Consider the following 72,089-nt stretch of genomic DNA (forward strand, 5'->3'; position numbering starts at 1 on the left):
TTTCATCTCTACCCTGTGCCTGAAAGACAAAACGTTGCCATCGCCACATCTGCACTAAGAGGACAGGCCGCGCTATGGTGGAAGAATATAGGCAAATTTTTATTAGGGGAATTTGGAAGCCAGACATATACATTTGAAAATTTCAAAAAATCGTTAGTAAAGGCCTTCCCCATAGTAAAAGATCGAGCAAAGCTAGAAGACGAACTATATAGTTTCTATCAACGGGATATAGAAGAGTTGACGGACTTTATCCTGCGAAAAATTAAGCTGACGGATATGCTGTATGGGAAGAAACCCGACGCGGAGATTATTGAAATAATCTTACCAAGATTGTTACCTGCTGTTCAAGACTATTTCGAAATTAGAAACCCAAGCACATTGCAGGAGCTCTTCGAATTGGCGGGGAAGTTTCAAAATCGCAGAATAGCGGAAAAAGCTAGAGGGGCATCGTATTCTCAAAGTACCCGAAGGCAATCTTCAAATGAGCAAACCAGAAATGCAAACCGCTCTTATGGGGGAAAGAGCTATCAAGCTAACTCATCGAACCTCGAAGGTCAAGGCCCAAAAAGAAAATTCGAAAACAAACATCCGCGTACCCAGAAGGCAGAACTTGAAAGGAAAGCTTTAAACGAGTAGAGGGGCATGTGAAAGCGAGGGTCCAGACCCCGGAAGTTTTAAAAAAACCCTCAAAAAGACATTTAAATACGGTCATCGTAAAGAACTCACATCTACCAATTATACAAGTCCTGGTTGGCGATGGACCTGGTTGACCTAGTAGGGCCCTCATCGATACAGGAGCAGAAGGGAATTTTATGAGTGAAACATTCTTCAAAAAGAATTTTTTTAGGTTACGATTATTTAAAACCAAAAATACGGAAATTACAGCGGCGCAAGGAAAAACCTGTCACTGCATCGGGAAATTATCATTAAACATACAGGTAAAAGAGGAAAGCCTCAAAGTATTAATTTTTGTAGTGAAGAATCTGCAAAATCCTCTTATTTTAGGTATGGAGTTTTTAAGGGCCGCGAGGGCCAAATTGAATTTTCAAGACAGTTCCGTTGTGCTGGAGATGGACCAGAGGGTGGTGGAACCTGTGGAGCAACCGCAAGTTGACCTTAGCCATCTGAATGACCATGAAAGTCAAGCCATCCAGCAAGTGGTGAGTAATTTTTCTAACTTGTTTTCAGAAAAGCCTGGTAGTTGTCAAATAGTTACGCATCAGATACAGTTAATTGCCAAAAAACCTTGTAGAACTAAACCATATCGTTATGATAAACAAAAAGACGTAATCATCGAAGAACATATTCAGGAGATGTTAAAGAATAAAATAATAACGCCCATAAATAGTGAGTACGCGAGTCCAGTCGTACTATGTAGGAAAAAGAACGAGTTTCCTCCTTCGGATAAAAGGGCTTGGAGGTTTGCTATCGATTACAGAAAACTAAATAGTATTACTAAATTCCCAGTTTACCCTTTGCCGGTTATAGAGGAAATTATTAGAAAGATCAAATCTACAAGATACATGTCTACTTTGGACTAAACTTCTGGCTACTATCAAATAGCTATGAGACCCGAAGACATACATAAAACAGCGTTTATAACAAAATCGGGCACTTATGCATTTTTACGCATGCCTTTTGGGTTGTGTGGGGCCCCATCAATATTCCAGAGAGCTATGGACATTGTTCTAAAGCCTGTCCTAGGAAAATCAACTTTAATCTATCTAGATGATATAATTATAACGAGTAGTACGTTGGAACAACACATTAAAGATCTAGAAGAAGTTTTTAAATTATTAAAAGAGGCCGGTCTTACAATTAACACCTCAAAATGCAAGTTCGCAACTAAAGAACTTAAATACCTCGGTTATAAAATTTCGCAAAAGGGTATAGAAACGCAAGATTCAAAAATAAAAGCAATAAAGAATTTCCCACCGCCCAACACCGCCAAGAAACTTTCTTCTTTCCTTGGGTTATGTTCTTACTATCAGTCTTTCATAAAAGATTTCGCTAATATTGTTGAACCACTCTTAGTAATTAAAAGAAAGGAAGTAAATTTATGTGGACAGCGGAAGCAAATACAGCATTTGAAAGATTAAAAGAAGGGCTCATCAATGCCCCTGTTTTGAAATTCCCGGAGGGGGACGAAAACCTGGAAATTGCAGCAGATGCGTCGGACTATGCGGTGGGTGCGGTTCTTATGCAAAATAGCCATCCGCTGGCATTTTTTAGTAAAACATTGAATCAAACACAAAGGAATTATACAGCTACAGAAAGAGAAACATTAGCCATATTAATGGCTGTACACAAATTTCGAGTTTATTTCGGCAAATCGCCAGTAACAGTCTTTTCGGATCATGCGGCTGTTGGTAGACTTTACTCGGGAAAAAACCTAACGCCCAGGTTAATAAGATGGGCTTTAAAACTCCAAGAATATAATATTACAATAAAATATAAACCGGGTAAGGAAAACAATGTAGCTGACGCACTTTCTCGTATAAAACTGGACGATGAAGGAAATGAACTTAAATGCGCTGTGTTGACTTCAAAAATTTTAGATTCTAGAGATACGATTATCACTGAACTGAAAGCTGATCCTGAATTTGGAAGTATCTATGCATATTTGAAAGACCCCGAAAGCTTTGAGCACACAGATATCGATGCGATAAGAAATAGAGCAGAAAACTATGAAATAATAGATAATTTATTATTTTATACGAAAACAACAAAGGAAAATCTCGAGTACAAACCAGTCATCCCAGCCTCGCTTCGATTAAGCATTTTGATGGAATTACATGACGCGAAAACAGCGGGTCATTTAGGGGTCAGAAAGACTTTAAAAAGGGTACGCGAGGCGGTATATTTCCCGCAATTATACAAAATAGTAACTGCGTATGCCAGGTCCTGCAATCTATGTCAGTTAATAAATGATACTAATTACAACCCGTCCGGGTACTTAAATAGCATTCGCGCCACATTTCCGAATGAAATTTTAGGCATAGATCTTCTTGGTCCCTTCCTCCAGAGCGAGTTAAATAAAAATCGTTTTCTTTTAGTAATAGTAGATCATTTTTCAAAATGGACAGAAATTGTTCCACTTAAACGCGCGTCAGCCAAAACAGTCGCAGATGCATTCTTACACAGATACATTTTAAAATACGGTGCACCGATAAAAGTCATTAGCGATAACGGAAAACAAATCATTAGTCAAATATTTGAAAACATATGCCCTGGACTTGGCATACGCCATATCAAAATGGTTCCGTATAGACCACAGGCAAACATAGCAGAAAGAGTGAATAAAAACATCGTAAAAATAATTCGCAGTTACGTTAGCACACATCACAAGCGCTGGGATGGCTACATAAATGAATTAGCTTATGCTTTAACAACGGCAAATCACGATACTACGGGAAAAACCCCAGAAGAATTATTTTTAGGCCGAAAGTTAATTACGCCTTTAGATAAATTATTCTTTGTGCAACAAAGAGAGCAAGAGTTTAAACAGAAAGATGTGCAAAAGCTAATTGATCAGGCGCTTAAAACCTCGGATACGGCAAGAAATAGGCAGAAAATTTATTATGATAGAAAACGCTGTGAAGCAGATTTTAAAGTTGGGGATAAAGTATTGAAGCGGAAATTTTCTTTATCAAGTGCCCCAGACAATTTTACTGCAAAGTTAGCTAAAAAATTTGAAGGCCCCTATGTAATTCAGGAAATCAAAAGAGTCGTATTGTACCTTAAGAACGAGAGAGGGGAAATCTGTAAAGCAAGTACCGACCAGGTGAAAAAATACTATAATCCAAATGATTTTGAAATCCTTAAAAGTTTCTTGCAGGACTCAAGCCTAAAAGTAGTAGAAGGTCCAGAAATAACGACAACCGTTCCACCACCCAAGAAGCAGAGAACTGAAGAGAGACCTAGCCCTTCTACAACCCAGACGACGGTACCAAAAAGAAAAAATGAAAACTTTCAAACTCCAGCCTTTAAGAAAAACAAGAATGCAAAGCCACCGCGTAAAGAAACCTTGGTAAAGAGGAAAACACCACCTACAACGTATCGCAGTAGAAATTATACATCAAGGAGAACGCTCCCAGGGCCAGTGAGTCAGGTGCAAACAAGGCCGCCGTTCCGGAAACTAAAACTACAGCAGGAGGAACGAAAATACCAGCAACAACAGAAGAAATTCAAGAAGGACTCCAGACCGGAGGACGTCAAGACCAGCCGTCCAATGGAAAAACGAAAAAGACAACAACCCGACGATCGCTACGCCAAGAGGCCAGCATGCAGAGGACGCAAAAGAAAAACTAATGTGGACGACACTCGGAGGTCAGTAAGGAGAAGACTGACGTCCATGAAACCTATAACGTGGGAAAAATTTTGCCAGAAAAGAATGACGGAGTTTCAATCATCGAAAACTCAAAGATAAGTTAAAATCTTCTATAAATTTTTTTTCTTTTGTTCCGAAATGTTATGCATAAGTACGAATTTCTATGTTTTGACGAAAGTCAATATGTCTCGGTTGAGACTTAGTTTTGTTTTACTTTATTTAGCTAAGGCAAAAGTATTATTTTCTTTAAGTATAAAATCTAAGAAAAAGCATTTTCTGTTGGTCGAAAGACTAATTCTGTTATGTTAAAGCCAAAATTTGGCCGAAGATAAAAATAACTTCGTATTCTTGTATTAATAAAAACTTTAGTTTCAGTGCCGCCAGCTTGGCGAAGAATGAGTAAAGTAAAAATTTATTTTCTCTTATTCATTTTATGGTAAATTGTAAAAATCCTATGTATTAAAATTTTGTAAATATACGTAAATACTTGAAAGTTATGTAAAAGTAGAATTTAATCTAGAAGCATAAAATTTTAGATGCTAAAAGTAAAATGCTCAAAAGCAATGAATTCAAAATTTAAGTATTAAACTGTAGATAAAATCATGCTTTAGAGCGAAAGCCTGCATGTCTAAAGATGAATGAGGGGGAAGTTAGAATGAATGTGTTTTGTAGGGTTCTCCACCTACACTTGAATTTTTAAGAATGTTAAAGTAGCTCATCGAGTTGTAGAATGTCGAGTAAGGTGTGTCTATTTGGTCGTTGAATTCTAACAAATCATGGTGGTTAGGGGAAGTGTTGTAAGACTAAAACACAAATATTCCCGTTTGACACCACACATGGTGGAGAGCCAGGGTAAAGTTAAATTAATGTTTGAATAATTGAATGAATAAGAATTAAGCAGTAACTAAGGAAAACGAATCGTTTAAAAACAAAAATTTATTCAGTGTCAAGAGAAAGTGTAAATTATAATGTATTTAGAAAGATACTGATACTTATTCCTTCCAAATGCTGGAAGGAAAAGAACAAGATTGATTGATGAAGTCCAGGAAAAGTTGCTGTAAGAAGAGAGATTTATATAAGTATCGACAGAAATTTAGTATACATTTTGTTACATAAGATTTTTTTGTGTGTGTGAACGAGGCTCTTGAGAGTTAGTTCAGAATTGTAGAAACTTTACAACAGGTCCTTTGTAGGACCTGCTTCCAAGTTTTCCAAATTCTGGCAGCGGCAAATGTAGGGTTTATATTTATTTTAACTAACATTTATTTTAAGTTTAAACTATCTTTCCTGTCAAGCCTTACTTTCCCCTGGAACTGCCAATGCCAGAGTATGTAAATTTTAGTAGAACGCGCAAGGATTCAAATTATCAGCGGAAGTATTCTGAGTTAAATAGAATGGAAACGAGTTCGAGATGTGCTGTTCTTACTTCACGAGCGCGGAGGTAGTTGCCCACAAATTGAAGAGCCCCGCGTTTCGGCCTGTGTGCTTGCCTGGAAGTATTGTTAATCGTTCAACGTGATCTTCAAGTTTGCTGAATTAGCAGCGGTATTGTAAAACGCGGTGAGGTTAGTTACTTTTAGAGAGCATCGTAGTTAGAGTCTTGTCTTTAGTTTCTTTTCAGGTTATTATTTTTATTTTACCGCCGGGTCGGCGTAGTTTGTGAGCGTCAAGAGCACGCAATTGTAATTTCTTAAGTTGAATAAAAAGGGACTTAAACCCTTAGCAAGACTCTGTCTATTTTCCAGTTTCAACAGTCACCTCTTGGTTGCGTGCAGGTTGGAGGCGCGCAACTCTATAAGGTAACTGCTAGAGAAAGCTTTTTCAAGGAGGAAATTCCCTGTCCCCGGTGGGATTCTTCCAGTTTGAAGAATTTGAAATCAGAGGTTTGTATTGTTGGTAAGGTAAACTTTCGCTGTTGTTCTTATTAGGAGATTTCTAAAGTGGGAGTATCACTCAAAATTAAGTCCGCATTCCTAAACAAGTTTTTTACAATTTTTTCACACTTTTCGCAACCATTCACAGTAATATCCTGCAGTTATACGTATCCCATTAAATTATTTTCTTTCGTTGCATTTTCTTGGTAATCTTAGGCAAAGATCATGATTTATTTCACCCTTGGTTGAGCATGTCGAAATTTCTGGGTTCAAGGGGGGGGAGGACGGATTTCTGCACTGGATTATTAGAGCGGTCTTAATTCTGCTCAATATTTTTAATTCCTGTTTTGTCATTTGCCATTACTCGAGATAGAAATTTTTCACCTTTGTCATAAAATGTTGTTTTCAATAACGTTGCATCAAACAATTATTGACAGACAGGATAGAAATTTCTTTTTTCTACAATATTTAAATCAAAAGACAGCATCATGATGCCAATGAAATCGCTTTAGCTTGTGATATTTCTCGCATGTTTATTGGCGAAATTCTTTTCTCCTGCCTCCCTAAAAATCTCGCACTGGGTTTGGGCTGGCGGTAGAATGTTTAATAGCCTATAGAATGTTTAATAGTCTAAGATATTTCTATCGCTTAATTCTGCCGCCATGTGTAGTTGCACCGGTTGCTGGGGCTCTGGTTTCCAACATATTAGTAAGCGAAGTTCCTCGTTCGTTGCACAAACAAACGTGGTCTAGACCTATAACAATACGGGGCCTAGACCACCGTCATCTTGGATCATAAGATATCCGGAAGTGAAGTCACCAGTCAGTTTTTCCCGGAAATTACGTTAATTGTACTGCTTGACGTCATACATAAGAGTTCTATTTTTTTACCAACAAAAATATTTATTCAATCCACCCAAACAAGAAACTAGTTAGTGATACAAAGTAAGGGAAAGAAATCTTTTTCTTACCTTGGCTTCTCGATAATGCCGAGCATCGAGTCATCAGCAATCCGAAAAAGAGGTTGTACCGAAGTTGCAAACGAGATACATTTTATTTAACACATTAACAGATGTTTAAAGTAGAATAAGATTAATTAGATTTTTCTCAATGTATGTAAAATGTTCAATAGCGAGATATTATTACAGAGTTTAAAGCTGTCCGTACATTTCCAAATGAAGAGCTGAAAAGGAAAGAAAAGGCGAGTCACTGAATTACTCTTTCACAGCACTCCCAGATTAGATCGTCTGTCGAGCTATTCATTCCTGTGTAACAACAATTTGCCCCTCCTTTCATAGGGGGCAACAGCGGCTCAGTTATTAGGTGCCTCCATTATAAAGTGATCACCGCTTACGTCCTTAGTTGTGGCTAATGCCTACAAACGGCTAGTGCTCCTATTGGGAAAAAATATTTTATCAGAGTTTTTGGATTTTGTGGCAACGACGATTTTTTGTCGCAAGTACTTCTTGAGCCATACGTTTAGAATGAGATCAATTTTTAAGCAGTTTTCCTTTGTTGAGTTCCTTTAAATCGTTATTTAATTCGTAACTATTTTTAACTGAACATCTTATAATTGTTATTTAATTCTCTTATATATTCTTATTATTTATCTTATTTTGTTCTCTTATTTTTACTTAATACTTTTATTATTTTTTCCCCTTATTATTTAATAATTTTCCGTTTTTAATTTATTTCAATTTTTATTTTAGTATCAGTACCTTTTCCATGAATTTTAAAAAGATGGGAATGGAACCTGCCATCTCTCGTATGAAAGACATACACTTGACCTTTTCTAACAGCGAAAACAACGAAGATGTCACTAGGCTGAACGTTTACGCATGTACAAACCTGTTTCAACGTGTCTAAGCCGTTTCACGCCTTTTCTGCCCCCTTGACGGTGAATGTATTCATAAGTACATAGTACATCCTCATCTCGGTAATGTTATCCTTCTTATTTCAACTTATCAGAGCGTTTGTTTCTTGCTGAGGAAATGTTTTTCGCCTATATATTTCCTCGCCTTGATGATTGAATTCTTTTACTTTTCACTTCGGGGCTAAAGCCCACATGTTAGTTTTGCTTAGATTTTATGTAAGTCTTATTTTTCTACTTATAGCCAGCGGCTTTAGAGCAACAAGCAAAGAAGAGCTAAAAAATTCCAGCAGTTGACACCTCAGTACTAAACAAAGATTTCCCTATTTCTCTATTGTAGTCTCGATTGCTATATACTCACTGACTTTATTCGAACATGCTCCAGTCCTTCCTTTTGTTTTGCGATGTCTGATCATTTCATAATACTCAGTGCTCCCCATGCCGCGCTTTGCGAGATATTCGTGGAATGTTCGATTCGATTGCGGTCATTTCTTGTCTGATTTGTATCAGCGGAAATGTTATTTTTTCTTTCGTGTGATTTTTCTGATCCATTCCGTTTTTCTTCAAAATGTCTGCTAAACGATCTTATTCTACATTTGCATCCAATGTATAAGTATATTTTTGCTTCCATCTGATTTCTGATTATTACCCCTTTTCGAAAACAAATTTACCAATTTTTTTTTTTATTTTTGACTCTTTTATTCATTAAAATTTTTAACTGCTAGGTGCTACTTGAAAGCTCTCAATTTTCCTATGCGAGGCTCTGATGACGGCATAAGATCATCTATGATATTTTATAAATATTTTTAAGCAATTGTTTTTAATGCATAAGAATACTTTAAAACCCTGTGTTTAGTATTAAATATTTGATTTATATGAGTGTAAATTGTTTGGTTTATATGAGTGAGTCATGATTATTATTTAGATGTTTTATGCTGTAATGCATAAGAATACTTTAATTAAATATTTAATTTATATGAGTGTAAAATGTTTGGTTTATATGAGTGAATCTTGATTATTATTTATATGTTTTATGCTGTAATGCATAAGAATACTTTAAAACTCTGTGTTTAGTATTAAATATTTGTTTTATATGAATGTAAAATGTTTGGTTTATATGAGTGAGTCATGATTATTATTTAGATGTTTTATGTTGTTGATAGCGTTAAAAGCAGTTACGGCTGCACGTCAAAGGCATGAGAATCTTTTCAAACTGATGTTTTATGTTATTGACATCATTAAAAGTAAAGTTACGGCTACACATCAGAGGCATGAGAATCTTTTCAAACTATGTGCATAGCATTCATCTGTTTGGTGTAGGTGTAGGTGTATTTAATTATGGCAAAGCACACGAGGGCTATCTGCCTAAGGGGAGGTATGCCTTCGTGGAGGACTTTCTAAGGGAAACTGGCTCGTATACACGTTACACATGGGGAAAACCACGAAAACGCCCATGCAGCCAGCCCGTTCGCGGGATTCGAACCTCGGACCGAACTACCAGTGTTCATATCATAAAGTTTTTTTTTATTCATCAAGATAAATTACTAATACATTAATGGTATACAGTAACTGAAAGTCAAGAAGCAGTCCATTAAAACTTGTTTCTCGGTTCTTATATTTCCTTATTTTAAAATTGTTGAATACTCTGTGAAATTTTGGTGAAAACAGAAGTTGATTTTTTTTTTGTGTTTTTTTTTAATCTGTGTAATGTTCTTATTTTACGAAAGGAATATTTTTGCACATGTTCGGTAAAATGTATTTAACAATTTCTTGTTATAAATAATTTTTAATTAATTTTTAAGCATTTAATTGTTCCAAAATATGCATTTATAGGAGATGAAAGCAATAAATGAAGGTGTGCATGATACTTAATTAATCCCCCTACGTAAGAGAAACATCTACGAAAGTGAATAAATATGCATTGACATTATTTTCCCAATTATTTGATTTAAATAGGCATTTTTTAAAAATAAATAATGTGAATCACTGAAATAAAATGACCGCATATTAGGTATATAATGCAACTGAAATTTGATCTAAGAAAGCATATTAATTATTTTTATGATGAATTTCAATTATCGAATTGGAAAGGGTGAGTTCGGACGGAGCATGGACCTTATAAGAAATAGACCAACCCAAATAGATTTTTTCCCTTGTCCTGGCGCATTCTCTGCTGTCACCTTGACCACATCCGGAGTAGGGACGACTTGTAGAAACTTAACAATAGTTGGCTATTGCAGCGCATATAATTTAAAAAAAAAAAGCTGGGGATAGAACCTCATTTCACAAATTAGAATTTTTAGATATTTGTATTTTTGAAACTGAGATTGATTTTTAAAAATTTAACTTGTTTATCAAGCATAATTAATGTTCTAAATAATTATAAAGCTGTTGCATGCTTTCAGGTTTGGATATTTTTGTTTAGCTTTTCCTATGCTGTAAGGAAATTTGTATTTAATTCTTTTAAAAAATAATATTTTAAATCTGAACTAAAAAAAAATTAAACAAACAATTTTCTCTTACAATTTTTATGCTTTTTATTGGTGTAAATAAGAAAAATACTAAAATCCAAAAAATGGATTTTTGAAAGTTTTTGTTTAAAATTCTTAATTGTACTGCTTTTTTTAAACTATAGGTGAATATTATAGCATAATATTCTTCAAAGGAGTTTTATTTCAATAATATTTCATAATACATCATAGTGATAAACATTTTTAACACTTAAATAATTTTTATGCATTTATTCTAATGTTAAAAATTGTATTTAACTGTAATAATTAATTGTGCTAGTATTTTATAGTGATTATTTTTAAAATTTATTTCTAGTTCTGCATAAGTTTTCTTATTTATTATGAATTTATTTTATTAGCCCAAAAGGGCGGCAGTTCAGAAAAGCCATTAGTTTCGAAACGGCATTTTGCTTTGCTTCACTATAATTGTCCGTTTCACTTTGCAAACTGTTGCCACCAAATATTATCGCCTTGTATTTTTTTTAAAGAAATTAAATAATGAAGAATCTGCATGAATGCATGTATGTTTCTCGCATTGTGAAAAAACGACGGAATTTAGAGCCATCAAATTTTGAATAAAGTAATCCTCCACCCGCACATAGGCACCTGGACGGCCTAATTTCGAATTTGTTTTAATCCATTTCCTATTTTGCAACTTTAACGAAGTTTTAATTAACAAACTCAACTAGTTCAAAGAGAGCAATGGCAACCCAGTACAGAAAATAACATTTTTATCTCCAAGGCGGAAGTTCTGAAGATATGCCATTTTTAAATATTTTGAGATATTGCTCTTGAATTTAATTTTGTGTGGTTTACTTGCAAAGAACATGATATTTAATAAATAAAGGTAACACACAAAGCGTTACAAAAAACGTTCCTTTGGTCGTAATATAAAATTAAATCTGAGTGCTTCCAGAGTTTATCTTTTTTTTTTTCCCTCATTACACTCAGAAAAGTTTATGCTTCGAATTTTATGAACTACTAAAATAAATAATCATCTTGTGATGTTAATAATTAATGATCATATAATCAAATAAATGATCGTCTTGTTATGTTATAATAATTTTAAAAACTACTACCTGAAAATACTCATAAAATCAAAGAAAACTATCAGATCAAATTTTACCTTGTTTGTTTCAAAGCATCATGTGCTATCAGTACTTTATTTGTGCACAGAAATAAGTTCATAAGTTTCGCGTTTAGAATATTTTCCGTTTTACCAAAGTAAAGATGTTTGTACAGAAATTACGCGTGAAAAATATGCGCAAAATGCAGTAAAAAGTGAGTTAATGAGATATATTAAATCTTATTCGCAAAAACTGTGACTTTTATAATCTCATCCCTTATACAACGTATTACATTTAATAATTAAAAACAGTTATGTGGTACAAACGCCATAGCTTTCCGTGTTAAAGTAAGCCAGATCGTCCCTACTCTTTCATTCAAATATGTGGGTGACGCACGTTCCGCACACTGGGTTAGTCTATCTCTTATAAGGTCCATGGGACGCAGGTTGTGGCGTCAGAGCCGGTATTCCCCAGCGTTCGATACTTGGCCCGATTCTTTATCTGTACTATGTTTACGATTTCCCCAAACCAGGAGCAAATAATAACTCATTCCTCGCATGCTACGCGGATGATACCGCGATTGCTATAGAGTCTGCAAATGTCAAATTTGCACTTAAGCAGGCTCCAAAACAAGATCACGAATATTGAGTTCTGGTGCATGCAATGGAGGATTAGCATAAATGCTGCAAAATCCCAACTTATCATCATTCAGAGACATAAAATTAAAAAACAACTAGAATGTGACATCAAACTCTTCGATGAAACTGTGCCAAGGGTAAAAACAGGATTTAGGATACAGCTTTTGATTTAGAACAGATACAGCTTTGATTTAAAACAGCTTTTGATTTAGGATAATCTTGGAATTATCTTAAATCAAAAGCTAACATGAACGGATCATATTCAGAATATAAGCAGAAAAGTACACATAATCCACAGTTTATATCCCCTGCTTGATAGAAATTCAACCCTAAGTCTGAAATGCAAACGTCATACTTACGTCTCGGTTATCAGACAAGTTATTACTTATGCATCACCAGCGTGGACTACCCAAACACCAGCCAACGAAAAAATTCTGCAGACCCTCCAAAATAGGGTGCTAAGAATAATCACAAATGCACATTTCGTAGTAAGCACGGACATTCTGCACCGAGATCTTAAGATCTCGAGAATGCATACACCACTTAAAGATCTGAATGACAGATTTTTCACCAAGGCTATAAATTGCCGGACTGTCAACTATTCAGAAATTTTCGGTTATGAGATTCTTGACAACGACAAATTACTTCGACCTTTCGCCGTCCAATTACTGGCAAATGAAAACTTTGTCACATAAATTAAGGTCTGCTGGATAATTTATACATACGTATCTATATATAATGTACATAGTTTTTCATTCTAGCATTTATTTGTAATCATTTTCAACTGTCTTAGTATTTAATTAAGACACAATAACGCGCCGAATAAGTACTAATTCAGAAGTCAAACAACAAAAATCAGCGTTAATTTTCAAAATTTTCACAGGACTAGTTTCGATGGTTTTACCGAACCACCATTTGTGTGTGCTTTATTATTGCTTAGTTAATTTAGTTTGATTTTCTGCATTGTTTATCATGCCTTCATCCGTTAATCGTTTCACTAAATTACGCCTGAAACGGCAAAAATTTCTGAATCATCTTGACTTTTTACTTAAATGTAAATGTAAAAAATTGATCCCCAATTTTATTCAAATCAAATCTAATCAAAAACCTTCCAGTCGCGTTTCAAGAATTCTGTAAAATTGCAAGCTTGCCTTACTTCAGTCCATCATAAAGATACACGCCAACAATAGTTAGCTTCATTTTAGTCCTATGTTTTCCGTGCTCTTCAAGTTTGCTCCTCCAAACTAGCCCTTGATGAAGAACTAAATTATTTAAAAGCAATAGCTATTGACAGGGGCTTTTCACCCAACATTATTAATCAAGCAGTTAAAAAATTCTCATCTCAACACACTAAAAGGCACACTCTTGTTTTAGGAGATTATCAAAATTCTGTTGTCATTCCCTTCTTTCCATCAATTAGCTATAAAGTTGCACATATTTTGCAGAAATTTAACTTTCGGGTTGTTTATTCTCCCATCAATAAAATTCCGAGTTCCATACTCAAGGACCCCACTCCGGATATGAATTCTTGGGGTATTTATAGGATTCCTTGCCAGTGTGGTTTAATTTACATTGGCCAAACTAAGAGAGCCTTAAAATTTCGCGTCAAGGAACATGAGGCATGTGTTAGAAAAAAGGAAACACATTGTCTTCTGTTGCTCAACATTGTTGGTCCGAAAATCACACTTTCAATTTTTCTGCTGCCAAAATTATTCAAAAAACATTTTAATTGGAGAACTGGATTTTCTAGAGACATTTCACATTCAAAAAAATCTTTCTGTTCTAGTTAATGATCCTAATTCCAATCCATCTTTGCCTTTGGCCTTTGAAGAAATTGTTTTAGTTCTGGTTTCACCAACAGATGGCGCCACTGGCTTACTCTTGTCCAGGCTTTCTTATCTTATCTAATCATTATTTTCTATCTTGTTCATTTACGGTTTTGCAGCTGAAGATGGTGGTTCGGTAAAACCGTCGAAACTAGTCCTGTGAAAATTTTGAAAATTAACGCTGATTTTTGTTGTTTGACTTCTGAATTAGTGTCTTAGTATTTGTTAGATGTTCTTTGCCAGAGCTTCAGTTTCTCCTGAGCGACGACAGGTGTAGCCGCGCTGATCGTCACCTCATGGTGTAACATCGACACTCCTTCTTCTCCCGTCTGCGTAATGGCAGACCGCACATTGATTTGAACAGTGTTAAACAAATGTCGCATATTGCGCATGCCCAGAAAAAAATTTGGCGTAATTAGTATGTTGGGGCGATTTGAAAAGAAGATAAATATGGTATATGGTAGATGTACCGCCATCTGCTTGTAAACAAATCTGGCGTTTAAATCTTCCTAGAGTGTAATCTAAATGTATAATGTTTTACTGTGTAAAATACGATTTTTTTTTGCTGTACTGCTCCAACAACTGGAAACCGGAATGATACGATCAAGTATAAATTCGATTGAAGAGTGCAAAAAATGGGTAAATGAAGTCAGCGTAAATACAAATGCCCCAATGGATAGCGCAAGAGCTTAAAACCAAATGCTATTCCAAGATTACTTTCAGGTATGTATATATTTTCCCATTTCAGTAAATTTGATATGTTATTTATAAGTGCAAGTATGTTTATGTATTATGTCACAGTATCATCTTTCTTAACCCTTAAACTGCTTAAGACGTGTTTAAACGTTTTTGGAATTTCTTTAAAAATGCTTAAGACGTCTTTACACGAATTTCAAATCGCACGAAAAATGCTTAAGACGTGTATACACGAAGCCCGAATTTCGCGAAGATTGCTTAAGACGTGTTTAGACGACGCGATCTGGTCTTCCTTCCCCTACCTTTCTGCAGGCGGCTGTCAGTTGACACAAAGCTCTTAATAGGGTGTGAAGTCTCTTTCAAAAGAGCACTTTAGGAAAAAGTCCTTAGAGTGAAATATCTTTGTCAGACAGCAGGTATGTATTATCTGTGTACCGACTAAAAGTTTGCGAAAGAAGATAAATCGTTTTACAACTGTTTGCCTTGTGGTACTTTATACAAATGAAAGTCAAACAGGATCCGACGTTGTTATAGTACATTGCCAAATTTTAGTAGAAACAAGAAAAAATAAGAATTGTAACGGAGGACGCCTTTATGCCTATGTGTTATAGAATCAAATATTTTATTTTTGTATTGAAAAATGATTACAATTTCTGATTTGTCAGGAAAAAAATATCAAATGTTGCAATCAGCTTTCTTGTTTGCCTTCGTATTTCAAATGCGCGTTATTATAATGGTATATTCTTTTTACATCCTTAAATGTTAAAACTGTGCTTTCAGCATGCCTGAGTTTTGTACTCGTATGTGTGTCTCTATGCTCAGTAGAAATGGCGAACTGACATATAAAAATTTTATGAATGTTGAAAGGAAGATATTCTACTCGAAACTTCAACTAAATGGAATAAATGAATACGCCGAATGAATTTCTAGAAATATTTGTTTTAAAAATTTTATTATTAAGACTTTAAATCCAAAATGTTTTGAAATCTAAAGAAAAAGATATGTAATCCTTGAAACATTTTTGGAAAGAAATCTATCGATATAAAATCTCTTAAAATTAATGGAGTGTAAATTAATTAAAACAGTTAGTGTACCGGAAGGGTTAGATATACTGCGCACAAAAAATTACAGTCAGAAGATCAATTATTTAAAGATATAAATTAATTACATTAAAAGAATTTAAAATAAATTAACATTTGTCCAAATGTCAATGCTAACAGCAGTAGCACGAATGAAAGTTATTCTTTAAATTCCGAACTTAGTTCATCCGTCAGTACGCAATGATTGTGTCTTTGCGATTACTTTTCTTATAGATACTACAAAAGGCCGCCAACGAAGTAGCGTTAAAATCGTTGAATACTAATAGTTTGAAGCGGGTTCAAATCCTGATGAATGGATTGCCTGCATACCAGTTTTAGCGAATGTTTGTTGCGCATGTTTAATGTGAATATGAGACAATTTATTTAGCTTTTCATGATGACGTACCTTGACTACGAGTCCTCGCTCGGGTTGTGTTTGGTTTGGCTTGTTAGATTATTAATCACGTGAAGGCGATCTGTCTAAGGGGAGGTATGCTTTCGTGACAGATTTTCTAAGGGAAACAATCTCGCACTGCAAAAAGTTAAAACCATAAAAACGCCCATGCTCACGGGGGTTTGAATGCAGGTCAAACTACCAGTATGTTAAGAGAAGCGATTCCAAGAATGTTTAATTATTTTATTTAGTTTGTCATAAGCTAAATAAAATAATTAAACATTCTTGAAATCTCTTCACATTACTGAAATGGCAATAACTTCGAATTATACTATGCTACTACTTTTCCTCTAATATGAAATTTTGAACTTTTCCGTTATCGGACAGCCCACCAGGGACTGAGCGGAGTCTAACGGAACAACTGGTGGTTCTGTCCGGGATTCGAATCCCGGGAAACGAGCTGGTTGCCAGGATGATATTCTTAGTTTTCCATATGTGTAACATGTATGCAAGCTAATTTCCGTTAGGCAGTCCTCGAACGAAGGCATCCTTCACCTTAGGCAAATAACCATCGAGTACTTTGCCATAATCAAATAAACCTTTATCCATAACATGCTTCAAATATTTTTATGTTGAAAAGTTCATGCGCCAAAGTTGGCCCCCGTTGAATGAAATATGTTGTTTATTTTTTCTTTGTTTTTTATAACAACAATGTTCTTGTTTTCAGAATCTGAATTATCAATAAAATTCTTTTAATAATATGCGATTCTATTTTTTTTTTTTTTTTTTTTTTTGTTTAATGAAAAATTAATTTAAGCGATAAATCTCTTACATTTAGAAAAATTTTCGATTTTCGAAACGAGTTGCTGTCAAAAGCGCATCTTCTCGTTGCTGCATATATTTATTTAAAGCAAACTGCTTGGCGCGTGTGCTTTTATATTTGAAAAGATTCAGAGAATTTTCAACATGGAAATAAAGTTATTAATTTTACTGAATTTTGTGGATTCTTTGTGTTTTGAGGTAAAATTCAAACCATCAGATATGTGATAACCTTAAAATAAGGGTATATATAATCAGGATTTTGCGGCCAGACATTCCCAGCGAAATAAATTACAAAAAATTATCTATGTAGAATTAATGTATATTCCGTTTAGTATTTCAATTTATCAGTGTTATTACACATCAGTTTATCAGTGTAAGTTATATCGAGTTTTAGTTGTGTTCGATATAAGAATTTTATTTGGTTTATATAAATCCGATTCGTTTAATAATATTATATTTATTAAATACTATTTATTAGGTTTTCAAATCTGTCAAACCCAATCAATGGCCTCCTGGCTAAGATATCTGATTATTGCTATTTCGACTCGTATTCGAACCCAAACAAACGAATTGGTTGAATTTTGTGATTTCCCCTATGTGTAACATGAACATAAGTACGTTTTACTTAGAAAGTCGTCCATGGAGACATTCATTGCCTTCGGCTGATAGATCTCGTTTCCTTTGCCATACTCAAAAAATCTAAAACTTTTTCAAAAACACTAACAGATGCATATAACAAAATAAAATTAAGTAAATGCATATAAGAAAATAAATTAAGTAAATGCATATAAAAAAACTGAAGTAAATGTATATAACGAAAAAAAAATGAGGTAAAAACAAATTTTCAATAATTTTTCAATACAGTAGTTTTTAAATTGCTTGTTTTCAAATTTTATTTCATTTTTATGTATGTACTAATATACAGTATACTATACTAATATAATATGTGTGCGAAAGTGTGCTTGTTCGGCATATCCATATATATTAATTAAATAAATCTGATTTGAAAATGCATGCACTAACGCGCTATTCTCGTAATTTGAAAAACACTAAAGTATTGTCTGAGAAAAATGTTTATAAAGAAAATTAAATTTCGTCTCCTTACTCGGTGCTGTGTAAAAAATTTAAGTAAGCTTATTAATTTTTTCTTCTTTATTAAAAACAAATTAGTTTCTTTTCATCTATATATGAAAAATAACAAAATCTTGTTGTCAGAATGGAAATTCTTAAAAATATGAAGTTCGTTTTTTTCGAACAAAAGTTTCTGAGAAATTTCTCTAGGTCAGCAGGTAGTAACAGGACCACTGACTGCTTTGTTTGAAAAACCCGATGAAGTGGATGATTTTACCCCCAAAAGGTTTTCTTTAACAAAGCAGATGCGGTCCAAATTGCTTTTCTGAGAAGCGTTCGTATTTGAATAGCTTGAAGCTTGAAAGCTTGAGTTGGAAGATGTTCCCGAAGTCAGACAGCAATAAAATTTGTTATACAGTGTCTCACAAAAGTGATGGGACACTTGTGCTTTACAAAAAGAAACTGTAATAAAATAAATTTAAAAAACATGTAAAAATTTTTGTGGGTGTGTTTCATACTTAAATTTAGTAACAATTATTACGTAACATACATTTTCTCAAAATATTAAAATAGTAATTTAATATAAATACAATTGTTTAGAATGGAGCAAAAAATGGCTCAGATAAGTGATGGGACACCATTAGATACTACTACGTACTACAATAAAAATATTTTGGGGGTTTTTTATTTTTACTCAAAAGCAATTGGCAATAATTTATTAAATCGTCTGCAGTCTTTCTCTCCAGTTTGTTTTGGAATTTTTGTGTTTTTTAGCTCTGTGGAGCCATAAATGCTAAACGAAAAGAAACTTTGCCTGAAATTCGAAAATTAGTTATTAATTTGCATATTGAATGTGGAAAATCTATTAGAGAAACTGCTGAAACAGTTAACATGAGTCATTCAGCAGTTTTCAGTATCATTAAACGATATAATAAGAATCATATGATTCAGGATAAAAGAAGACCTGGCCAACCATCAAAGCTATCCAATGGAATAAAGCGAATTATTGTTCGAAATATTAAAAAAAAATCCAAGAATGAGTGCTCCTAAAGTTGCTGCTGATTTACAAGCATTATATGGAGTAATTGTTAATCCTGAGACTATTAGAAGAATAATTCGATCTGCTGGAGCAGCCAGGAAGCAGGAGAGCAGCCAGGAAAAAATTCTTCGTAAGTGAAAAGAATAGAAAACTCAGACTGGCTTTCGCAAAATCCAACATAAATAAGAACTCTGATTACTGGAATGAAGTTATATTTGCTGATGAGAGTAAATTTAATATATTTGGTTCTGACTGTAGAATCTTGGTGTAGAGAAAACCCAGGAAAGAATTTCGCAAACAGAACTTGGTGCGAACAGTAAAACATGGTGGAGGAGGAGTTATGGTATGGGGGTGTATGTCGTCCGCTGGAGTTGGTAATCTTGTTTTTATTGACAGTAAAATGGATCAGTACAAGTATATTGACATTTTAAATCAAAATTTGAAATCTTCAGCACGAAAATTGATCCTTCGTAATGATTTTAAATTCTACCAGGACAATGACCCCAAGCACACTGCTTTGAACGTTAGACTCTGGGTGCTGTATAACTGTCCTGAAATAATAAAAACACCACCAGAATCTCCAGACTTAAATCCCATAGAGAATATTTGGTAAGAATTGGAATCAAGAATTCGCAAACACACCATTTCTTCAAAACAACAATCAAAATCATTGCTTCAAGAAGAATGGGGTAAAATCACTCCAGAAATCACAAAAAAATTAGTCGAATCCATCCCAAGAAGATTAAATCGCGTTTCAAAAGTAAAAGGAAATCCAACAAAATATTAAAACATTTTAAGAAGTAAAATTTTTGGATAAATATTTGATGGAAAAGTAAGTGTCCCATCACTTATGTGAGCCATTTCTTGTTCCGTTCTAAACAATTGTATTTTTATTAAATTACTATTTTAATATTTTGAGAAAATGTATGTTATGTAATAATTGTTACTAAATTTGAGTATGAAATACACCCACAAAAAATTTTTACATGTTTTTTTAATTTATTTTATTACAGTTTCCTTTCGTAAAGCACAAGTGTCCCATCACTTTTGTGAGACACTGTAGATATTTCTCTCTCTCTCTCTGTGAGTTCTTGAAATCTTGGAATGGGTGAAAGTTTATTTTGTTTTACATATATAAGGAAACTGCATGTAAAGCAAAATAATTCAAGGCACCCATTGTATGTTAATCATTGTACGTCCCCTCAGCTCTTCGGTTGGGTATTAAGAAAAGAAATTCCTATACTGCTTTTGTATTACTTGTATAGTGAAAGATTTGAAAAAAATAGCTTCATATGAAAAGTTTTTCTCCGATGAACGAATACAGCTGAAACATGTTTCTGTCTTCAAGTATATCCACAAAACATGAAATAGCATTGTACTCTTTTGTATTCTATTGCATTTTTATATTACTTCGTGGTAATTTTTTTTTATTCTTAAATTTCTCTCTCTCTTTTCTTATAATACACAAGTACTCTTTCAAATATGGCTGACCTATGAACCTAAATTTTTATACTATAAAATTTTATATAAAAATTAGCCGTAATCATTAGACACAGCTTTGTGTATATTATATTCTTGAATACATGCCTGCAATTAATACTAAGAATACTATTGATAAAATTCGTGATATAATTAATAATGAAAATACTGTTTAAGCTAAAAACCGATTTGAATCTTTTTTTCATTATAGGGTAACATGAGACAAACAATTTTCGTTAGAAATATACAATTATGCTAACTTGACACATCATATAGAAAATATTTTATCGTCATCATCGGCTATGATAAAAGATTTATACGCTTAAGATTTTGGATTATGATAAATCACACAGGACCTATTTGTCTAAGGGAAAGGAAGTCTTCAGAGTAGATTTTATTTTTGTGGGAAACAAACTGTTAATTCACAATCCATTGTACTTATGAAAAACCCTAAGCCTCCCATGCAGCCGCTAGAATTTACCGGTGCTCAGCTATCTTATCGCTTGGAGACTAGTTGGCTTTCTGAACTTACGCAATATCTATCTGAATTTGAATATTTGCATAAAAAACGAGCAAAATAAAATGACACATTATAAATAGTACATTTTACTGAAATCAAACTTTCTTTGAAAAAGGAAAATTAATTGTAAGGAATAAGATGGATGCATTTAATTAAACGGCGGGCAATAACAGCGCTGATCATATGTTTCGTATAGGAAATCATTTTCTTCGTGTTATCGTATAACGGAAAATATCCACAGATTATATTTTACAGCTTTTAAGAAGTCATGGGTTATCTGCTTTAAGAGAACACCTTCGTGGCCAATTTTCTAAATAAAATTGGCTTGAATTCACGTTACGCATCGAGAAAATCATAAATACCACAAGCAGCTAAACTGTTCGGTTGCCAACAACAAAATACCAACATTCAGCAATCTTATTCACTCAACTATAGTGAACTTAAACTAATGTTTGTATATTATTAGTAGTATTAAAATAACGAAAATATTTATTCTAATAAAAATTTTTGTTTGAATATCCTCCCTAGTAAGGTATTTCCTTTGGTTGGAGATTTGTCAACAATAAATGCTATGTTTAAACAAGACATTTATTTAGAGCATAATGCTTCAAAAATGTATGCTGGGATCCCTAGAAAAAAAAATATCGCCGGAAAATATATCTACGAAAAAATATTTTATTATTCATATTCTTATGATTAATTATTAAATAATTAATAACTTTTATAATTATTAAATGAAATGCTTATTTATGCTTTACCAAATGTACAGCAACACTCTTTCTTTACAAGTACATTTCTTTACAACACTCTTTTTTTACAATTATATTGTAAGCTAATAAGTAACAACATTGCTTTGTTTAATTAAGATACAATAACAAGCCGAACAAACATTAAATTGGAAGTCAAACAACAAAAATCAGCGTTATATTTTCAAATTTTCACAATCTAATTTTCATTATATCTTATCTCGTTCATTTGCGCTTTTGCAGCTGAAGATGATGGTTCGGTAAAACCATCGAAACTAGTCCTGTGAAAATTTGAAAATATAACGCTGATTTTTGTTCTTTGACTTCCAAATTAATTGCTTTGTTTGTTATTAATATTTCTCATCCTTCCTATTTCAGATAAAATTTACTAGTGTTTCTTGGACAGGAAAGCAAGAATTTTTAATTTGAATCCATAAATTTATGATACACTGAAAACGGTTTCATGTTATAATTCCCTTTCTGAATATCTTGAATGTATATGAAAAAGTAAAATGCAAATTTAATATTAATATTACCACCCTTAAAAACACCCAAATATTTCGTTTATTACTCTCTTAAAACTACGTAATAATTAAGGAAAAAAGAAATTATTTAAAATAATTATTAGTTGCCTGCAGTTGAAGAATATAGGAAAATGCAGAAGGTTTTAACGATTTTTAATTAATGACAAAAATACAGAAAATCGGAAATAATACGAAATGTTTCAGCAATATCTCAGAAGGAATGAAAATTGCACCAGATATTTGTCAGAATATAATTTTAGTGATAGCAGTTTAATCAGTCTGCATTGAAATTCCGGTGATAATCAGTGACATACAGATTTAGGTTACATAGGTTAAAAATGCGTAATAATTTAAAATTTAACCGGGTAAATTTTAAAACCAATTTATTTGAAAACTATCAGCTTCGCTGCGAGCCTTCGTCTGGCTTTTAAATGTACCGGAAAAATGGCTGAAGGGAACTCCAAACGTTAAATTTAAAAACTGCGTAGGATTTTACTCTGCTGAACAACTTCATAAAAAAAGTTATTACGTATAACAAAATTACAATGAAATAAGCAATGTCCCTTAATACAAATATTAATTATCCTAATAAATAAATTAACCAAATTCCCTTTGCAAAATCTTAAGAACTCAAATGGTATAAAGGAGGTTAATAACTTTGTTTCCTAAAAAAATCAGTCAAAACTTTTCAATATCTTAAAAACAGTGAAATGAGCAATAAATAAAATAAAGGAATGGAAAAAACAAAAAATTCTGAAAAGCAAAGTATAATTAATGATATTTTATCTTATGTTTTCAAGGGAAAAAATTACAATGAAATAAGCTATATCCCTTAATACAAATATTAATTATCCTAATTAAAAAATTAACCAACTTTCCGTAGAAGAGCAAAAATCATGTAAAACTTTTCAATATCTTATAAACAGTGAAATAAGCAAAAAAATGACATGAAAGCAACTCAAAAAACATAAAATTCCGCGCAGAATTTTACTCCACAGAACAACTTTATCCAAAAAAAAAAAAAAAAAAAAAAATCAATAAAAATATATTATATTTATATAAAAATGACAATGAAATATGCCAATCTCTTAAAAACAGTGACATAAGAAATACGATGAAAAATTGTTGCCAAACCCATATTTCTAAAAGAATGAAACTATTCAAAATGATGCGATTTCATCAAAAATCTATCAACAACAATAAGACAGGAAAATTGTTGCCCAAATCACATTTTTAAAGATGTGAGATGTGAGAAATGTACTCGGAAGCTTCATTAGGAGTCAAATGTGTTTATCACTATGATGTATTATGAAATATAATTGAAATTAAATTCCTTTATAGAAATTGTGCTATAATACTCATCTATAATTTTAAAAAAGCAGCACAATTTAGAATTTTAAACAAAACTTTCAAAAATTCGTTTTTAAATATTTTAGTATTTTTTACATATTTACACCAACAAAACGCATAAAAATTACAAGAGAAAATTGCTTGTTTGAAATTTTCTATTAGTTCAGATTTAAAATATTATTTTCTAAAAGAAGTAGTTACAAATTTCCTTACAGCATAGGAAAAGCTAAAAAAATATCCAGTCCTGAAAGCATGCAATAGCTTTATAATTATCTGAAATTTAATTATGCTTGAAAAATATGCTAAATTTTTAAAAAATCAGTCTTAATTTCAAAAATAAAAATATGTAGAAATTCTAATTTGTGAAATGAGGCGCTACAACGCTACAACCAGCTTTTTCTTGACAATTATACACGCTGCAATAGGCAACCAATGTTAATTTCTGCAAGTCGTCCCTACTCCTCCGGATGTGATCAAGGTGACAGCCGGAAACGCTTGAGACGAGGGAGAAAACCCGTTTGGGTTACTCTATTTCTTATAAGGTCCATGTCGTAGACAGTGTGACGCTGTAGAGGTCGGGAACACTTCTTTTCATAGTGATTGGCTGAGTGAATTCCTGTACTAACGAGAAAATCTTTCCGTGTGGACAGACGAGCTATCTCAGATATTATCGGATAGATAAGTCGGCCGAGAAAATCGCTACGTGTAGACGGGCCTTTAGAATGAACTAACACAAATGATACAACTAGGAACAGAAAGAGAACAAAAGTCTGCCTGAATTTAAACAGTGTGCTTAGCTGTAAAATTTATTCTGGTAGCCTTAAGTTGCTACAGCGATTTTGAAAGGAATCGTGGTACTTTTCCTGTCACGTGCGTGTAAAAATAGTGTTAGGGGCGAATTCAAGTGCAACGCTCTGATAAATTGCAAATGTTAGCTCGCAAGAGGCGTTCCTGCTATCGTCTGCTAAAGTCGAATTCAAGTGCAACGCTTTACCGCTCTGGTAACTGATGACGTCAAAATTGCAATGGGGAGCTGGTTTGCTCTCGTGCCAGGAGAGCTTGTCCGATAAACTACATCAATATCCAATGAGACTGCGTGTCGATGTAAACAAAAAACATCAGTTCCCATAATTTCTCTGAGCTTGTGGTCAAGTGTTTACTGCGTTGTAGTGCGGTGTAACGAATTGTTCCAGTCCTGAAAACGAAAGAAATATACAGACATGTATATTTCTTTTAATGTGTACAACATGTATTTAATGTGTACAACTTTATCCTATAGAAAATTCCCTCCAAAGTAATCTAGAGCAACAGGTGTGTGTAAAATATATTTTACTTTCAGACAAAAATCCTTGCTTTTTCAAATATAAACCACATTTTTTTCCCAATTTCAAATTACAGCATTTGGTTTTAATTCTTCTAATAGTATGTTTAATTTAAAATTCAAATTTGTGTTATATTTTTATTGTTTAATACAGATGCATGATTCTTCAGTGACAGTAGGCATGTTTACCATATGAAAATTAACTAGTTCTTGAATTATATAGTAATTAATAAGCCCATCTATCTACAAGCAGATAAGCCTGCTGAACACCACTATCCCAGTCTCTCTTTAAATCCAGGTGAAAAAGCTGGCTGCATGAGTGTTTTCTTCATTTTTTCAATGTATAACATGAATACTAAGTTTTCCTTAGTCTTCCACGCAGGCATTCCTTCCCTTAGACATTCATTATGTGATGAAACAGTTAAGAGCAATTTTTAGATTTATATTGTACATCGTTGGGAAAATATAAAAATGAAATTAAAGGTATTTCAATGTAATACAATAAATAAAAAATTATATGAAACCCTGATAATTCTAATGTGATATTAATGTAATATATACATTCAGAGTAAAGGTTAATTTATAAATTATGCTTTGTGTTCTGCTCATTATATTGTGCATTTACAGTACACTTTCTGCTTCTTAAGTGAAAGTTTGGACCCATTCTCATTTGATATCAGTTATGTTCAGATTTATTTATTTCATAAAATTTCAAAAAACAATTTTTGGCTATTAAAAGCTACAAGTGCAGAAACAAAAGCTTAATTTCTTTACTGTAACTGTGTCATGCTTCTCTGCTGATAATGAAAGTCGTCTTTTAATAAGATTTCTTTCATTCCATATATTAATTATATCTTTTACCATACTGGTTGCCATCTTTCATTGTGCATTCTTCAATATTTTTTGGTACTTACGTATTAACACAAACACCTGGATCAGTTTGGTGGTCTTTATAAATGAAAAGAGAAAAATACTTATCAGGAGAAGTACGTTGTTTTTGCAGCTTGCTTTTAGCATAACCAAACTATCAATATTTATCTAAGTTGGCAAAATGTTATCAACATATCAAAGGAAAAAACATTTAACAAATTTTAAAATACTAATTTGAATTATTAAATAAAAATTATATGATAGTTTAAAAAAAATAATTTTCCACAAATTTTTTGTCTAATTTTTTAGCACTTGTGCCAAGTGATCTGTTTTCACTTAAAAAAAAAAATCAGAGAATTACATAAACTTGATACTGCATGCCTTGTCTATGTACCAAATTCATCTCATAGTTGTTTCCATTAGAAATTTTTGTACTAAAATGTTCTATTCCTGCAGAACTTTTAACACAGCTTTGTCTTTTGATGGTAAGCTCCACAAGCAGTATTTTAAATCTGAAATTAATCTAAAACAACTATTCGTATCTAAAATCCATTGGAACTTGAAATACAACATAAGAAACACATATGAAAATGGTGACATTGTTTGAATGAAAAATTGTTATGAGCATGTTACCTGAAAAATTTTGATACATAATTGTTGCCAGAGTTTGGCACATTTTTGAAAATTTGGTAACTTTTATTAAGGTGGTTTCAATAATATGCAAATATCTTTTATTCTTATGATTGCTTCATTGTATACTTTTTCCCTTTCCCTAGAGTGCAACACAATGCCACAAGTTTTCCAGCCAAATGCGGTATGCATTTCAAGTTTCTATACATTTATATAAATTTTAAGAGAGTAATATATTGACAAAACTGCATTAAGTTTTCAACTCTTGTTTTGTTTTTCATTAAAAATTTGCTACCATTATGTATAATTCATTTTTTTAACGTAAATGTTTTTAAGTATTTGTAGGATAAAGGCAAATTACACTTATTCATTCTTTCTTTGATATAATACATGTAGCTCTTTACCTGAAATCAATGTTTGTCAAATTATTATGCATAAATTAGAAGTATGCATGTTTCTCTTAGGTCAGTTATGTTTCAGGAACTATCTTCAATGAATTGTATAGAAGATTGTGGACGAGGTGTTAGGTGTACAGGAACGTGGTATATTATAAACATGTATGGTATCTCATAGTATATAAACTCATAACTTTGATTATGCAGTATGCTTTGTATATTATTTCTGAAAGCATGTATATTTCAATCAAGATTGTTGAGTAAACTTTTCTTGCTTTATGCTATCTCTGAAAGCATGTATATTTCAGTCAAGATTGTTGAGTAAATTGTGCTTATTTTATGCTTTTTTACATTAGAAAATTCCACACCTTTATCACGAGGAAATCTGCAATGGCATTTAGGAATGACAAGTTTGTATCTATTACATAAAATCTAATGTTTTCTGGATTCTTCTTTTCCTTTTCCTCCCAACAGAAAAACTTTAATGATATAAATCAGCGGTTTTCAACCTTTTGACTGTAGTGTACCATCTAAGCAAAAACTGAAAAACATTAATACTACCACTAATTTTACAATGATTATTTTTTAATTCCTCAATAGAAATATTAAAAACATATATATATATAGCCATTTGCACACTCTTTGTATTAAATATGTACACATAAAGAACTATTAGATTAAAAACTGATGATCACTTAATTATCAAAATTAAATTTAATTAAATTAATTATTCACTTGATTATCAAAATTTCAGTTATAATACTTTAATATTTAATTTCTTTATGTCTGCTCTTATTTCATTTAATGGTAAATTAGGATCCACTTTTTATTTTGATGAGTATTTATATTTCAAATTTAACATGGAAAAAATCATTTTTCACACAAACAGGTTGTGCGAAAAGACAATACAAATTTGATAGCTTTATTTGAAATGCCTTTAAATTCTTTTTTTCGGTTCAGCCAAAAGTTAACAAGTGTGTCATTTTCCAAATCTTCAAGTCAATTTCGATCAAAGGAAATTTCTATTAACTATTCTTTTCTTTATGAGATTTTTGAATTTCGTAGTTAAAAATATTTTGTTTCTTTGCATACCACCGGCTGAGAACCGCTGGTATAAATTAATTATAACAGATGTAAATTAATATTTCTCATACAAAAGAGTTATTTTAATTCTTTATTGCGAACATTATATACAGAGTATGTCTTTTATTAACAACAAGATTTTAAGAATTTAAAATAATAATCATTAAATCCTCTTGATCTATAAACAGTCTTAAAAATTATAAAGGGAAAAAAATTGAAAGTTAAAGAAATCAATATTATGAGTTGTTCCTTTTTAGAGAAGTTTCATTGTTTAATTAATTATAAAAAGTGTTTTACATTATGAAATATAAAAATTAAGAACATTTAAATTTGAATGAATATTTTAAAATTTTCCCTCAGATAGAAGCTCAACTATTCGAAGCAGGAGACCGAAGAGAAAAAAGGAAGAGAGATGATATTACAGCTGCAGAAAAGGGAATAATTGAAACGCAGAAGAATATATTAATGTACTGTGTGAAATATGTGACTTGTATAAGCAATCAGTTGCAAATCAGTCTGCTGTCATAGAAAATCAAAATCTAATTATTAATTTATTAAAAAAATAAATCATGCATTTCAAATATTTCCGTGTTTTCATTCTTGTATGTATTTCTGCAGTGTGGGATTCATATTTTAATTGTAAAATTTACTACTTTCTTAATTTTATAAAATTTTGTGATTATAAAAATTAGTTAAAAGAAATTCACAGATCCATTATATGATATAAACATTATAATAATTCTAATACCACTATTATAAGTTTCGTGAAAATATTTATGCATTTTACACAGCAATTATCTTTTTCCTGGAGGAAAATGGGAATAAGACCTGTAAGAATCTTTAGTCAATGTATTACAAATTTTAATTTTCAGATATAACACGAAATGAATTAAATTGTTTTTCAATTATGTTAATAAGTTATATGAATGAGATGTGGTATTAAAAATTTCATTTCTTTTTATCATTGAAGAAATAACATTCGATATCCTACAGCTCCATAACAATGGCAGATAAAATTGACATTCTAATTTCGAAGTTCTAAAAATACAGAGATGACAACTATTAAAGTATGGCTAATGTCTAGTTTACAATAACAATGTTGAGTCGCCTACTAAAAATTAAGTGAATCAAACTGTATTTATATTTCCCCTTCTCTTTTTTTGGCTGAAAAACAATTTATTATACACTCATGATTTTACTTAAATGTATTTCTTTTAATGGCAAACCCACTGAGGTAAGTATGCAGTAAGTTATTATAGTGAATGCGTAATGATGATATAAATCTAAATCCAGCAAACAATCTTTCCCTTACTTTAATGTTTTAAAATCTAAAATTAAAAGAAAAATGTATGTTCTTTAAATAATACAAGAGTATATGGAGGCATAAATCATAGGCTGTTTATTCTTTACATATTATGCTAATCAGGAATTGGAGCAAAACCCTGCTTAATCGAAGAATACGCTCACAGGAATGGTGGAGGAAAATTGAACTGTCCAATATTTGTTTTGCTCACCCCCAAGAAGACATAAACAGTATAGAGTGAAATAATTGTTTTTAGGAAATACATTTAAATATCTTTGACAGAATATGTCAGTTTTAATTTATACTATAATAAATAAGCATGAAGTTCTTATGCTATTAAATGTGTATTGTCACATGGAAATTTTCTGTGTTGTCCCACGGAAGGGGACGAAAGGGAAACATTTGACTTTTTGGAAGAAACTGAATTTCGGTGCAGTAAATCTTATTGCTAAGTTTAAGATAAATTAAGTGCAATGCTAATTTATAGTGACTTACTATTGTAAATCATGACTGGCATACCAACACTAAAATATATATATATATCGAGCCTATTAAGTTATTTCTGGTAGTCAAGAGTTTTTAAACATAAATGATGGAAACAAGAAATTCAGAGGGAAGAACAATAATGATAAAGGTTGTCAGTATGCATTTGAAACCAGGACTAATAAAATTATTTAGGATTATTATTATCAATTAAAATCATTTAGGGTTGTGCATTTAGTTACAGGTTTAAATATAAACCATGGCTTGTGGGTCCCCAAGAATAAATTATGAAAATAATTTTTTTCATAATATATTCTTTATTATCCATGAAGGGGGTTTCACCTTTGCCAGAGGTTCATTGTTGCCCACTTTGGGTTTTTATTATCGAGTTTCAAAATTTAAAGATAATTTATTGTGCAATGCAATTTCAACATGCACTGACTGAAAACTTTCTGAAGGTACCAACTCATCATCTTCAAACACATCAATCTCAGGATTTTCAACACAATACCTTAAGCATATATTATGTAAAATGGCCACCAGATATGACCATTTTACATATTTTGCTTTGTGAATACAATAGTGTTCCACCAGTATCGTGCAGTACCCTAAATCTTGATTTGATCTCTATAGCTGCAAAAACTTTTCTGTGCTTCTCATTATAGAGATATTCCCGTGATAAAATGGGAATATAATCCACTATCTCCCAAAGATATGCACGATGCGACAAAATACTATCTAGATTTTGTTTCAGTCCACTCCATATAAATGCATCATGAGTATTGCCTGGCCATTGTCCTATAGCATAGAGAACCCTCAGACCAACATTCCATACCTAGAAAAACATAAATCCTAAGTCAAAAGAAAGTTTCATCTTAAATTTTAATACACAGATTTTTAACATTAAATATAGTTGATATATTAATAAATCAGTCTTTTTAAGGAGTTTACTTTCCATTTTTAACAAAAATATGTCACTGTTTTTTCATTATTAAAAAATATGCAATAAAACGTTAAACACACACACACAAAAAAAAAAAAAAATTACAGCTACCCTTTTTTCATTAAATTGTAGTAATTATAGTAAATAGGTTAAATTTATTTAATATTTTGTATTATTTAATATCTATACTTCACTATAATTATAGATAGCTTTTTGTTATTATTATTCGAATAATAATGAAACATTCTTGCAGTAATTTGAAATGACTATAATATTATACTTATTATCATACGGTCAAAAGTCGTTAATTCGGACACCCATAATCCAGAATGATCTATAATCCGGACCTCAACGCAAAAAACTTTCTGCGCATGCACCGCGTTGACACGCGTGCGCGTAAGGCCTTTTACCACTGTGCATATGCGTGTGCGCACGCGCAGAATACGTTTTTGCGTGCACGTTTTATGTATAACCGACGGTATAAGCTAAAATTATCTATTTCAGTTAATGTTGATGAATGTGTTGTTCCTTAATCTTCGAATTGGATCAGAATTATTATTTTTTGCAGACTGTAAGAGCAATTTTATAAAAGTAAACTTGAACTTTCGATTATGTCAAATATAATTTCCGATTCTGGAGCTCCCAAAGGATCGTACAAAACGAAAGTATGTTTCGATGTCCATCAAACAAAAAGTGAAATTGCTGCAAAAAAATGGATAAAGACATGAAGAATGTGACAGAGAGGTTAGTGAAAACAAAAAAATTTCGATTGACAAGTTAGTCGGTATTCTCGACACAACAATTAACGGGACTTGAACAGCGGAACTTTGTGACTGAACAAGAAATTGTGTCTGTTTATAGAATTAAAGAGAAAGTATTATCACTTAAAACGAAGCAACTTAAAACAACTTACATTGAAAGAAATGTTTAATAAAGTAAACAAATAAATATTAAGCTTTTTTTTTTAATTTTAATACCCTTTAGATTATAATTGTTCTTTATTTCATAAATTAAGGTTTCATATTTTTAATTTTAGAATTCCTGCATGCCATCTTTTGAGATTTAAACTGATGATCTATAATCCGGAATCGCCGAAGTCCCGACGAGTCCGGATTAACGACTTTTGACTGTATATTTCTTACCTTTTCACCATTAATGGAAAATTTATTTTTTCCGGTTAATGAAGACAAAACAAAAATTAATATCACCACACTCGCAACATCTGCGGTTTCATTTGTATGTAACCCAAAATAGTTCTTGGTAAGCTAGGTAGGATTACACTTGTGATTGCACTCCAGTTCTTTTACAGCTAGTCGAAAGAATTAACATCTGCTGTATGTGGAAATAGCGAACAAAACAGTAAGAAATTGGAACAATTACCTGTGGACAACTTGTATTCATAGCATTCTAAAATGAGCTTTTGGTAAAATTTGACAGCAAATAAAACAGTAGTAATGAACGAATGTTTTTTCACGAAGTGGGTCCAATACTTTCACAGCAGGGTTATTTCATGTATTCTGCAGAGAGACTGATGTATGGTTTGTTGTAACTGCTGTATACAAACGTCTGGCTCAGAATTCCACAACAGTAATTAGCACAACTTTCATGGTTGATGGTATAATATGGAGGTACCAAAAATTAGTATTATCACAGTAACTGCAAGATGGCTTATATTTCTAAAACTCAGTTAACACATCTCATGCAGAGAGAAAATATTATCCAGTTTCATACTTAAATCAAGGTCACTGAAATGTGGTAAAAGCAATCTGCTTAAGAAAACAGATGCCTCTGTAGAGGACTTTCTATGGAAAACTGGCTTTCATTCCCATTATACATGGGCAAAACCAATGTCATGTAATATAATAATCTATTAGTAGAGTAAATGCATTTAATTTCTTTGTATTTATTTATGTCATGCTGCTTTTCGTGTAATTTAGTATGATAACCTTATAAGTTTATTTAATTCTGATCATGGTCTACGGAAGTAAGGTAAGTCACCTGTTATCGAGAATATCAAGTTATTAATAGTTATGTGAAAGTCTGCAATAACTTTTCATATCATAAGAGATTTACGAATGTGTATATAACTTACATGTGTAGTTATTATGCAAGATCTATAGAAAGTATCCAAAATTACCATGACATTAATCACACTGTACGAACAGGCAAGGCATTATACATTAGGAGAAAATTAACTAATATTTTGGGGGATGAAATACTATTTTACACATGGGAACTGTTTAAACAGCTGAGAAAAATTCATGCTTTTCCCCCCTACAGTTGCAGAATATATATATATTGTTTCATAAGAATAAAAAGTAAAGTTAAATTTAAATAATTCTCATGCGCCATTGCTGCAAAGAATGAAATTTGAATTTAACAAATATTCTCTATTCATATAAAGTTAATTTAAATTATGAAATTTTAATTGCATACATATCAAAGATTAATTATTGCTGCAAACTAATTTACTATATCACTGAAATTCTAGCATATGTAAATTAAATGCACGTATCTAAAACCATGAAAAAATATATATAATATTCCAAAAAACTAATCCCAAATATATACATATATATATATATCTCAAAGACAGGCATATGCAAAATTTCTGTTAGAAAAACAATTTCTCCGAGATTACGTTTTAGAGTAATTAAAACAATAAATTAATGGTGATATTATTACTGCATTCCAAAATTCGAAGTAATTAACGATTTCGATCATTACTACGAAAAAAAAACGGGATGAAAAAGAAAGAATCCTGATACAATAACATTAAAAATTTGTGTGTTTACGTATAAAAATATATAATATTCTCAAATAGGTCATTTAAGCATAGTCTTTGATTTGGAAATATTTCCAGAAGTATTTCAGTTTTCATAATCTGAAGTAAAAACAAACCTGCTTTTGCAGAGAATATCCATTGGCAGTTGCCTTCAGAAAAGGTTTCAATTCATTGAAGCAAACCGATTTAATCTGAATCAACTGATGAATTCACGCTCCGACATTTCAAACGCATTACGACAGTCTCTTAAATGCCAAGGAATTCGATCAGCATTTCTCCGATTTCTTAAACGTCTGAGCAAAATCACTTCAGCCATCTTGTTTACAGTCGCTGTTAAGAGTTTGCGGCAGGTCAGGAGTAGCCGCAAAATTCCTCTATGGTAGTGACGTATTTTTAGTAGGCGTGTCCGAAAAGCGTTGCACTTGAATTCGGTTTTGCAATGCAAGTGCGATTACCATGACAAGCGTTGCACTTGAATTCGCCCCTAAGAGTTTAATATTTCGTCCAGTGGGCAGAAAGACTTGGAGACTAGAAAACTGTTTGTCTGCTGAATCTGAAAACATTAAAAGTCATCGGTAGCTTGCGGTGGTGCTATCTTCATCTCACGAACCGTTTCATTTTATTTATGAACTTGTTCACCTCTGAAATGCTTAGTGTCTCTAGAAATGCTATCGTCGTTAAAAATTTTTTATGTATTAAATAAAGATAGGAGATAGGCCCAGTAGCCTTTGCTCAAGTAATTGTTGCTTCGCGGGTTGCTCATCTTTCATGTAATTGTACTGTGCCGTATGCAACATCATTGCAGAAATTCATATTAACTATATATAAATACACGTGCAAGAAATCACGTATGTGTGAAATATAACAAAATTTAATGAATTATTCCTGGAAATCAAGCCATGCTTATATCACACACTAAGTAAGCCTCATGCGTAATATGTATTAACCTCCTTATAAAAATAACCACGTAAATTTGTACTCCGAAAGCTAGTTTGAAATATTCTGGGTAAAAATTCTGTATTTTGTAATCAGACCGGTTTCTAAAAAGCAGCAATTTAAAGAGCACCTGCATATCCATACAGGAGAGAAACATAGTTTGTGTGAGGTATGGAATCGGTTATTCCGACAAATGAGAGTTTTAAGCATATGGTTATTCGTTCAGAAGAGAACACTCATATGTGTGAAGTATGTAAGAAGCGATTTACTCAAAAACATAATTTAAGGAAGCACATTCTTATTCATACAGAAGAAAAACCTTATACTTGTGAAGTATGTAAGAGGTCATTTAATCAAAAGTCTAATTTAAATACGCATATGATTTTTCACAAAAGAGAGAAAACCTATGTATGTGGAGTATGTAAGAAGTCATTTATTCATAAAAATGGCTTGATCTACCACATGCATATTCACACAGGAGTAAAGCCTCATAACTGTGAAGTATGTGAGAAGTCATTTATTCGAAAGCATGAATTAAATAGACATATGCTTATTCACACAGGAGAGAAAGCTAATGTATGTGAAGTATGTAAGACGTCATTTCGTCATAAGCAGACTTTAAGGAAACATCTGCTTATTCATACGGGAGAGAAACCTCATGTGTGTGAAGTATGTCAGAAATCATTTAGTCAAACAACGTATTTAAAGAAGCATTTGCTTTGTCACACAGGAGACAGGCCTTATGGGTGTGATGTATGTAAGAAATTGTTTCGTGAAAAGCGTACTTTAAATATGCATATGCATATTCACACAGGAGAGAAGCCTCATAAGTGTGAAATATGTAAGAAGTCATTTCTTAATAAAAGCAATTTAAACCAGCATATGTTTATTCACACAGGAAAGAAACCTTATGTGTGTGAAGTATGCCAGAAGTCGTTTACTCATATGTGTCATTTAAATGCACATGTGTGTATTCATACAGGAGAGAAAATTCAGGTGTGTGAATAAGTCATTTACTCAAATGTGTAATTTAAACATGCATCTGCTTGTTCAAACAGGAGAGGAACTTCATGTGTGTGAAGTATGTAGGAAGTCATTTCTTCATAAGAGTGCTTTAAACGGGCATGCAGACAAAAGTGTAATTTAAACAAGCATATGCTTATTCCATACAAGACAGAAACTTCATATGTGTCAAGTGTGTAAGAAGTCATTTCATCATAAAGATTATTTAAACCAATAGCTCCTTATGTCACAGGAGAGAAACCTTATGTGTGAGAAGTATGTGGAAGTCAGTCGCTCAAAAGGGTGAATTCAACAAACATAAGCATATTCACACAAAAGAGAAACTTCATGTGTGTAACAAATCATTTAGACTCAAGGTTTGTTTAAATGAGCATATGCTTATTAACATAGGAGAGAAACCTTGTGTGTGTGTGTAAAGTATGCAAGAAGTCATTTAGACAAAAGAGCTATTTAAAAAATCATATGGCTATTCATACAGTGGAAAAACTTTATGTAAGGTATGTAAAAATTCATTTGTACTTAAACTACTTTTGTAAGTAAAATTTTAAATATTCATATACACAAAGGAGAGAAATCTTATGAGTTATTGTATTTAACAAATAAATTGGACAGAAAACTAATTGGAAGAAATGTGTGTTTGTCTAGATGAAAGAAAAGCTTCCTGTTTTTTTTTTTTTTTTTTTTTTTAAAGATGTTAATTAGAAACAACCTGTATGTGCAATGCAGTAAGAACTTGATCTATGTAGGAAAGAAGCCTCATTAAGCGAAGTCAAGGCTGGTTCATATTGGATGGCAGAATTTAGGAGCAGCAAAATTCTTCGGATTTAGAGAGGTGCTCAGTGGCAGGACTTAAGATTTGCAGAAATTATGCCAAATTGCATAAAGCATACTGTTTATTATGTGTGAGGTATGCAAGTTGTCCTTTGATCTAAATAAATCATAAACAGTTTCTTTGTTTTCACATGAGAAAAACTTCATTTTTGCAAGATAATGAATCTGTGAATAAGTAATGTAATTAAATATTAATTTAAAGAAGCTTATGATATGCTGCTTGAAATGTCTTGACGATTTCTCTTATTCTGAATCAGACTTTATAGGTTTTGCTGTTCTTCCACTCCTTCCCAACTTTTAACTCTTCACACTTGATTGCACATTGCACAGCATTTTTTAAAAAGTACTAACATGTGAAATGCATTGTTTTATGACATTCTATTGTATTCTGTAGGTTGAAATTTTTGCTTCTACTTCAAAAGTTAACTTTTTACATAACTGCATCTTAAATGTTGAGAATGTTGGGAAAAAAACATCACTGAGTTGAGTTTATACACATAGTGCTCTAAGTTTACAAGATCAGTTTCAGACTGTGCTTCTGTTGATACAGGCGTAGCTTGTATTATCTCAAGCAGCATGTATTTGTAAATTGCACATAAGAAAACATAGAAGTTGACTCTAAAAATATTATAAAAAATATCTGAGAAAAAATAGTAGATATTTATGTTACAATGTACGTAAGTTTGACATAAAATTTAGGTATGTTCATGCGAATTATTGTGCTTCATTCGTAACTTTACATTATAATACACATAAATTTCAAGGATTTACACAAGTTTTTGGTAAACATTTACATATATCTATCACATATACATAAATCCCTTCAATTTTTTTGCTTCACTTACGTGGATATATTTAGGTAAAATTATATTTCAGGGTACTCCTTGGCAATTTTTTGTTACCATTTGTGTTTACATCCAATGCTCTCTCCAGTAAAATGGCATCCAAAATATAATGCAATAAAACATAATTAAAACAAAAGTAAGCTCTAGTGCAGAATTGGGTGCCCTTTCGATTAGTGATTTTTTTTTTTTTTTGATGAAACCTCATTTTTGGTTACCCATGATAGTTTTAAGTTCCCGATTTTTTTTAAATGAAAATAGATTGATGTGTACATGGACAAATTTAAGGCAGTGCACAATGCCTAGTTTGTGCAATTCAGGGATTTTTTTTAAAGTGAAAACAGATCAATGTCTACATGGACACAGAGTTTGTGCAATTCTTTGACTTTTTATTTTGTTTTTGTGTAACGGCCATCTTGAAATTGTGCCTTCCTGGCGCCGATCTTGGCATCAAAAAAGAATCGCCAAAAACAAGAAGCACCCAATTGTAAACTTTTACTCAAAAATGTATAATCTCAATAAACTGTACTTTAAATCAAACAAGGAAATAACATAAGAATGAAAATACATGTTATGTAATCTACAGAATACAAAAAGGAAATATCAACTTACCTTATTTAAAAATTTCTATTTCTTCGGTATGTGCGACACACAAAATTCCTTAACAGCATCCAAAAACTATTCAAAATTATCTTAACTAGAATCTGTATACTGCTGTCTCAACAAATTCACAATGAAAAATCTTCTCCGTACTCTCGATGGCATTTCTTTCGAAAATCCTTTTTTGTTACACCCCACATACTTTCCACTGTGTTGCTATAAGCTCTGGTTTCCAAATCCTTAAATCTCACTGTGTAATTTAAGGAGAGCTGAATGAAGCATTTAAATCTTCATTTACACACCAGTCAATCAATGTTTTCTTTCGCAGTCATTCTAAAGTGTACAGAAACTTCAGGTTGGTTAATTGTACCACCAGCACGCATTTTACGGTGTAAAGCACAAAATAAGCAATGTACTTCCAAACCAACATCAAACACATAACTAAAGCCCTTACAAATATTTTCCCATCAGTCAAATTCACCATAATTACACAGCCAGCAGTGTCATAATAAGGTTTCCATACCATTCCATGAACAACTTGGCGATAATCAAACAACTACCCTAAACTATAAACTAAGCCATATTTAGTAAGTAAAAATGTATATAAATCTTACCTATTTTTTACTGTACATAAATGTATATAATTGATAAAAATTTACATAGATTTTTCCCAGTCTTTTACTGTACACAAACGTATACATTTGATAGAAACTTACCTAAATCTTCCCCATTTACTTTGCATAATCGGATAATTTTGGTAAAAATGTATTTCAATCTCCTCTTCTCTTTATTGTGCATAAGCACACATTTTTGGCAAAAAATTTACATGCATATTCAATTATGTTTTACTGTATTTATGTGTATATTTTTCATAAAATGTACATATATTTTTAAGGTGTACCTACATACTTTAGCAACATATTTTTTTCCATAAATCTATGCAAACAATATCCACATATTATGATTAAAATCTGAAAATGCACAGCAAAATGGAAAATATATGTAACTGAAAAATTTTAATGCAAAAAATTAAATTTCTGTTTAAAAATTATGCTGCACTTAAATTTTCTAGTACCCTTTTTCAATTACTCTGTAACTGAAAGAAGGTTTCTTGTATATTTATATGCAAAAATTCACAAATGAACACGTTTCATGAATCAACACATTGAATGAGAGTAATTTGTAAAGTTCTCTCAGAGCACTCCGAAAAGAAGTTTACGAAAATAAAATAAATTATTATTTTCATGCATACCTAATACACATCAAATTTGATTATAATTAATAATCTGATGCATATCTCTTTGATCTACATTAAATTATTATTACATCTTAAATTCTATTTATTATCTTCTCCACAGGCTACATAACACAAAACACTTTTTCCACATTTCTTTCTTAGAATACTGAGCGCAAATAACAATTAATATATGATCAATTCTCAGCTATGCATAAATTTCGTTACCAAATGTTTTATGATTAGAAGATTTCAAAAATTCAGTTAAGTTTTGTTCCAGTTTAATTGCCAACATTTGCTTAATAAAATAAATTGAATATTGTACCAAATGTAGTATGTATCCAAACTTAATATACAACTTATTCTAGTTAAATGGATAATGTATTTTCCATTTTAGCCTCATATATAAATGTTAGAATAATGATTAGAGTGATTAAATTTATATAAAATGTCAGGATTGTTTCCAAATTCCTTTTAAGCAGGAGAAAATAATTTTAAAGATGATTATAAATGCAAAATAATTTGGGTATCACATTAAAATAAAACATTTGCATACCTTTTTTTTTTATTTTCACGTTCCTGGAAAAAGGAAAACAAATGTAAAGTGCCAAAAAAACACTATTTTGAATTCATAAATTTTATTTTCAATCTTTTTAGAATTTGTATAATATTCATAAATGTGATGAATGAAAAATACCATAAAGACAGTTTTTTTCAGTACATTTCAATTCTTATATTTTTTTACAAACAACATGTGGAAAATATGACATAGCTTTTTTTTAATTCATATCATTATCATAAAAATAATGTGCAAAAAATACCATACCCTTATTTACAAAAATCATACATATATTTTTAGAGGCATGTTCAAGCAAAACTAGAGCTTCTTGAGCAAGCAAGATTGTTCCTTTGTAGTGGCTGTAAATGGTTTTCAGTATTGTTTTACATAATAATTATTGCTCAGTATCTACTCATAAGTATTCAGTCTTTATATCTATTACCTACCAAAATGCACTGTATAGATAGATCACATGCTTATTATTAAATACTTCTAATAATTAAATTCTAAAGCATGGCTAAATGTTCAACTCATATGTGTATTGTAACTTGTAGGTGCTTTATGTTAAACTTGATTCTTTCCATGTTTCATGCACAAATTCAAACATTAGTTAATAGCAATGTCTTTCTTGTGCTTCTCAAGACTGTATCAGGTACATTCATTTATGGCGAACAAATACTGAAGACTATGGCTATCTAACTATAGTATGATATGCGTCAATGTGTAACGGCGAACAAATACTGAAGACTATGGCTATCTAACTATAGTATGATATACGTCAACGTGTAACATTCACAAAACCAGTGCAAAAATATTGCACTGCTAAACAGAAGTAATATCTCACATATTTTCAATTAAATATTAGACATACTAAGTGCACCAGTTCCATGTACACTGCTCAAAGAAAAAAAATGGGACAGTTCTATATCTCCCGTTCTACTGGGCTGATTGACAAAATTCAAATTGCGATCCTCATGTCTCGAAAGTGCGACTTAGGATATATATTAGATTTATATATAGCACTATTCTAACATAGGTATTTTGACACAAAATCGGACTTTTTCTAAAATAACATACCAATTTTTTACATATTTCGATTCTGCAACTCAAGTTACGCCTAAATATGAAATGTTGTAAAATTTGGAGTGGAATTTATGGAGAAATTCACAAATTTATGTGGCACTTTTTTGTCATTTTGCGTCAAGAATAGTTCACTTGGCGAACTTCTTAATATATGGCAACCTGGTTTCCTTTACCATAAGAGGGAAAAAAGTCATCATTTTTTCCAAATAATATTCTTTATATTATATTTTTAATTATAACTTATTATTTTAAGTAATTTTTTCTTTTTCGAATTTCATTTTAATTGTTTAAGTTGCATGTTTTTTTTTTCGAATAACTGTTTTAAAAATTTCTATTTACCTATTCAAACTGCATAAATAAAGGTGCAGCGTTTATTTTTTTCAAATAGTTTTCTTTATATATATTTTTTGTCATAGTTATTATTTTAGGTAATTTTCAAATTTTTATACTTTTATTTTAATTGTTTGTGTTGCATTGTCTCTTCAGATAATTGTTTTAAAATTTTCTATTTATTTCTTCGAACTGAGCATTTTAAATATATTTATTAATATAAATTTTCCAGAATTTGATTTTATTTATTTGAAATGCGTTTCTTTCAGAAGAATACTTTGTAACCCAGAGTATGATGCGTTTGAAAACTGCATATATTAAAAGAGAAAATACAGTAAACCACAGTTAACACGCCTTTCAATGTTCCGTTCAGAAAAGATATATATAAATAAGAGAGATGTATAACCGACATTTTAACTTAGGATGACTTGCATACACTGCTTTAAACAGTTTTATCATTGTGCCCATTGCTTTACACAATTTTATCCTACATTTAGTTTCTTAAAATGTTATTCATATTTTAGTCAAATATTTTATTTTTTAAATCGCAAGAATCAAATATAATAAGATTAAAAGGTTTTAAATTAAAAAAAAAAATAGTAATACTAAATTTTACGCAAAAATTTATTTTTTCTTCTCTTTTTCTTCAGGCATTCTACTTTATTCTTGCTCTTTTTCTTTAGGCATTCTGCAAGTATATTAAAAAGCATCCAACTTTTCGAAATATCTTGATATTTCTGACAATCATTTTAAATAAAGTTATCGCCTTCCATTTCATAAAGGCCCACAAACGGCCGAGCGGTAAAGTCACTGAACACTGGCAGTTCATTCCGGGGTTCGAATCCCGGTAAACGGGCTGGTTGCATGGGCGTTTTCATAGATTTTCTCATTTGTACCGTGTATGATAGCTGGTTTCCCTTAGAAAGTTCTTCACGAAGTATTTCGTCAGAGCCTTTATCAGTCTTTAGAGGCTAAACATTTTGAAGGTATGAGATGAAAGGAAAGGCTGGTTTCATCAAGAAGTTTAGGTTTATTTAATTATGACAAAGCACACTAGGGCTATCTGCCTAAGGTGAGGGATGCCTTCGTGGAGGACTTTCTAAGGGAAACTGGCTCGCATACACGTTACACATGGGGAAAACCACGAAAACGCCCATGTAGCCAACCCGTTCGTGGGATTCGAACCTCAGACTGAACTAATAGTGTTCAGCGACTTTACCTCTTGGTCACTGTTTCATCAGGAAGAAAAAAAAAAAACGCCTTTAGGTGACATCCACATACAATACTGGATAAACTCCTGAATCTTCAAATAATTCGACTGAGAAAATCATGGGATTCTCCATTTATGATACGATATGATGTTCTATAACGTAATTTAAATTTATACAACCATATACAGTCAAAAGTCGTTAATTTGGACACCTATTATCCGGAATGATCTATAATCCGGCCCTCAAAGCTACAAACTTTCTGCTCATGCGTCGCATTGACACATGCGCATAAGACCTTTACGGCTGCGAATATGCGTGTGCGCATGCCCAAAATACGTTTACGCATGTGCGTTTAATGTATAGGCATTTAATGTATAAGCTAAGCTAAAATTATCTAATTCAGTTAATGTTGCAGATTGCGTTGTTCCTTAATCTTCGAATTTGTGTTAGTGTATTTAATCATGGCAAAGCACACTAGGGCTATCTGCCTAAGGGGAGGGATGCCTTCGTGGAGGACTTTTTAAGGATAATTGGCTCGTATACATGTTACACGTAGGGAAAACCATGAAAACACCCATGCAGCCAGCCCGGACCGAACTACCAGAATCTTCGAATTGGATCCGGCTTATTATTTTTTGCAGACTGTTAGAGCAATTTTATAAAAGTAAGCTTGAACTTTCGATTATGTCAAATAGAATTTCTGATATATATTTACTAATATGTAAAGGATCTACAAAGCGAAAGTATGTGTCGAAGTCCATTAAACAAAAGGTGGAATGGCTGCAAAAAATGGATAAAGGCATATCCTTTGTTTATCTAACCATTCCAAAATCTGTTTATCAATTTCACGCTGCTCTGCGGCGGGGGGACGCCACGGCGCGCAATGCATTGGAAGTTGATCTGTCAGCACTATCCTTATCTTCAGGGCAGATGTTTTTATTTTATTTGGCTTATAATTCCTTACTAAATGTAGTATTTCATCTTGATGTACTCCATCTTTGATATGATTTAAATCAAATTCCTCGTCATTATAATTCGCTTCCAATAGCGAAGAAAGTAAAGTAAACAAATAAATATTAAGCTTTTTTTTTTTTTTTTTTTTTTTTTTTTTTTTTTTTTTTGTAAATTTTGATACCCTTTAGATCATAATTGTTCTTATTTCATAAATTATGGCTTCACAGTTTTATTTTTATAATTTCTGCATGCCATCTTACCAGATTTAAACTGATTATCTATAATCCGGAATCGCCGAAGTCCCGACGAGTCCGGATTAACGACTTTTGACTGTAGTCTAAAACCAGTCGCTCTTCACTTTAATCAGCAATGATATCGTTTTTGTCTTTTCTGCTAACACAAGCTCAATTGATGGTATTTGCTGGTGTACACATCCAAGTGTTTTCTTTTTGAACGCCTAAATTCTTTGAAGTATCCTGAAAGTATATTCAAAAGCGTCCAACTTTTTGAAACATCTTGGTATGTCTGACAGCCAAATTTCCCTGCAAATGTTTGCTTACTTTTCTCCCTAATTTTCTTCTTTCCTTCTACAGTTATTTTCAGTGCTCACACAAGAAAATTAAGATTTTTCGATTGCCGGACTTCCATAAATTTTGCATTCTTGTCAATTTTTTAAAATATCAATTACATGAATTGCGTTTCAGCTGAAGACAGCTTTTCATTTTCTAGTCATTTTAACTATAAATAAAGTTTAAAGCGAAGTCCAAAGGATAAATATTTTAATTAAAAAGTTTTTGCTAAATGACAAAGAAATAAAACAGTCCAGCAGGGTTTATTCTGTACCACCGAGTAACCCGATTCTTATATCGGCTGAAACAATCTAAATCATATTAAAGATCATGCTTTTTATGCAATCTATAACGCGAGAGAAAAAGTAGCTTCTTAAAACATTCTTTCTAAGAGGATTAATATAAAAGATTATATTTATATATATTTTTTTAAAGTTGGGACTTGAACCAAACTGTCAAACTTTAAAAGTTTAATTTACATGGTGGTTATAATTAAAGTTTCAATTTGAAATGGTCATAAGGAAAACTACCGGACCAAATGTTATCAAACTTGGGAATCGTGTAAAGGAGGTTATGGGAATTTATTTTCCGCGGAAAAAAAAGAGTTCAAAAACTCACCACCAGGTGAAAAATGGCGCTGTATACAATATTGTTAAACGAAATAAGACACGAAAACATCTGTTTAAAATGTGTTTAATATTTTCCGAAACGTGTTACAAAGCATGTTCAATGTAGCGTCCAGCATTTTCCGAAAACAAGTTAAATCCTGTTACTGCATTCTCAAAAGCAGCTCTTAGCATATCAGGAGGAATATTACGGACATGTCAGTGTATCACATTTTTTATTTCTGCCAAATTGTTTAGATTATCACCATAAACAGTGCTTTTGAGATAACCCCATAGCCAAAAGTCACAGAGGTTGAGGTCTGGTGGGAAGTGTTGGCCTATAAGACGTTCATTCGTGAAATGTTTCCTAAGTAACTGTGCGGTGGGCCCAGCCCTGCATAAAAATCGTAGTATCTAAAATGCCACGTTACTGCAGCTCATGTATCAAAACATTTTAACATTGACTCTAAACGAGCTGCAATCACAGCGGTCCAGCTGTCGACTGCTCTTCAGAGAAAAATGTTTCAGTTATAAAACTAACTGTCATTCAACACTAAACAGTGTGGAATGACTGCTATGCAATCGAATGCAGTAGGAGAATGCAATGGAACTAGATAGATAACATGAGGGATTTCTTTGGCCCAAATCGATTAAAAGCGTTTTGAATCAGTATCTTTATGTTTTAGTGCCAAATTCAGGCTTCAAAAATTACAAATTAGCGATCTGTAAGAAAACGATTTTCAGATTGTACGCACTTGTGCGAGTGAGTTGCGATCTTACATTTTCTAATCGCTAATTCGTGGTTTTCACAGACGAATTTCTCACTTACACGGATAGCGCACTCGACTTTTATCGAATTTAACGCTTTTAAATGGTAATTTGCCTACTTCAAAGTTTCTTAAGGGTATACAACATATTAAACCCGTGTAACAAAAGGTTAAGTTAGATTCCGACCCATATTTCGTTTAACAATATTGCATACAACGCCATTTCCCCCCTGATGGTGAGGTTTCGAACTTCCTTTTTTTCGCGGAAAATAAATTCCCATGACCTCCTTTACATGATTACCAAGTTTGATAACACTTAATCCAGTAGTTTTCCTTTTATGACCATTTCAATTTGGAACTTTAATTATAACCACTCTGCATATTATTAAATTTTAATTTGAAGCTATGCGTTATATGTATACCATGCATAAATTTTTCGCTTTTATGGAAAAATAAAGAATCGAAGCAAATACACTTAGGATAATGGATCAAAACTGAAAAATCCCCTCCCTCCGAAAATAAAATATTGAAACTTCGACCTTGAATTTATTGGACTATCGAAATATTTAATTTGACATATCTTCTAAGTCCTAGTTCCGACAACAATTCCGTCAAAAGTTACGAATTACTTAAGCTGAAGTAAAAGATTTAGTATATATTCACTGTATGTTAATAAAGTAATCAGAGTGTAATAAAAATAGATTATAGAATTTACGCTGATGCAGCATTTTGTCTGACTGCACAACATGCAATGGAAGAGAAGGCTTGTAGAGATCTGTTTTTGACATGCCTCTAAAAGTAGATGTCATACTCCTTTTGTCTCTTCAATGTCAAAAAACTTTCCTTTGAGAGGCAACTTTAGTTTTTGGGAAAGAAAAATAATCACAAGAAGACAAATTTGAAGAGCATGCAGGACGATTGAGTACACATACTTATTTTCGGAACACAAGCGGTTCTCCGACTGGTTATTGAATAATGAAAAGATGCATTGTCATGCAATAAAAACATTTGGAATATGTTTTCTGACTGAAAACGTAAGATTAAAAGTCATCTGCTTAATTCACAGCCATTTACAAGTCAACTACTCGGGCAATTGCAGAATCGTTTTGATCCTGAGCTTGTAAGACAAACCTAATATCACTGGATTTAAACACTTCTTTAATCTTCAGAGAACGTTCCTTCTTTAGCTCATATTCCAAGAATATTAAGTGAATACAATTATTGGAAAAGAAATTGAATATTCATTTGCACTACAGCTTGGTAGTTTACTAACAAGTTAACAAAACTTAAATTCTGCTTTTTGTGTCTAAGAATACAACAATATTTTAAATATTTACAGATAAAATATTAAATTGGAGATTTAATTGGAGCCTCACCAGTTGCCTAGCATTTGAAGATTGTTAAATACTAATTGTTTGTTGTGAAGTCTAACCCAGGCTGCATGGTTGGTTTTCTAGGTTCTCTTTACAAAGGTTCTCTATGAAAGCATCTTAATCAAATAGCTCCCATGTTCTTTCTATGTTAAAATAACCAACTAACCTAGTTTAAGCGCGATTTCGAAGTGAAATTACTAGCAAAACCCGAATACTCATTAAAAATCATGTAGCTTGCCAATCGGGAGTAACATGAAAGATACGGTGCCAATAATTGAATTGCTGTTACGGTACGCTGTTTATAAACTTAGATGGTTATTCCTTAATTAAATAGCCCACTAGCGGCCGAGCGGTAAAGACGCTGAACACTGGTAGTTCGGTCCGAGGTTCGATTCCCGCGAAGGGCTGGCCGCATGGGTGTTTTCGTGCTTTTCCCCATGTGTAACGTGTATATGAGCCAGTTTCCCTTAGAAGGTCCTCCACGAAGGCATCCCTCCCTTTAGGCAGATAGCCCTCGTGTGCTTTGCCATAATTAAATAATCCAATCCAATCCTTAATTAAATATAATTGATTTGTAACTTCTACTAGAACTGACGGTAAGAATTGAAGTGCAAATAAATAATATCGTGTGCAATCTTGATTGATATAAAATTAAAAATATTTGCACAAAAAAATATTTGCATTCAGATAGAAAGTTTTTTGAAATATTTGCAATTACTTTATAAGAAGGATTTATTAATAACCGTAATAATTACTAATTATATTACTGATGATTAGGATTCAGTTCTTGACAATTACATTCTAAATTAGAATTTTAAGGATATAATGAAAATACGCAACGCACAAAAATACATTTTAGGATAAAAAATGAGATGATTTTTTTATGTTTTAAAACTTGTTAAATTCATTTAATAAACATCGTATCCTCGTTGTTAATTGAATCCAGAATGTGTGGTGTCGTTTATATAATTATTCTTACTTGTCCACAGAATCTGCTGACTTATCCAGCCATTAAGTAGCTGCAGATCATTTCTACATAACCATTGAACTTCCATTAATTCAATCTCTAGAGGGTTGTATGTTTATATCATAATTTGACTTTTATAAAAATTATTATTCTAAATCTTATGTTTCTATAAAAATATACTGTGCTTTAAAAATATGGATGATAGTATCAGCCGCTCTTTCAGCCACTTCAAAAGCAACAGTTTGTTTAGAAATAAATTATGCAGTTAATGTCATAAAATTCAAATAAACATCAAACGAAAATTCTCAGTTTTAGACAATTCGATTTAACGAAGTAAAGTAGCAGACAATAAAACGCCGAAGGTAAAAATTTACTCTTATTTTTTTTTTTTATTTATTTATTTATTTTTTTTTTTTTTTAAGATAGAGAGAAATTTTAAAAAATAGTTAAAAATTTGAATAATATCATCTATAATTTAAAAAAATAGCTTTTCATATAGTATTAATAAATATTTATTATGCATCATTGAGGGAAAAAATGTCATATAATTAATTCTCCGTAAAATTTTACTTGAAATTTAAGGTCAAAAATAGCTGTGGCAATTCACTGTAACAAAAATCCATAGACCACATTTGGCGTTATTATCGCTCAAAAAAAAAAAAAAAAAAAAAAAAAAAAGTCAAATTTCAAAACGCGAAAATATGTAAATTCGCGTATATCTTGGAAAGTTTTGAATAAAAAAGTCTAATTTTTTGCAGATATGCTTAAAAATACACCTTCTTTAAGATGATGGCAAAAATTTTATAGATTATAATTCAAAATTTTTTTCGAAAAATTTATAAAAATTATTTAAAAAATAAAACACAAAAAATGGGTAAAATTTATTTGGAATGAACCTAAATTTCGAAATGTGAGAGAAAAAATCAAAAAAGTTTAATAAAAAAAGAGATATAAATAAATTGGCCAAATTCAATTAACATTGAGGAGCTAAAATTTTAAAAACTACTCGTACGATTTTTACAAAACTTGGTATTCTGGCATAATTTGAGTTGTAGAATCGAAATATGTAAAAAAAATTTTGTTATTTCAGAAAAAGTCCGATTTTGTGTCAAAATACCTATGTTAGAATAGTGCTATATATAAATCTAATATATATCCTAAGTCGCGCTTTCGAGACATGAAAAACGCAGTTTGAATTTTGTCAATCGGCCCAGTAGAACGGGAGATATAGCACTGTCCCATTTTTTTTTTTTTTAACACTGTATATAAGGTATATAGAAGAGTTTTGGAAAAAAGAACCATTCAGGAAATATTTTAATATAAGTAAGAGTTCCATGTATGCTAGATATTTTACTGGATATTTAATCAAAAACTTTTTTTTCAATCTAATAGCAAAAGAAATTTAATTTTTAGCTTGCAAAGATGCACACTTATGTTATAAGCATAAAGACTTTTGTAGAAAAAGAATGTCTCAATTTCAGCTTGCAGCTTGTGCTCAGCATTCAGAATTGGCACAGATTTTCATTATAAGAATTTAAAGTTTAAGAATTTTTTTCCTAAATTGTTCGTATAGTAATGTAGTTGAATAGAAACTGACCAAATTTGGCACTTTGTCTCCATTTTTGTGGTTTTAATTCAAAGAAACCCTCTTTTGGAATTTGATGTAACAGATTTTTATAAAGCAAGACCTTTATACGAGTAGAAATAACTAGGCTCTGCCAGATTATTTTAAAATTTTTTTTCGTGGGAAACTTTAAAATTTCTGGTATCTGTATCTGTTTATGCTATTTAATGAAACTTATTTTTTTAAATTATAACCACAAATGCTTTCCTTTAAATTATTTAGAGTCTCTAGAGCAAAATAAGTAAAAAATATTGAAATTATCAAGATAGAAATAACCTTGTAGAGACATTAGGTATTTTTGGAAGTAGGCAAGAAAAATGTATAAATTACCATTGTTTTAAAATAATGTTTTCAAAAAAGATAATATAAAATTTTATATTATCTTTTTTGAAAACATTATTTTAAAACAATGGTAATTTATACATTTGTAAAATGCAGATTATGAGCTTGCAAATGCCTTGATAATTAAATAACTTCAGGTGCCCTTTTTTTAATATTTATTGCATCGATCATAGATATTTTAGCATTAGTCAGTAACTTTTAAAATTCACACATGTCAGTTTATAATTACTAACACATAATGCATTTTTAATGACATTCTCATGAATTAAATCTGAGAGATACATAACGTATGACTAATTCAGGATGCAGTATAAATTTATATAAGTTAATTGTGATACAACTGTTTTAGATCCAAAAATTACAGAAACAGCATTAATCTTTGTTAACATCATTAATAGCAAAATACTAGTCTTGGGTTTATTTCCACGAAAAATCAAGAAATGATTTTCTTGCATTTTAGTCTATGTGTCATATGTTTGATCAGATAGCCTGGCTGAGTAAAAGTAAGCGGCCAGTGTAACTCTGATTCAAAATCTGGTTACGACCACGTGCAGTGCTGATAAGGACCACGTGTTTCCAAAACTCCTTTGCCAATGCTTTATTCTTCTTCTTTTTTCCCCTTTCTAGGAATTTTGTTCTCCTGATGAGGAGGGACCTTTAGCTGCCCTCAAAATCAGTTGAGTATTTTAATATACTTACGCTAAATACAAGGTTGTTATTGCAATTTTGATTGCCACACTGGCGTGTTTCTCTTCTATTCTATGTGTAGTCTTAGTTTTCACCAGAAATGACAAAAACTGCTGTGCAAGTCCTCAGCTATGCAAAACACTTAACATTTTCCCATAGAGCAGAGAATCTGCAATCTCTGTGGCAAAATTTAAAGAGAAGTAGAAAGCTATCTGGTGTGAATGCTACATGCATATCTGGATTAGCATGTGAATAATTTTGGCAACATCATAGGATGCCACATAATATGTTTTGGTTGCATATTGCCTCATCAGTATTTTGTTGCAGTTTTTCTGTGGAGGAGCAGATAATTAGAAATTACCAAATATGTAGTAGAACACAGATATGTTACCTAAATGTAACTAGAACAAAAACTCGTTTGTGTCTAAATGAAATTTTTATATTTTCAACAACATTTAAAGTTAACCATACAAATACAAAATGATAGTTAATCATGTATTTCATTATTGTTAAAACTTGAATAAATTAAATGACTTAATATAACTAATATTAAATGACTGCTTATATTGTATACATAAAATGAAGGTATATGTAAATTAATTTTATCATATCAATTAAATTATTTAAAAAATCATTTTTTATACATTGACAAGCTGAAATTAATTAAAGTTACAGGTAATTCAGACAGTGATTTTGTAATTAATGGATTATGCAATTCATCGAGGGCTTTCTAAGCGAAATTGGCCATTTACACATGAGTAAAACCACAAAAATGTGTATGTAGCAGCCCGTTCACAGGATTTGAACCTCGAACCAAACTACCAAGTGTTCAGAACTTTACCGCTCGGCTGCTGTTGGGCAGCCTCAGATTTTGTACTGCACTAATACTAATATTTGCATTTAACTATGGTTTTTTTTTTTTTTTTTCCAGATAAAATTTAATTGCATGAATATGCACAATATGTCATTTGCAGTGTTCTTTAAAATAGGTATCTCAGGGCAAAATTTTATTCCCTGTTTTATAACAATGATAAACTCTACCTTTGTAAGGTTCCTGCCCCTAAATTCAGTTTTTCTTTTAGTTAACAGAAAAATGTGGATGGAAGAAAAATGACTTGAAATATTATATCAATTGAAATGGGAAAAACCTAACATCTTTATGAAATTATATTTGCCATGCATTTAATAAAGACCCTGAATTATCATTATCATGAAGAACTGTGAAGATATCACTGCATAATAAAACTGAATAATGAAAGGAAAAAAAAGATTCTTGTTTGTTATTTTTGGCAGTTACAAAAAAAAAAAAAAAAAAAAAAAAAGCTTATTCTGCTCACATTAAGAACAATATGAATGCGATAGAGTGGAGTATTATTTCCTCTGATTCATCATCATTATGTCATTCATTCATATGTCAGGTAAAATTTTTGTTCTGATATGATTGAAGGACAGATCTATCTCTGAACAGTGTAAGAATCTCAACAGAATTAAGTAAATTAACCTATAGTCATGAGTAACTGAAAATTCATCTCAGATATTTGTACAGTACTCCAAAATAATTTTTTTTTTTTTTAATTTATTATTTTTGGTACTTAGGTATCATTGTAACCACCTCAGTAAAAATCACCAAATTATGGCAACCATGCACGTAAACATTCATCGGGCAACCGTACTCGTACTTTCAGTTAAGCAAGTTTACTATTTTTTTAAGTGTTCTTTTTGTCATTATTTTTGTTACAAGTTCCAACACAGTTTTTATAGACAAATCATGATAATTTTTTTAAAAGCCTTAAATTCAATTTTAAAATATTCAGTCCAGGATTTTGCCTGCAGTAAAATTTCTGCAAGAATATAGTATTTTTATTGCAAAATCGCTAAATGGAGGAATAGCGAAGTGAGTTTGATAAACAGCCTATTAATAATGCTAATGTTGTGTGGCTGACAGGTTTGTGTGGTTCTCTTATGTTTTTCTGAGCGAAAACAGAGCGTTGTGTTCATAGGGAGATCGGAGCATAAAATTACAGAATGATTTTGCTTAATTCTTACTTAAAATTTGTATTTTAAATTACTAAGGTGTTTTATATATATATATGGTAATACCTTCTTGAAAAAGACATCTAAGAAACTACTTGACAGGACAGCAAGTTTAATTACATTTAAAATATTTACATTTTTAACAAATAAATTAATATAAACAATTAACTTCTTCAATGCATTTTTATTTACGTCTTTATCATCGTCGTTCTTTTACTGCATCTTGAATTCAACTCATCTATTGCCAACTCACAAAATGAAAAATAAAATATTCAAAGAATTATATGATGCAACAATCCGTACACCGTCTGTTATTCAACATTGGCACTACATCATTCGGCCATCTTGCACTCATCTGGTCCTTCAGGCGAAACTGCAAATACAAAGAAAAGACAAAAGCAAAACAAGAACGATAATAAAAATAAAAGTTAAATGTTTTTTAGAGTCCTGATCGTCTTTCAGTTTCAAGAATGTGAAAATGAGCAAACATCTTCAAGCTTCATCTGCCATAGAAACAGTAGCTAACGTCTTTAACTGCAGTTTCTTCGTCTTTAGGCATCCTCTCGTTCTTCTTTTAGAAGTCTTTCTTTTCGTCTTAAGAGCGTCATCTCCGTGAATATACAAAAAAAAAAAAAAAAGTTTTCGCCTTTATACAAAAATATATAATTTACTTCTTTTTCTTCTTCAATTTTCTTCTGTCTATATTAGTCCTAGCAGTTAATTGTTCCATGGTTTTAAAAATTCAGTGCATGTCGTCGTACAGTTGGGGATCTTCGTGACTTCCTTCTTTGACTACGTCGTAAGTATTCCCTCCTTTAGTTATTCTTTACAGTCCAAGGTATTTTGGTTTTAATTTCAAATGCGGACCAAATTGTTTTCTTTTTATAGCTACCAAATCTTCGACTTTGTAAGGTCTTGGTTCTCTTCTCCTTAAATTGTACGTCTTCCAGTGGCGTAACTAGAACTCTTGGGCCCCTATGCAAAAAATTTTCCTGGGCCTCTTTTCCCAATAAATTTAATGTGCTTAAAAATAAAAAAATAATAATAATAATAAAAAAAGCGAAAAGTTAAAAAAAAATTCAAGGATTGCAGGAGCCAATGTTTTCATGAGGATTTTTATCACATCTGGATTAATTGTTAAAAAATAAAAGCACGTTCTTAGGGAACCAGTTGAAAGGTACGTAACAGGAAGAAAGAATAAAAAGGAATGTAATTTCCCTTGACCAACTGGTGAAATGAAAATTTGCTTTAGTCTGGGTATTTGACGTCAGATGATTTTAATTCAGTTACTTAAGACTTTTTGTGTGAGTGCGAAAGACAGATTTTTCTCTCCTTTCACTGAGATGCATACTGATAATAAATGAATAAGTCTATATAAAAAAAGGAACATGTCAACGTATATTATTAAGAAAAGGAAGAAAGCCTAAATTGCGGAGATTTTTATATAAAATCCAAGAAGTTTTACATACTAATGTTTTAAATTTTTATATAAAATCTGCGCCTATCGCCTGTTTAAGTTTTTTCGCTTAAGTTAGCAAGCTTATAAATATTTAGTTATATTATAAACTGACAAACATTAAGATTAATTGATAAAAGTACAGAAAGGCTATGACATTAGTGTATAGTACTCTGTGATATCAAATTTGGCCCAGTTCGTACCCTACCTTTCGAACATGATTTATGCAATAATATACAAGTAATAAATAAGAACTTTTATAATGTAAATGAAACATTTGTTAAATATAAAACATATTTATTATAAACTTCTTAAATAAAACTATTTGAACATACAATTTTTGTAGAAAATATGTATGGTAAAATTTTTTTTCTGTCTTTATGAAAAACCTTTTGGTACACTAAACTACTTGAATACATGATTTTTATAAAAAATGCTAAAAGAATGATAAAGTTTTTTAATTTCCTTTCCATTTTCCTCAGTCCGTACTGCTCTTCCTCTCTAATTTTTTCCTCCCTCAATAAGTGTAATGATAACATTGGTGGCCAAAATTCATCATAAAGAAAAAAATCCTTCTTTTAAAATTTGCGTCTCCTAACCTTCATTTCCACAAAATTGTTTATCAATAATTGGACGTCCATTTTCTCAGCCATCTCAGCTTCAACGCTCAATAGTGAAAGGTTTGACAACCAATCTTGTGTCATGCTGTTTTTTATATATGTTTTTATTAGTTTCAGTAGTGAAAATGCCCTCTCACTCGTGGCTGTGGTTACAGGTAATGATAAATACAATATAAGTAAATTGCACACTCCCGAATAACTACTTGTCATGTCATAATATTTTACCATTGCTAATTTAGCTAAATCCTTAAAGGATTTCAAATTTTGGATTTCTGTTCTGAAAGTATTTATAAATAATAAAAGTTGTACTTCCAGTGCAAGTCTTCTTTATATGTTTTCTGTATTTTTGAAACATTATTAATAATTTCCGTATTTGTTAACAATGACAGTGTTTTAGGTTCTTTATTTCTCATTTATTTTTCAAATTTAGTTTCTATGCCCCATTTATTTGCAATAAACTCAGCTTCTTCCATAATGTCTTCAAACTTGTTTCTCATATCTTGCATATTAACAGAAATGCTTTTTAGATGTTGATGAGCTCTATTCAAGTCGATTGATTTTCGATTGTCGAGCCGATTGATGGGTTTATCGATACTGCACTAAAGCGCAGGAAGTGTTTAAAAAATTTTGTTTAATTTTGGCCTGTTGTGATGTTTCTTAATGTATGGAAACATAGATTATATTTATATTTCATATTTATCATAAAAATATTCATGTTAATATAACAATACGTTATTAATATTAGTAGACGTTTGCATTGTTAATGGTGATAATTTTGGATTTTTCAGATAAATGGATTAAAAGTTTAGCTGAATTGAAGTTTTAGCAAGTTTTAAATTATAAGAATTTAGTTTATGATTAATTTAGATATTACAAATCAATAACTTACCTTTATAATGAAGAATTATATTTGAGATCACTTTGAAATTTAATTTTAAAGAAAAACTTCTGTTTGTTCTCGCCATAGACTAGAGAAATGGCATTAGAATAAGAGCAAGTTTAAGTTCAGTTTACTGTTCTGAGTCATCAGCCAATTTACAAGTATAACTTGAGGGGGTAATGTTTCACACTTCAATGCAGCTGTTTAACGAAGAAACTGGCCCCGCCTCGACTATAAATTTCCAGTGTCTCCCCAAATTGAGTCACAGTAAAACTTTCATCCAAGATTTTACTGTAAAGATGTCCATTGTCCATTTCCCTTTTAAAACGCTGAAACATCTTTTTCTCCCCCCCCCTTCAGTCAAATTGTACAATTATTATTGTCATATTCCAATGATACATAATACATCACCTGCAATATCTTTCTACATTCCCTCTGTACTATAAATGCATTTCAGTTAATGTATAATTATTAAATATTGAACAGTAAAAATTATGGATATTCGAATATTTTTAGGAAATTCTTCACAAGTTTACGATGAAATCATAAACAGGTAGAAACAAATTTTATTGATATGTATCCAAAGAGCTTTGAAAATGATTGTGTAATACGAAATAGAAATTTTAAAATTAATCTAAATTTAAATAACCACTGTAGCAAAATATGATATTCCCTTCCAAGTTTCAAGGTCCCAGAAATGTTTAATAATTTAGAGTTAAGCTTATTGACACTAACGTATATTTGAAGATGAGTACTCGCACTCTGTCGCATGGATTCTAAAAGTAGTACACATAAATAGTATTTGCTTAGGAAACAAGCAGAAAGTTTCTTCATAACTAGTAAAAATAAAATTGTATGAAACATGTTTTGCGTACTTCGTAGAGAAATGCGCAAAACTTCATTTAGGAAAATAGGTTTGTTGTACCCCAGGTGGATCAGAAAGCAAAAATCAGTTAGGAAAAGCTGATATGTCTCAGAAATTAATGACCTCAGATTTCCAGTCTTTACATTGTTTATAAATTAAGCAGTATCACTTTTTTATCTTAATCATTAATTTATTAATGACAAAAATATAAAAAATAAATATGTATGCGAACATATATTAACGGAAGCTATTTTAGAAAAGTTATGCAGTGATGCCAAAATGAAAGAGAATAATGTATAAAGGGATTTTATGAGTGAAAATCGCATCATTTACTATTAAAACGTGTTAATTAAATTTTTTATTTTGCAAAAATTATTGAAATATTGCAATAACGGGAAAGCATTCTTTTCTGAAATATTCCATTCGTTTGTGTAGTGAAAATAACAACGTAATTCGCGTTCTTTCAGATGTTGTAATGCAACTTAAAACTATTAGTGCAACGCTGCCATTGATATGTTAAATATTTTCTGTAATTAATTTATCGAAATTTAAGAAGTTGTATATACTTTTAGTTGTGTGATGCCATTTTTATTTTCATTATTATATTGTTATTGATGATTTCACGTACTGAATGCTGTGCAAAGTAAATTAAAAGAAAAAGTAAAGTAAATTGTAAAATTTCATTTCAAATAACGATTAGAAGGTACTCCATGAAGGCGTTCTTCCTCTTGGGCAAATAGTTCTCAAATGCTTTATTATTATATAATAATTCAATTCAATTCCATTTAAATGATGTACAAATTATTGCGCATTACTCAATTATACGCTTAAATGTTTCACATTGTTAAAAAAATTGTAATTTATGATATTATTTTCAAACGAAGAGAGATTAATATATTACTTTCAAAACAAATTTAATGTCTTCAGAATTATCTTTTACAGGTAAGTGTGAATTTTTGGTAGATGGGTAATTTACAGGTTAAGAAACACTACAGCTCTTCTCTTTTCTAAAGCAAATCAAGTAAATCCTCAAACGAGTTCTGTGCTTTCAGATTTAATTCTCGATTAGGGATTTGAAAGAATTCCTAACCTGCATTTTATCTGCAATGTGCAAATATTTTGAAAATTTTGATATGAAAAATTGAATAAATATTTATTTACTCATTATTTCAAGTAAAAAAATATTCATCCATTCCCATTTCCTACCCCCATGAGTGAAAAAGTAATAAATTTCGATAAATTTAATAAAAAAATTTCATTAAATTTACCCCGGAAATTAACTGAAATATTTGGCCGCTTAAAATGTCTAAGCATCTCTGTGTTCGTAGCCTGTTGTAAAACTTCCCCCCTTTTTTTTTCGGACCTTGAATTCATTCAAAAATCCCTAAGCCAAACGGGAAATCTCTCCTTTCCAAATGTGGTGTCATAAATTCTTAGCGTTTCCTTAGAACGGCATTTCGACACATGGAGGTAGGAAAGGGAGGAATGGGCCAACCCGCGCTAAAAGTGAAGCACTGCTTCGAAGCTTGGGTCACCAGATGGGGTGTTCTTTGTTTACATTCAGAAGCTCGCTTGACAAGATTCCGATAGTATTTCGACACACGACAGTTCCGTAGAAATCGAAAAAAGGGACACTTTCGCATGAAAGAAACATTCATAGTGTGATGGATAATAGCAATTTGTATAGTTTAGTGATATTTACGCAAAAATCACATCTTGGTTATTTTTCGATAACTAACAAGAGTGATTTTGATTATGAACTTGTTTTATAAAATTATAAGCTGTTGCACTACAAAAATATAGATTTTAAGAAAAATGTTGTGCTTAAAGAATGAAAAATACCTTACGGTACATTTAAAATTGTATACGTCTTTCGATACCCTTGATAGAGTATTCTCTACTTTTATTTTATTTTCCGAACGTCAAAATGTTTTAAATAAAACAAATTTTTTTCATATCCATATATTATTGTAACATGTACCTTTTAAAATTTTGTAGAGGAGAGGCTTTACTGCTGCTCATTTTAAACCCATCGTGTTAATTTTATATATCTGAAAAATAATCACTTTGGGCTTACACGTTTTATGAATATAAAATTATGTATGTTAAAATATTTGTAATTAGGCACATAGGTCAGATTAAGTTTTTATTAAATAGAGTAACGCATGCAAGGGCTATCTGCCTAAAGAGAGAGATGCCATCATGGAGGAATTTTGAAAAAAAAACTTACCTTTGAGTGGGTATTAAAAATAATACTTATAATTTTCATTCAAATTATATTCATATATATTTTTTATGTAAAACTTTTGGGTGTATGCTAAATTAGTGTAAATTACTTTACACGAAAAATATAGTGAAATTAAAGATTTGCACATGCCGGAAATGATAAATAGGAAATATGTATGGGTATTTATGCATGTGCTTGCAAAAAGCATGTATCTGCCTTTTACAAAATACTTAAATATTCATTAAATTATTTATAAATGTATTTGAAATGAAGAATTTATTCACTTATAAACAACTATGAAAGTACTGTGAAGAAATCTAATTATTAAATGTATCTAATTTATAATGATTATAAATGTTATCTAAATATATTATAACCTTAATATTGAATTGTAAACATAAATTGAAATCCTGTTGACAAATATGTTATAAAACTATTTAAGCAAGAATTGTTCGTATTGGAAAGCAATCTGTTAAAAGGTATTGTAAAGCAAATGCTATGAGATGCGCACTTAAGAACGTAATAAAGAGTTTTGGAATATGTATTGTTGAAATGAAGGGTTAAAAAAAAATCTGATAAGTATAATTAAAAGAATTATTCCCCTTACATTTTATAATAACTCAGTTACAAGTTTTAAATAATACTTTAAAAAAAAATTATTTTATTCCCTTTCAGAAATGTTCAGAGAAAGTCAAGTACTATTTAATTCCTAATAATTCTCTAATCTAAAATGAACCGAATAGAGCATTAATTATAAATTGACTTACATTTTTCGATTTGAAAGATGCCTCAGAAGCCAAAAAATCATGTCATATTTAAGAAAGTATTTTAGGAAGAAGCTCTATAAATAGAAAAGAAATAATGTATAATTTTAATATTAATAATACAATAAACTTTGATCTTAATTTTTGTACCTTAATTGAATAAAATCGAATTACCTTAATTTTTTTTTCTAATGTAATTAACGAAAACTTGTGAAAATATTTCATTCAAATTAAACCATTCTGAGAAAACTGTCCTGTGAAAAGTATAGCATTTAATTCCGTTCAGAATAAAATGTTGTTTAAAAATATGTTGTTTTCACATACTTAGGACTCTGAAGTGTTGTAGAAAAAGAAAATATATACATTTATATGTATATTTACGACGTTACTAAATATTTATATCCGAACGCATCAAATCCCATAGAACTCAATGGTAAATGACCCAATGTTTTGGTCACCACGTAGGGATCACCGGTGCTTCGGAGCAGGGTACGGGAGAAACTTGTTTAGGGCGACTCCATCGAGGACTCAGAAGACAATTTGGAACTCACCTGTCCACATGAAATCCAAGAAATCATACGAAAACTAAAAAACAGGAAGGCTCCGGGCTATGATGCAATAACCAACCTAGCGATCAAGAACTTACCGAAAAATTGTATTGCAAGATATGCCAGTATTTTAAATGCTTGCTTAACTATCAGATACTTTCCGCTTGCCTGGAAAAGAGCCAAAATGATTGTCTTACCTAAAGCCGGCAAGGTTACCACTCGCCCAGAAGGATTTAGACCTATCAGTTTGCTTCCCGTTTTGGGGAAAATTTTTGAACGCATCATTTATCATAGAATCCATCCATACTTAGAGAAACTACCAGAAGAAACAGTTTGGTTTCCGAAAAACGCTTTCCACCACGAAACAATCGGTCAGACTTTCTGAGTTCATCGGCAGTGCATTACATAACAGACAAAATGTGGCTTTACTCATGCTAGACGTGGCCAAAGCTTTTGACTACGCCTGGCACGAGGGTCTAATTTTCAAGCTCTGTTCCCTTGGCTTCACCAAAAGTTTAACGTGTCTCATCTATTCATTCCTGAAAGGCAGAAGTTTTCATGTTTCTATTGGAAATGAGATATCTGAAGTCAAAAGAATTCACGACGGCGTCCCGCAAGGGTCAACTTTAGGTCCGATCTTATATCTTTTCTTTGTGACTGACTTCCCTAAAACAGGCTTTAACTACAATTACTTCATTGGCTGTTATGCAGATGATACGGCGCTTGCTGTAAAATCTATGTGTCCTAATCAAGCTGTCAGGAAACTTCAAGAAATCATGCCGCAAATAGAATTTTGGTGTTCCAAATGGCGTATTTCAATTAACGCAGATAAATCCAAGCTGCTCATTATCCGAAAGAAGAACTCTGCCACTGAAATCACGGAAAAGCTTAAACTATTTAATACAGAAGTTCCTAGAGTACGCAAGGCAAATTACCTTGGCGTTATTATTAATGATAAATTTTTCTGGAAGGATCACCTGACTCATGTCAGGCGAAAAACACTAGGAGTCATTCAGAGTCTCAACCCACTTATTAACGAGCACTCTAAACTGGAATTAAGAAGAAAACGGCACTTATACATCTCTGTTATACGGCCAATCTTCACGTATGCTTCCCCTGCGTGGGCATCAATTAGAGACAGGGACATATCTAACTTACAAATTACACAGAACAAGTTGCTGCGCACCTTCACGAATGCGCATTATTTTGTATCTAATAGGACTTTACACAAAGATTTGAAAATTGAAACTGTCATAGAGCATCTTCATCGCCTAAACTCCAGCTTTTTCCAGAAAGCAGTTACATGCCCTCACATGACAAAATTACATGTATTTGACTACATTCCACTATCGGAAGGTAAAGAGTTACGACCGCTGGCAGCCCACCTAGCCAGAGATCTGAACTTTCCTACATAAAGTAGAACATTCCTGTATATAGTTGTACATATCGTATATAGCTTTTATGAATACTTTTCTTATTATTTCATTGAAACTTCTATATGATTTCTGATCTTCCAAACTGCATTTTTGTCACTGTAACTCTATATTTGCAAATGTATGCCTTTGAGAGTTTGTATTCTTACAAACTCGTTCTGTCATGTAGTATACTTTCACAGTATCTTATCTTAAAAACTCATTATTGCTTTACCTTGCACAGCTCCGTCTGCGGTGCGTCTTCTTGTCTCGCCTAATTCCTAGGCTTGCGGCATGGAGGTAGGAAAGGGAGGAGGGGCCATTCCGCGCTAGAAGTGAAGCACTGCTTTGAAGCTTGGGTCACCAGACGGGGTGTTTTTTGTTTACATTCAGAAGCTCGCTTGACAAAATTCCGATAGTATTTCGACACACGACAGTTCCATAGAAATCGAAAAAGGGACACTCTCGCATGAAAGAAACATTCATAGTGTGATGGATAATAGCAGTTTGTATAGTTTACTGACATTTACGCAAAAATCACATCTTGGTTATTTTTCGATAACTAACAACAGCGATTTTGATTATGAATTTGTTTTATAAAATTCTAAGCTGTTGCACTACAAAAATATAGATTTTAAGAAAATTGCTAAAAGAGATCTGCCAAAATTTATTTTCTAGAAGATTTGAAAAGTTTGAAACTTGATGGCTAAATGTAAATATAAAATTATGTATGTTAAAATATTTGTAATTAGGCACATAGGTCAGATTAAGTTTTTATTAAATAGAGTAACGCATGCAAGGGCTATCTGCCTAAAGAGAGAGATGCCATCGTGAGGGAATTTTGAAGAAAAACTGACCTTTGAGTGGGTATTAAAAATAATACTTATAATTTTCATTCAAATTATATTCATATATATTTTTTATGTAAAACTTTCGGGTGTATGCTAAATTAGTGTAAATTACTTTACACGAAAAATATAGTGAAATTAAAGATTTGCACATGCCGGAAATGATAAATAGGAAATATGTATGGGTATTTATGCATGTGCTTGCAAAAAGCATGTATCTGCCTTTGACAAAATACTTAAATATTCATTAAATTATTTATAAATGTATTTGAAATGAAGAATTTATTCACTTATAAACAACTGTGATAGTACTGTGAAGAAATCTAATGATTAAATGTATCTAATTTATAATGATTATAAATGTTATCTAAATATATAATAACCTTAATATTGAATTGTAAACATAAATTGAAATCCTGTTCACAAATACGTTATAAAACTATTTAAGCAAGAATTGTTCGTATTGGAAAGCAATCTGTTAAAAGGTATTGTAAAACAAATGCTAGATGCGCACTTAAGAACGTAATAAAGTTTTGGAATATTGTTGAAATGAAGGATAAAAAAAATCTGATAAGTATAATTAAAAGAATTATTCCCTTTACATTTTATAATAACTCAGTTACAAGTTTTAAATAATACTTAAAAAAAAAAATATTTTATTCCCTTTCAGAAATGTTCAGAGAAAGTCAAGTACTATTTAATTCCTAATAATTCTCTAATCTAAAATGAACCGAATAGAGCATTAATTATAAATTGACTTACATTTTTCGATTTGAAAGATGCCTCAGAAGCCAAAAAATCATGTCATATTTAAGAAAGTATTTTAGGAAGAAGCTCTATAAATAGAAAAGAAATAATGCATAATTTTAATATTAATAATACAATAAACTTTGATCTTAATTTTTGTACCTTAACCGAATAAAATCGAATTACCTTAATTTTTTTTTCTAATGTAATTAACGAAAACTTGTGAAAATATTTCATTCAAATTAGACCATTCTGAGAAAACTGTCCTGTGAAAAGTATAGCATTTAATTCCGTTCAGAATGAAATGTTGTTTAAAAATATGTTGTTTTCACGTACTTAGGACTCTGAAGTGTTGTAGAAAAAGAAAATATATACATTTATATGCATATTTGCGACGTAATTACAAAATATTTACACCCGAACGCGTCAAATCCCATAGAACTCAATGGTAAATGACCCAATGTTTTGGTCACCACGTAGGGATCGCCGGTGCTTCAGAGCAGGGTACGGAGAAACTTGTTTAGGGCGACTCCATCTTACTTCCTACCTCCATGGCTACTATACGCCTCTCTTCAAAGTCCGACAATTGTTCGTACTGCCGCCGTTTACGTCTCAGAGGCATCTCTAGTCACAATATCGTCCATCCAAGACGACAGATTCGTTTGAATAGCCCCACGGCACGAGCAATCATGCTTTTAAACTCCGGTTGCTTTTAAACTTGCGGCATCTTGCTCGCCCCCTTCTGCCTCACCTCATTCTCTTAACTCCTACCCTCGTGTGCCTACTGGCTCTCCTCATGAGCTGGAAACAGCGTGCTTCGCGCGCTACTCCAGCCATACTTGTTCGGATCGGGTCGGTAGGAAGTACCTTTCTTACCTCCATGTTTCGACATGGGGGGCAAAGTCCTTTCATGCCACAACTGCTCAACTTACGTCATGATTTTCTGTCCTTAAGAAAGAAAAGCATGTATTCTGGAGTTATCAATTGATACTTACAAATGATTCTCCCCTCCAGCTCATTAATGTAAAAAACAGAGGAAAAAAAATCAATTCGTCTTTAACTTTGCCATTTTGTAATGTCAATCGTGCTTCTAAATACAAAATGTTTGTCCCTTACCTTCCCGCTTGGTGCGACTGCACAGGTTGCAAGTACCATCGTTTTTTACATTGTGAGAACTATACATTCAAACATGCAGATTCTTCCTTATTTAATTTCTTTAAAAATAATACAGGGTGAGGTTATTTGGTGGCAACAATTTGAAAAGTTATACGCCGTTTATAGCGAACCAACGAAATACATGTTGTATTAAATTCTAAGAATCATTCACATTAATAAATTCAATTTCAAATTTTGAATATTAGGACTGATTTTTGGACTTGCGTTTAATGGAAAAGCTAGTAAGAGATTCAATATATGAATAAAATTAAACGCTACCGGAATGACATATTATGAAAATTACGAACTGCAAATAATGTACCACAATTTCTCTTAACTTGCAAAGTTCATTCCAAAGTACCAGAATCCTGTCTAGTTACTTCTTTGATTTATACTTAGAAAATATGTCTACTGATTATTCGATCATAATGCGAATTATACAGAAACAAATAAATATATGAAATAAGTACTTTATAATAAATTGTTACAATTAATTTCCACTTCCAGCTCTTTTTGAATTGGGATAGCAAAAGGAGAAACCTTTCCTTTAGGGGGTCGCCTTTAATAATTTTCAGGTTTGAGACTAAGGAATACAAAAAACTTTTCCCATTTTCCTGTCACTGCTATCCCTAAACTGGGGTAGGTCATGAAGTTATTATTTCATAGTCGAATGCTGGAATTTTAACTTTTGCAAACACTTGAATTTAGCAATTTCAGCTGCTTCCAAGGGCCTCCTATCTGTGTCATACAGAGAATTGCGTTACTGCACCATATAGGTAAGGGGCCCTTAAAAACTTAAAAGAAAACGAATTCTATTATCTACATATACTTAAAGATTCTAAAGTTAAAAGTAAATTGGAGTCAAATCAAGGCTATTCCTCAACTATATTAATATTAACAATCGTGTAAAAGGGGTTTAACACAAAATCAAAACATATCAAAATTAAAAAAAGAATTTATAGTAGTGCAAATTCTAAACATAAAAATGAAAAGCAAAAGGGAAAAAATACAAGATAAAAAATATAAAAATAATAATTAATCTTCTATTATTGAAATTCTAATTCCGAACTCATCAAGGAAAAATAAATTAAAGCTTCTTTATATATGTAATGGAATCCGTCTTTTAAGTTTAAACATGTAAATATAGTTCAGCAGGACATTTAAGGGCCCCCTAAGCCTTCGGGCCCCTATGCGACGGCATTCCTTGCATACCCTTATTTACGCCACTGATGTCTTCCTATTATCTTCCTGAATTTTAAGTAGCTGTTGCTTTGCATGTTTTTTAAGTTCCTCTCTTTTAGCTTCAAAATTCGCTTGAAATTCAGCTTTGATCATTTCAATCAACTGATCAATACCTTTAGAATTTGATGTACGTGCGAGTAACACGTGCATACGAAAATATCCCTAACATTAACTAGGAAAGCCGAAATCTTAGTTAAGATAGACATGTTACAATTAATAATCAAATTTAATAAGGAAAAGTAACAGTTGCCGGGTACATTATAACGGCTTAAGAAATTCAGAGCACAGTACAGATGCGAGTACACAAGTTCACATATCTCGGCGAAGCAGAGACGCACACATTTGTTGAAGTAGTTCCACTTGACTGCCGGGGAAAATTCTTCTCTCCCCGTCAGCCTGTAGGTTTGCCAAACGGGTTTACTGTTTCGCCAATTGGCGCTTTTCTGTACAGTTTTTAAGTCCGTATCGCCTGTTTGGCGCTGCCGCTGCATACTCCCTCCGCAGTGTCAACGAAATGTGACATACCGATGCGGGGGTCGGATTAATCGTCCAGAACGGGTGATACAAATGTCCGAAGTTTTTTTCACACTCTTGGAAGCAACTTGAGAAGAGTCCATGGTTACAAAAGCGGGTTTCAGTCTATCTATGGAGATCGTTTGCTTAGTCCCTTTTATTTCGAGATCAAACGTTTTATCTCGTCTTTCTAGCACCTTAAATGGTCCATCATAAGGAGTTTGAAGTGGTTTTCTAACTCCGTCGTGTCGAACAAACACATATGTGGACTTGTGAAGGCGTGGATGAATGAAACATGTTCGCTGGCCGTGGCTAGAAGTCGTGGTCGGGCGGACACTGGCAAAGTGAGATTTTAAAACCTCCACAAACTGTTTGGGGGACGCATCCGGAGGTGTCGGATTGAAAAATTCTCCTGGGAGACGGATAGTCTTTCCATACACCAGTTCAGAAGTGGTTGCTCCTATGTCCTCTTTGAGAGCAGCGCGGAAACCCATCAGCAGCGTTGGAAGGGCAGCCACCCAGTCACTGGTATCGTGCGCTTTTAAGGCAGCTTTCAAAGGACGGTGGAATTCCTCGATCAGTCCATTCGCCTGTGGGTGGTACGGAGACGTCCTGATCCTCTTGATTCCCAATAATTGGGAAAGGGCTCGAAATAAGCCGCTTTCAAACTGTCGCCCTTGGTCGGTAGTAATAACAGTCGGACAACCAAATCGAGTAATCCAGTGGTCATAGAAAGCCTGTGCTACTGTGCGTGCTGTTATGTCTGGTATGGGTACTGCTTCGGGCCATCTAGTAAATCTATCTATCATAGTTAGACAGTAATAATTATTTTGAGAAGGAGGTAGGGGACCAACCAGGTCAAGGTGGACGTGATCAAACCTCTGTGATTGGTCTGGAAACTTCATTAACGGGGTTCTAGTATGCCTGCTTACTTTTGCTTTCTGGCACGGAATGCACTGCCGTGCCCATTTCGCGCAATCTTTGCGGATGGAAGACCAAACAAACTGTGAACATACTAACTTTGTTGATGCGCGAATGCCGGAGTGAGACAAATTGTGCAAGGTGGCAAAAACTTTCTCACGGAATGCCGGAGGAATGTAAGGACGGGCGTTACCTGTTGACACATCGCAATATATCGGTAAGCTACAATTCGGTAAGGTAACTTTTTTGAGATGTAGAACTTTTGACTCCTTAAGCAATGTTTGTAATTCTGGGTCGATTTCTTGCATTTTAGCGATTTCCTCATAGTCGATAGGGTTAGGCATGCTTATTGCTTCTATACGCGAAAGTACGTCGGCAGCGATATTCTCCGAACCTTTTATATGGCGAATTTCAGTGGTGAATTGTGAGATAAAGTCTAACTGCCTAGCCTGACGAGGTGAACACTTATCCAAACGCTGTCGGAATGCATACGTGAGCGGTTTGTGATCGGTGATTAAAGAAAAGTTCCGTGCTTCCAACATATGCTTAAAATGCCTAATAGCAGCATAAGCTGCCAATAGCTCTCGATCATACGCACTATAGTTCCTTTCCGCCTGCGAAAGCTTTCGTGAGAAAAATGCGAGAGGCTGTAAATTTCTATCAACTATTTGTGATAGCGTTCCACCGATCGCGAAGTCTGACGCATCAACCTGTAAAACCAACTGGGCATCTTTCTTCGGGTGTGCCAAAAGAACAGCATTAGCGATTAGCTGTTTGCACTTTTGAAATTCACTCCGCGCTTCCTCAGACAAATTCAGGATTGTCTTATCATTTTTCTTAGCCCCTTTTAAATACGAAGTTAAATGTATTTGATTCTGGGCTACGTTGGGTAAAAATCGACGGTAAAAATTTAAAAATCCTAAAAATCTCTGCAAATCTTTTACCGTTTTAGGAAATGTGTAGTTAAGTATCGGTTCCACTTTGTTCGTCAGAGGCTTGGTACCATCTTTATTGATTATATGGCCTAAAAAAGAGATTTCCGGAACGCCGAAAACACATTTCGAAGCGTTAATTGTCAATCCATATGAAGTTAATCTTTCAAAAACAGTACGTAGGTGAGATTTATGCTCATCTTCCGTATCACTAAATATCAAAATATCATCTAAGTAGACGTAGGTGAATTTTAGATCTCCAAGAATTTCGTTCATAAACCTTTGAAAGGTTTGAGCTGCTCCGCACAGTCCGAAATTTAAAAACGGAAATTCGAAAAGACCAAATGGGATGCAAACTGCAGTTTTCGGTATATGATCTGGATGGACTGGTATATGATGATATGCCCGAACGATATCAATTTTTGAAAAAATTGTCTTTCCGCTAAGCGTATTATTAAAGTCTTGTAAATGCGGGATAGGGTATCTGTCGGGTTCGGTGCACGCGTTTAGTTTTCGGTAGTCTCCTACTGGCCGTATGTCGCCCGAACTTTTAGAAACTACGTGAAGAGGTGATGACCATGCTGATTTTGATGGTCTACAAATACCTTGATCTATCATAAATTGAAATTCTTTTTTTACTGCTTCGTATAACTTAGGGCTTAACCTACACGGTTTACTGTGCACAGGAGGACCGTTTGTTTCGATGTAATGAACCGTACTATGCTTTACTCTACCCGAATCGGATTTTAACTTCAGTACTTCCGGAAAGTCTTTCAAGATTCTGTAATATGGTGAATCACCAGATATTAACTTTACCGAAAAATAATTTTTAGAATCGGAAAGAGAACCAATACGAGTTAATTTCGTAGTATTATCGATAAGCCTACCTCGTTTTAAATCGATTAAAAGATCAAAATGCCTTAAAAAGTCGGCTCCTATTATAGGCACTGGTACATCGGCGATTAAAAACTTCCAAGAAAAGTTTCGTCTAAGTCCTAAATTCACAGTTAACAATTTTGTTCCATACGTAGAAATTCTGGAATTATTCGCGGCAAATAATTGAAGCGAATCAGGATTTTGTTAAACGTAGAAGTCGGTGTCACACATGAAACATCCGAGCCCGAATCAATCAAAAAGTTTAAATTTAATCTGTTATCGTAAACATGTAAACGGCATGAATGCACGACTGCTGATGAATTTCGATCGACAGCCGCTACTACTAGTTTTCCTGGGCCGTAGTGTTCTGAGAAAAGGAACAAGGGGCTCGACATTTTCGTGCATTATTACCGAATCGCGAATGAAAATAACAATAATTGGTCACACGCTCTCGGAAATGCCCACGCGAAAAACTACGTGCTTTGTTATGTTGATCACGGGGGAAATTATTCCTCGTTTTTCCGCGGGAGAGTCGCTCGACTTGTTTACTTAGGGCAGAGATTTCACTCCTTAAGGCCTTAAGCTCCTCGAGGGGGGCACCAGAATCGTTAGGGTTTCTGGGGGAACTCGCCGAAGCTGCCTGGACCGCGAACACGCTGTTGTTCGTTGGCGTGCGCACTTCAGCTATCTTATCAGCCATTTTTGCTAAATTGTCTAAGGATTCCGAACTTATTGATAAAATGGCATGCACCTCGGAAGGTAACCTTTGCAGCCATAATGATTTTAAAAATTCGTCAGTTATACAGTTTCCACCTAATTCTCTCATTTTTCTCAATAAGTGAGATGGTTTGTCGTCCCCTAAATGCAATTCAGAAATAAGTCTGCGTATTTGCTCGCTTTCCGAATCTGAGAATTCTACTATTAACCTAGCTTTAAGGGCATCATATTTAGCCGTCGCTGGGGGATTAAATAAAATATCTGATACTGCGGAAAGAGTTTCAGGGTCTATCGAAGAAACCACGTGGTTGTATTTTGTACTATCGCTACTAATCTTCGCTAAAGCAAAGTTACTTTCAACTTGAATAAACCAAAGTTTAACATTTTTTTTCCATAAAGGGGGAATTTTAACTGCCACGTGTGAGATTTGTGGCTCCTGAACCGCCATATTCGATTCCTCGTTGGTTTGGCCTTCCGATCCTGGCATGGTTGCCAATTATAAATATATCGTAAATCGTAAACTTAATGTTTTGCACTATACCTTATCAAAACAGTATCAATTTAGAATAAAATAATGAAGACATTCAATATCTCAATAAAAGTGTGAGCACAAATATTACCCAAAGATCAATTTTAAACAATCAATAATTAAATTAAAACTATAATTTTAGAGCAAAACATATCACAGAAACATAATTAAGACCAATCACAGATAATTAAAAAAAATTTGACCACATACCTGTAAATCCTCCTTAAGTGTGATAAACCACGTGTAATCCGTACGATAAAATGAGGAGGAAATAAATAGGGTGGAGCCTTTATCAGTCATAAGGAAGAGCATTGGCATCAAAATAAGGCATATTTTTAGTTTTTTAACAAAAATTGAGACAGATAGTCATTAGGGATCGAAACAGAAGGAGCGAGGGACAGGGTCACCAATGATGTACGTGTGAGTAACACGTGCATACGAAAATATCCCTAACATTAACTAGGAAAGCCGAAATCTTAGTTAAGATAGACATGTTACAATTAATAATCAAATTTAATAAGGAAAAGTAACAGTTGCCGGGTACATTATAACGGCTTAAGAAATTCAGAGCACAGTACAGATGCGAGTACACAAGTTCACATATCTCGGCGAAGCAGAGACGCACACATTTGTTGAATTAGTTCCACTTGACTGCCGGGGAAAATTCTTCTCTCCCCGTCAGCCTGTAGGTTTGCCAAACGGGTTTACTGTTTCGCCAATTGGCGCTTTTCTGTACAGTTTTTAAGTCCGTATCGCCTGTTTGGCGCTGCCGCTGCAAATTCATCTTGGTTCCAAAGAGCAATTCAAAGGGTGTGGTATCTATACTTTGCTGGTACGTCGAGTTAATAGCCTGCTGCAGTTCATTTGTGTGTTTGTACCACTGAACTGGATTTTCTAAAGATAACTTTGAAAGAACTGATATGATAGTCTGATCGATACGTTTGACTTGACCTTTGGCTCTAGGCAAGCTGGTAATAATCAAATGATGCTTAATGTTCTCTTTAGAACAGTAATTGGCAAATTCACTGAAGGTAAATGCTGTACCTCTACCCGAAATTATTTGGTAAGGACTGCCTTTTCTATCTCCAACTTCGCTATTACTTCAAAAGATGTTGTGGACTTCGTCGGATAAACCCATACAAATTTAGTAAATGCATTGATAACCACTAAAATGTACTTATAATTTTTATGTGTACACTCCAAAAGTCCTAGGTGATCTAAATGATATGTTTTTAATGGCACATCTTCTTTCTGCAATGGATGTAGGAAACCTTCTTTCTTTCCTCTCTTATAATTTACAAGAATACAATGAACACAATTTGATATGATATTTTCTACTTTGTCTTAGTTTAGCAGGGGTGTTTGTGGGACCCCAAAAAATCCCCTGAAACTTTTACGGACTTACTACCGACATTTTGGAGTTTCGAGAAGGGGGGGAGAGAAATGAAAAATTACAATTATGAAGTATTGAATGACCTAATTATAAAAGTTCAATGAATTACTTTTTTTGCAAAATTAATAACCATAAATTTTCAAACATATAAACTACTACATTTTATGTAAATATTTTAAATTACCTGAATTAATTCTTTAAAAAAAATTATCTAATTTCTGCTGCTTTTTTTTTATTTTCTGATGTTTGTGGGCTTGTCTTTCTTTTGTGGTGAACTTCATAATTGCAGGAACGTTGACTTTTATTTTCCTCATTTACAGTTGCAGAAATTTCCTCGAGAACTGCACATGCAGAGGTAGAAGCAGTTTGCTTTTCTGCTAATGTAGAAGGTTTTTCAGAGACTTTTATAGGTGACTCATCTGAAATACATGTTTTTAAGTCCTCTTGATATGTTTTCCAACTTCTGTTCATATTCAGTAAGAGATCTTTGTGAATTGGATCAGTCATTGGATTTTTTTAGCCATATTTTTCACATGAGGTTTCTTTAGAAGCCAATAAATCATATTTAATAGTCTGCACTGCATCTAGGGAATCAATCTTAAGAGAGGTTCTATAGTCAGTGACAAGTGTATCCATTAAGTTGAATGCACTTTCCACTAATGGGCCATGGAAGCAGCTAAGGCAGGCTTTGACCAATTTAGCCAATGTAGGATACTTATAATCATTAGTGAAATCATCTTTTAAATTAAAAACTTTAGACCAATATTTATCAATTGTACACTTGACTTGATTTCCACTTTCATCAGATGTGTAGAGCATTTCTTTGGTGATATCAATATCACTCTGGTATAACCTTATTTCAGCTTCTACTTTTGACTTTTCATTATCACTAAAAATATGGGACATAAAAGATGATAATTTTTCAAAAGTTAATATTGTACTGGTTTTACCTCTTAGCTCTGGATCTAATGCTGTAAAACTAATTAGATATGAAATTTTAAGGGGTAATTTCTGTTTCATATGCTGTGCTGTATTAGTATAAGCTTTCATCAGAGAAATTTGGAATTCTTTTGCTATTGGATGATTTTTTGATAATTTCTTCAGGAGAGTGGAAGCTTCTGCACCAGTAAATATTACTTAGGTAGATGGAATTCTGGATTTGTGACATCAACCTTTAATAAATCATTATAAGATGTGCATTCTATATTTTCTGGCTTCATAAAAAA

At 32.3% G+C, this 72,089-nt stretch overlaps 1 protein-coding gene and 1 long non-coding RNA gene across 2 annotated transcripts; both read left to right on the plus strand.

Moving 5' to 3' along the window:
* Window positions 1-24,988: 24,988 nt before the first annotated feature.
* LOC118197808 (uncharacterized) lies at window positions 24,989-28,716 on the plus strand. The gene is made up of 3 exons (XR_015041489.1): window positions 24,989-25,145; window positions 26,802-26,839; window positions 28,494-28,716. It is a non-coding gene; the product is annotated as an uncharacterized LOC118197808 (long non-coding RNA).
* Window positions 28,717-34,175: 5,459 nt separating this feature from the next.
* LOC146996851 (uncharacterized) lies at window positions 34,176-36,567 on the plus strand. The gene has a single exon (XM_085818938.1). It carries the CDS (start codon window positions 34,755-34,757, stop codon window positions 35,589-35,591), a length of 837 nt encoding a protein of 278 aa, XP_085675064.1. The 5' UTR covers window positions 34,176-34,754; the 3' UTR covers window positions 35,592-36,567.
* Window positions 36,568-72,089: the final 35,522 nt, after the last annotated feature.

The sequence above is a fragment of the Stegodyphus dumicola genome, chromosome 6 (genome assembly GCF_044657685.1).
Source record: "Stegodyphus dumicola isolate Sdum_Otavi_A_Nest chromosome 6, ASM4465768v1".
Classification (NCBI taxonomy): Eukaryota; Metazoa; Arthropoda; class Arachnida; order Araneae; family Eresidae; genus Stegodyphus; species Stegodyphus dumicola.

Excerpts from the sequence above, each read along its gene's own strand:
- LOC146996851 (XM_085818938.1), top strand. The coding sequence starts at position 34,755 with ATGGAATCGGTTATTCCGACAAATGAGAGTTTTAAGCATATGGTTATT.